We start from the raw sequence: 71,849 nt of genomic DNA on the forward strand, positions 1-71,849 counted from the left end.
GCTGTAAAAAAATGTGTTCTAAAAGATAACACAGAATCAGAGTGCCTTTTTGGATATAAACAGATACACACAGATAAACGTCACCCCAAATACTTGGCATCCAGTTGTTGCAATTGTGGTTCATTTTAGTAAATCCTAGTGAAATATGGAAAACCCCCGAAGAAGGTTACTTTAAAAATTAAAACACAAACAAAGACGAACAATTTTCTGGTCTTCCAGAGTGGTTTTGGAGATTCACCTGCATATCCCTGAAGTGATGATACCCAATAAAGCTACAAACTTTGTTCATCATAAAACAGAAAGGCTGTTTTATTCATCATATAACATCATCATCCAAGGGTTTATCAATAACAATGAGACAGCAAGGGCTGTGGGGCTTATTCAGGAAAAGGTGAAGATGGGGTTCTCTGCAGATGCATCAACTATATATGGAATTGATAATTGATTTTTTGTCTAAAGATAAAGTAGATCAAGCTCTGTTGTCATTGTTCAAAAGGTCATTGTGAAGTTAGTTTGAATAGTTGAAACAGAAATTTCCCCGATGTACAAGGGATTTGAAACTACTGCTGGACCTTTGGATGTATTATGTACTTTTTAATCTATCATTTGAAATTACTATTTCGTTTTGTAGATGGACCTGAATTTTATCATTTCAATACTGGCAGATACATTAATTAGTACCATTACTCATATCTAGCCATAAAAATTTAGCAGTACTATACTTTGGCAATGGAAGTTCCATTCCATTGTAGAGTGGTACCTAGATTTATTTGGCCATGACTTTGAGTGAAATGAACACTATTAGGTTTCTGTTACAATGTGTTGCACTCAGATTATACATGACTATGCATTATTAGGGGTGTATGAACATGAATACATAATCAATAATTAATATACTCATGTTCAGAATAATTAATCTCATATCAGGTGAAGATCTAACCCTTTACTTGTTGCATACTTCCCCAGTTTAGTGCTTCTTCAAAAGGATTGCCGATTTCTGACTGTGATTAAATGGCATTTTATTACCTGATAGTAACAGTCATTTGCCAATCTCTTAGTTAAGGCTTTTACGTAATCCTGCACCAGCTTTAGTGAAAGAAACCGCAACAGTAAAAGCTATTCATTGATTTTATGGTAGGAGCTAGGATGAACAGCATGAAGGAGAAAAGTAGTTCTGCTCCAAGGAGTTGGCTCTTTCTTCTTCCTCATTTGTTTGAAAGAATGGAACTGTATGATCAAAGTTATCACTATTGCTTCTGTGAAGATTTGTTCGCATGCCTGGAACTTTGTGAGGATTTGATTTAGTGATAGTGATGATCGAGTTTGTTTTAAGAGTGCGATAATGTCCATCTGACACAATCTTGCAAGGTAGAACAATATTACCCCATTGCATTCAAAGTTCCATGACATGTTGAAACATAATAGCTTGAATGTGTTGGATGAAATGCTTCAAAAGCGTCCTCTGCCTTCCATTATCCATTTCAATCAAATCTCGACTCAAGTTTCCAAACTGAAACATTATTCGGTTGAAATTCCATTATAACTGGAATTTGCATGAGATATGTTGGAAACAATGGTTTGGGATTGCAAAAGGGGGGTTGAAATTCCAAGAGAAGAAGAAACTGCAAAGTCACTGAAGTTGCTTTTCGTTGGCACTCAAATTGGAAGCAATGAGGGGCTCAATAAGGTTACCAAAATAGTCATGCTCCTCTCAATTCAGGTTCTATGGCTCTAAGATATTATGCTCATTGTAATGTGCTGTTCTCATAGTTTTAGAAATTGTGCTGTGTGCCTCTCTGTGTTCTGTTTCTAATGAAGATCAGTTTTTGTTGTTGTTTATATTTTAGAATAGGGAAAATAACTATTATCTGAATTATTCAAACGATGTAATTCTTCATTGCAATGCATATTAGCGCTAAGCTACATGTTTCAAATCCAACTTTACTAATTGATCCATGTCATTGTGAATCTTTTTACTTTTTCTTTTGTGACTGATGGCAATCTTTGTCTGAACGTGAGAACTTCTTACCTTCACTGTTGTAATACAAGAGTTGTTTTGGTAGGAGCAGGCTTCTTGGTTTTATCTTGAATATAAGAAGTCAAGTCCCTTTCCATGCCCTTTTTTCATCTTAATTAAGCCACTAGCATGCTCCTGCATATGATGCTCACGAACCATCTGATGACTCTCATTACTTTGTGAGTGGAAGACTGACTTCCTCGCACACTTTCGTTTCTAAAGGCAAGAGAATGTGCATCCATTTGCAAAGTCATGTCCGCCCTTACAGATTACAACATCCAAAAGGAGTCAGACTTTTTTGGTGGGGTGTGTGGAGTGCTTTGCCTTGTCTTCAGGCTTCACGGTGGTATGGAGATACTTTTGAAGACCCTGATTAAGAAGACCGTCCAATTTGTAGTTGTCACTGCATATCATTGTAGACAGTAGACACAACAAGATTTGTTGTGTTAGTGTGTTGTATATCGATCTATGTAGACCATTTTGCTGTGCAGGCTACTTGTAATCATGCACCCAATATTAGGTGAAGGAAGGGATTTTTTCTAGCTATGATGGTTGACTGGTTGTATTCAATGATTTTACTGGATATGTAGTTAGTTATCTCCAAATTGCCATATCTCCAACTCCTCTAGCTATGAGTACCAGTCACACTGTGTACTTTCTATAGTTAAACTTTGTATAGATGAACTGAAGATTTGAAAACACTTGAATATGCATTCACTGGTGTTGGGGGTATATAACTATATAAGGTGCAACGGCTGCAGGGCTGGGCTGGGCTGGGAAGGAAACCTTCAAAGGCTAATTGTTTATCGCTGAATTAGAAGTTGCCTAGCTAGTTGAGCTTCAGTGTAGTAAATAAAGTTGCGGGTTCTTAATTCATAGGGAACATCTACTTGTGTCTCATATGTTTAATATATCCTGTTAATGGAAATTTTGTAGACTGGATTCATCTGTTAATATTTATCAATCACTTTTTTAAAACTGGCAGTCATTCACTTTTTTAAAACACAGTAAGATTTAGTTGAAGTTAAATAGTATAAAAAGGGCAAATACTTGAAAGTTTCATAGACAGTTAATACATATATAATGACCAAAAAAGAAAAGATTTACAATAGATATCACTGACGATAGATCGATGAACAAACTATAATAATGCTGGCTGTTTTGAGTTGAAAATTGGCGTCACTAATTCTTTCTGGACTAATGCTGTTGGAGATTTCACATGATAACATCAGTTTTTGCTTCTTTGTTAGGAAAATAACAGATCCAACCAAAGGTTTTGATGATCAGTCATTTGAATTGAACGAAGTCGTTCATACCCTTTGTACCAGGATTTGCATACACAGCTACAGCGTATAATGGAGTCGAGTGGAAGCCTTGGGAATATCTGAGAAGATAATATGTTGAGCAAGTCATCATGATCAATGCTGTTCCTATTGTTGCTGTTGAGGCCCTCAAAGTTGCGGTAGGCATGGATAAAGTAAGTACTACGTATGAGAGAGGACCAAGACTTGCATACGCTCCTGCAGCGCAATAGATGCTTCATGGATAGCCTCGGCAGTATCTGAAAGTATATGATCTCGGATGGGAGCTCTGGAGTATCAACTTCCATGTATCTCTTCTTTTTGGTCTGAATCTGAAGGTCCATCTGTTATATTAATGAATGGCTAAACTAAAATTAAGGCAAATATATTGAGTCTGGCCAGTATAAATAACAAGACAAAAAGGTTCCTCATTCTACATGGTTTCCTAGTTATTTCTCAAGTAGTATTGAATTTATATCTTGAAATTTGACTGTGGCGGAGGTTTAAATTAGAGTTAATGACCAATAACTACAGTGTGACACTATTATTTACCAATAGTAGACTCCAAAACATGGAGCCCGTGCTATCAATAACCATTAGCCCATCATAAAGAAAGAACACTCAAATATTAAGAAATTTACGAAACATGTCACTGACTAATATAAACCATTTCTCCCAAAATCTAAGCAACCCCAAAATCTAAACCGTCTGAAAATCAAAACATCTAGGGCTCCGGCGAAGCAAGGGCGCGACCCAGCGGCGAAGCAAGGGTGCAACCCGGCAAAGCAAGGACGCAACCCATCAGCGAAGCAAGCGCTACCTAGAGGCGAAGCAAGTGCGCGACCCGGCGGCAAACCAAGCGCAAGACCCTGGCAGTGAACCAAGCAAACGACCACGGCCGCGAACCAAGTGTGCGACCCCGGCGGCGAACCAAGCGAACGACCCCGGCGGCGAACCAAGCGACCGACCCCGGCGGAGAACCAAGCGACCGACCCCGGCGGAGAACCAAGCGTGCAACCCAGACGGTGAACCAAGCGCGAAACCCAGGCAGCGAACCAAGCACGAGACCCCGACGGAGAAGCAAGGCCATGACCCAGATGGCGAAGCAAGGGCGCGATCCCAGCGGAGAACCAAGCAAGCAACTCCGGCGGCAAAGCAAGGGCTCAACACTGGCAGGTCAGTAACTATAGTCTTGAAGGTCAGTAACTATAGTCTTGAAGGTCAGTAGCTATAGTCTGATTATGCATTCAACACTATCGAAATTCGATTATGCTTAGTAGCTTTAGCTGAGAAATTTTGGTTGAGAAATTCTGAGGCTTTGGCAATTTGGTGGAGCTGTACTGATCTTAATTTGTTTGTTATTTCGCAAGACTCAACAACATTTCATTTGCTGGTCAGTAGCTATAGTCTGATTATCAGTTTTGTATTGCAGGTCAGTAGCTTTAGTTTTGTGTTTATGGTACTTTCTTATTGGATCTTAATTTGTTTGTTATTTCTACAGGACTCAACAACATTTCGTTTGCAGGTCAGTAGGTATAGTCTGATTATCAATTTTGTATTGAGGGTCAGTAGCTTTAGTTTTGTGTTTATGGTACTTTCTTATTGGATTGGTGGTATTGTATAATGTTAGTTTGACAAAAAAATTGTTGCTTTTTTTGGTTCTGTGTTCTTGCAAGTTCATGGATTAGTTGCAAAATTTGCTGCTTGTATCATCTACTTCTTTTTGTTTTTTCTTTTCCAATTTTTGACTCAAAAAGAAATGGAAGAAACTATAAGGATTAGGCTCCATGTTTAGTGATAGTTCTTATGTATTTGAATGCTATGATTATTGAAGAGAAAGGATTAGAGTTGTTTCAACATATTTGAAGAGAAAGGATTAGAGTTGTAATCACCAAAGCATTTTTGGGCACACTTTATCATCCCTTATGCTCTGTGTTGTCGGTTGACTTGCAAGATAGAGCTAATGAAAGCAATGCTGAAGTGAACAAACACGAGAAGGCCAGGCTAGTATACTACTGGGGGCCAGTATACTACTGGGGATCAGTACACTACTGAGGGTCAGTATACTGTTGGTGCTAGTATACTACTGGGTGTGATATACTACTGGGGATCAGTACACTACTGCTTGTATGTGGAAGCAGCAAAGCCAGAGATAAATGATAGTGTTCAAGTTTCATATTGTAATATGTACAAATAGTTTTTGGAATTATTAAATAAATGAGTTGTTTATAAGAAAAACAAAGATGAAATGTAGAGATATTCTTTCTTCATAATGCTACTGACATTCAGCAGTGTTAATTCACATTATCCAAACAACAAGGGTAGTTTCATAATTTATTTGCCAGTTGAAATAATTTAAAAAGGGAAGGAATCTAACCGCAATGGATAATACCTTGCACATGGGCCTTGCACACTAGCACATGGCAATTATAAAAAAAAATGTTGTTGATGGTAATTTATGGGCTTAAAGTGTAGGTAGTGGTAATTTGCTATTTAAATTACAAGACATATATAAGGGTTTCGTTTCCTCCTACAAGATTTCCTAATTATTTCTCCATTAGACTTGGATGTTTCTTGAAACAAATTCATTTTCAGATATTATTTACATCGCCATGATCGGGCTTGCAAGGGTGTGGGGGAGACTGAAGAATCAAAAGCCAGTTAGAGAAATGGCCGCGCGGAACTCTTGCCATGATGAAATTTGATCTTAAAAAAAAAAATATCGAAAGAAGAAGATGTGCTCTTGATTTCTGTACTGTTGTTCTTGAAGATAAGTCTTACCCTGGAGATTATATCGGAGTTTGGTTCCTATTACAAAAACCCTTGATGTTTGTTCTAGACTTCCAATTTGTTAAACATACATGTTATGATGTACATATCCTCTCTCACAATTTAATTTTTATAATTCCACTTTTGATATACAAAACTGGGGGCATTTTAAAGATTGATACATATCTTCAAATCATAGAAAGTTTTATTCATAAACATTAACATAGATGATCCCTATAAGCAGCCAAACTTTGTTAGTTTTAAACCTTTATTCGCATAGAATTGCATTTGAGAGAGGACACGTGAGGCACGTGTGCTTTTAAAAATATTTGTGATACTAGTCCCACATCGGAGAAGCAATTCGAAGGGAGCTGTTCATATAGGTTAATCTGGCAAGGAAGCTCGTCCCTTCGGGGACATCCGATAAAATTGGAACGATACAGAGAAGATTAGCATGGCCCCTGCGCAAGGATGACACGCATAAATCGAGAAATGGTCCAAATTTTTTTGGGTTTTTTTTCATCTTTCGATTCCAGGTAGCCTACCTTTGCTTTCTGGGTCTTCGTTTTTTCTTCGATTCTGTATGCTTTTTGTGACTTTGAATCATCAGTGACCCGGTCCTTCACTACTTATGAATTCATATCACAAACTGAAATCGATGCTCACCAGCTGTTTGATGAAATGCCTCTGAGACATTGCTACTCCTTTTTCTTATTATTTGAACTCCCAAGATTTGAAAGAACAAGATGTAGATAACCCATTCGTTGTATGCATCCTATTGAGAAACGTAAAATCAATCATGTTCATATGATGGTTTTGATGTAGTGCAAATTTTTTACTCTATTCTTGTTAGTTGGGTACCATATAATACCTTTGTCAAATTTTGATCGAGTCTCTTTGTGTTGCTTCTTTTGGAGAAATCTGACGTGGTGCATGAGAACTGAGCATGGAGTCAATCATGAGCTTATTACCACTACCAATGTCATGCTGCGCTGTGCTTCATGTTGTCACTGCCACAGATGAAAAGCCCCCTTCTAGCTCGCTCCATATGATTCGAGGTGAATTGCGAGTTTAAGCATGCAATTTCAATTCAGTTGTATGGGTGTAAATTCAAAGCATTCCCCAAGTAGCAGTTGGAGAAGGAATGCTGTAGCTCTTAGACAAGTATATGCATGAATGATAACTGTGTTGGTGATCTTAGTCGACAGGTCTCCAAAAAATGATTTCAGGACTATATTATTGGATACAGATTACAAAGAATGACAGAAAATTAACCCTTATCAAGCCAAGCTATGCTAAACTATGGTATTCAAAAAATAAAGAATGTAATGACTAATGACTATTGACTATTGAAGATAATAATGGTTTAAATTGAAAAGTTTGCTTATGAACTCTGGACATTAAACATCATGATTAGCTTGATTGTTAAGGTTCTTGGCATATACTTGAGCCCAAACTTGACTAAAATCCGAGCGACATTGTTCCCACTCTTCTTGCTTTTGCTTCAGTCGGACTAATATAACAGGAAGAGCCAATTCAGCATTTTCCCTCAACAGGTCCACCACTTCAAGCCCTTGTTTACCATACAGTCTCTCAATGCACCTCAGATTGAGAACCGTCAAGTGATCTTCAAGACAAATTGATGCACTAATACTATTGTTTTCAATCTTCTGTATTAGCTGTTCCACACTCCCTATTGTTGAATTCACAGAACTTAACAACATATCAAGTTCGAACATGTCATTTTCACACTGAAATAGGCTCTGCTCACATTGGCTTTTGTGTATTCCTCTTGAACAGGAAGCAGCTGAAGGAGTGATGCAGACTCGATCATTCAGTACTTGAGAATCAAGCAATGTTCTTCGGGTAGCAGCAGGAATCGGGTAATCCTCTGGCAAAACATGGTAACTTGGAGTGCAAGTCTCACAGTTAGAGAGGTCAATAGAACAGGAAGGTTCACTTGGAAGAAAGTGAGTGAATTCATCAATCAAGTCTGGGTGATCTCGGAAAAGTGCTGCAACCTTTGGGAAAATTCTGGACTTGTTTTCACCTTTTAAGATTTCAATAAAAGATAGATAAACATGATATTCATCTTGAAATCGTGCTTTTACCCTTTTCACAAAAGTGAGAGCTTCTTCGGATACGAAATCAGGAGTGGTTGGTGTGATGGTGATTTCATATCCCTTTGGCAAGAAGGTATTGAAACCCATTAGTAAATCTGGATGCCCTTCAAATAAAATTTTCACCATATCTATCACACTTTCAAGATCAAGTCTTTGGGTACTATAGTCTTTCAGGAGTTGAGTGAAGTCGTGGTAGATTTTCTCTTCGTCTTCAAGTACGTCCCTTACTGCCTTTAGATATGTGAAGTAGTCACCTCTGGTAAGTTTTCGGATACCTCCTTCTGTTGTCTTATTGATCATCTTGGAAGTCCCTGAAAGCTCTTCTTCTTCTCGAAACGAAATCAGTCCCGGAACCATGTCTGATCATCAAAACCCTAACAAAATCAAAATCAAACATATATATAGCTGCCGTTCTAAGACAAGCTCAGAGAGAACAAAAGAAAAAGAAAATACGATAGTTCCAAGAATTAAGGTACGTATGGAGAGAATTTTATATGTGATTCATTGTTAAAAAAAGTGGAAAAAGAATCCTAAAACTAAGAGTATGAACAAGAAGAGTAGTGTCTTACTCCCAGCAACCTTTCTTTTCTTTTCTTTTCAGCTTTTTCCACTAAGTCACAACCCTAACGGCCTACCATTATTATAGCCATCTTTTAATCTATAGCTAATTAGTCTCCTAAATAGGAAACAAATAACAGTATTTAATCTAAAATTCATATCCTAATGATCTTACTTTGTTAGGATTGGATCTTGGGAATGAATTCTAACTATACATAGGTCTCAAATAGTTTGGCTTACTCAAGTTTTTTTTTTTTTTTTTTTAATATTTTTGTCAGTGCAATAAACCGCAATTAAGTTAACACAATCACAGCATCCCGAAGGGACTAAAATTACTATAAGAAAACGGCAACTAACTAAACAATCGCTTGAAAGAAGAAAAACTGATATGTCACTGAGTCCATCAGCGTAGACAAGATTGATTGGCAGCTACCCAAGTCCGATTGACCAAATTCAGCTCTTGATATCGATATATGCTTAAAAGTATCGAACGAATGACTAAGCTTAACCAGGCTATCGAGCTTCCCCTTCAATCTCAATCGACTTGGGAGGTAGACTCCCATCCAGGACTAAATCATCACCCCAAAGGATGACCAAAGTGAACCCATCCAGCTGCACCCTATATCTGTGCGTTCCGTTCTTAGTACTCCATGAATCGATTACTTCTGTAAATTTGAATCAGCTTTGAAGTTTGAATCAACAAGGAGTGCTTTCCTTATAGCAAGATGCACATAAGAAAAGATGCAACATAGAATTGTTTATTAAAGATTATCAAGAACATTAGAACTGCTTATTTAAGGGACATGTTTTTAGGGACTGTAATTCCAGTCTTTAAATTATATATATGTGATTAATATTCACTTGTCCGGCAGAGTTCTATAATATTGCCCCTTCAAAGACAGTCTAGTTGGCATTAGTCAACAAAAAAAACTGCAGAGAATAGTCGTAGAGCAAAGCAATTAATGCAGTCCTGTTCTTTAATTTCTTAGCACTCTTTTTGTACATTTTGGTAAATCAACGAACTTTAACTGGTGTACGTATTCCAAGTGTGTGAGAAGATAATTTTTTTTTCTTTAAATAGGTAAAAGATGGTAAAGTAGGATAGGAAATATGACTAAAAATTTCAACAAAATAGACCGAACATAACTGTAATTTTGGTATCAGCATCATTCAGAATCAGAATCTGGACCGACGTCCACAATATCAGGAATTGAGTCTGTATCCGAATCATTAGTTATCCCATATGCAAATCCCTTGCTGTTCTCAGGATCTGCGACCATATTGGTAACTCCTTGATATTGCTCCATTTCCATGTCTTCAGGAAGAGGTTCGACCATACTGTCATCTCCATTTCCTCTAATCTTCACATAGTCAATGGTCGCTGCTACAATCTCCTTTTCCCTTCTGGCTTCATTTTCTTTGCTAAGTGAAGCATCTGCTGAAATAATTTGATTGCCATGAACTGCTGCAATTTTGGATGGTTCTCCAATCTGCATGGTCTTGCCTAGGTCATTCCCGGGTGCTACCATTTCTTTACTGGTTTCAATCCAGCTTGAGTACAGTTCATCGTGATATAAATTAGGAGCATCATGCACCGTTCCCTGCATGTCAGTTGAATGTGAGGTTCTGTGCTTTAGACTACCAGAGTAGATATTTCCTGGGTATTTGTGGTGAACTCTTTCATCAATGCTAGTCGTATTGGAGAAATCTGCCAGTGGGAGGGCCCTGGGATGTATAAGCACCTCTAAGACTAAGAGAGCATGAGCACAAAATTCAGCAAGTTTGGTACCACTTTCAAGCTTGCCTGCAAAACCACATTCATTTGTTACATCAATTAAAAAAATATAAGTGCAAGCATAAAAAATAAAGTTGTGATTCATTAAGAAATAGCTACTAACTTATACCGACACAAAAAACATTTTGAATATATATTAATGCCTATTTGGCTATTTCCTTTATTCAGAGTTCTATTGCTTCTTCCATGCTGTTTAGATTGTCAATAGGCATGGAAGAGCAATCTACCAAGTAGATTATAAATAATGGTGAAGAGTTAAGAGTGCACCACTATCGATCCAAGTTCTCTCCCAAGGTAATACCCTCTTTTTGCTTCCCCCTTTTTATTTATTTTTTTTTACTTCCCTCCTTTTGCCATACATGCTTATTTGTTTGTTAAAGATAAATCCACGAGATAATCAAAAGAAAGAATGAGAGTACATATTCTTAAAGGAATTACCTCTACGGAAAAGATCAACACCCTGAGCTAAGTAAGGGGGACGGACACGAGATGAAGACAAGAAAGACGCCAAAAGTGCACGCAGAGCTGCAAGCTGTATATCACCCCAAACATCAGTAGGTTCATTTGGCTGATAAATGCTTGTGTTCTCACTAGCAAGTCCCCCTTTCAAGGAATTTGTAGCTATGTTTATTAGAAGAAGATCAACATCTGATCGCCATCCTTCAGATTTAAATACACCATCCTGTTGAAAGAAATAAATATATTGTCACTCATAATGTAATCCTTATGAATCCAAAAAGAATGACCCCAAAGCCAAATTGATCCTTAAGATACATGATCTTTGAAGGACTAAGCCCTTGTTATATTTGGATTCTGGACAGCAAATAAGGCAAATATCTGGCCACTTATAACAAACCTTTTAGCCAAAGGAAATAAAGATTACAGAGTTGCATACAGTCAGATTCGAGGACCACATGATAAGAAATTGAGATTTTTTTAAAGAAGTTTCCACCCAAAACTAATGGCATCAACACTGTCACGGCATTTTGGATTTAAATCAATTCAAAGTTTCGATATGGTAATCAACAAGGCTGAACAGAAGGAGGTACGTGTGTCAGATGATTTCCAGAGAATCTGATTAATTCATTGGTACAGAAGAATGTAATATCTCAAAATCAAGCTGAAGACAACCTTTTCCTCAGGGTTTCAAGCTAAACATTTATGGCATATAGAATAATAATCAAGTTACCTAGAAATGTGCATGGATTCATTAATGTTTTGTGGGAAAAATTTTGAAAAAGGAATTGTAATCCTCAGCCTGTACAAATTAAATAAAATATTGTATTCAATATTTGGTTGTTGTCATGGTATATCAGGCCTTCCATAGAATTTCCTTCTATTAAATACCACAAGGGACTTTCAGAAAAAAAAAAAAAAACCACAAACGCCATACACACAGATGCACTGACCCAACATTCTCTATAAAGATGTGAAGAACACATACCACAGTCAGAAGAGCTTCTAATGCCTCAAGTGCGGCTATTTGCACAGAAATTGAACATCTTGTATTGTTCTTGGGGGTTCCCAACTCCAAACTACTTGGGTTATGCACCTCGAGAGATGTGATCGAAGTTCCATGCTTCCTCTTTCTATTGCTAGGTTGTGGTGTTTGGAGCAATGCTTCGGTTGAGGGCTTTGCGCTGGCACTACTATTCTCCGTAACAATGGGATTCAAGTCAACAAAAGCGCTGTTCACGACTTCCTGTGCAAGGCATACTCCCACTCCTGGCAAGGATATAGCTCCCAATTAGTAAAACTAAAAGTGACTTCAAGGATAACAACACTAATGGTAATCCTAGTTGAGTGTAAAAGAGAAAGGAAAATGCCAATTGCCGAAACAATTTGCATCTCAAATATATTAAGAGGACAGATTGCAGTGTGTGCCATATCAGATGTAAATAACACAGTTAAAAGGGCATTTCAACTTAAATGATCAGCAAGCTAATACATCTAGACTTGCACCTGTAGAAACTTACACTGGTTTATAATACAGTTGAAGGGTGGTTTATAGTCTAAGGGGATCTACATCTGTTGTAGATTGACTAAAGGGTGGTTTATAGTTTTGATGTAAATTGACTCATCTCCTCACATAACTAGATGAAACTCCAAAGCTTCTCTCTTATTATCTCACACAGCTACATGTGAACTTGCCTCTCTCTACCGTACAATATCAATTCACATACAACAATCACTCCTTGATTATCCAGTAGTCACCAATTCTCTGGATAGACTATTTTTTACTTTTCAGTTAAAAATTTTAGATTAGCAGGTATGTGTTATGACTTTTGAGATAGCTCCAATTTCAGTAATACGCAGCAATGAATAGATTTTTTATACATGTATGACGCAAGATAGCCAATATCTATAAACGAGGTAATGGCTCACACAAGGCCGTTTGCCTCAACTAACTAATAAGGCTGTACAAATTAGTTGGGCTCTAGATGGATTAGGCTTTCTGGTCTAGTTAAATATCTTACTCTATCCCACTAAAACTTGATAAAGAATAAACTTTCTGAAGTTACTGCATACCGACACCCGTGGATATCAGCAAAATCTTTGTGATTGAGTAGACCTTAACCCTCAATTCTGGCAATACACATCTTTTTAAGTACACTGAAAGCAAATGCACTATATGTGCTTCATGCGGTAAAACTTGACTGCAAAAGAGATGATAAGATGGTTAGAAAATCACCCTTCTAAGAAGTCACGAAAATATCTCTCCTAAGTTCAAAAGCACATACACATAATAAATTATTTACTAGTGGCGACACATATCAAGTAAGCATTCTTCAATATCAAAAGTTCAGGCATTAGAAATGCCATATTACTCAACTGTTTTATTAAACAACACACTCTAGAATGAAATAAACCTTGATGAGGTATGACCATGAATTAGTGTACAACCTCTAGTATTCCTAAGTTCAAAAGTGACTCAGCAGATTGAAATCATTCACTAGTGGAGATTCATATCAAGCAAGCGTCTTTCATTATCAAAGTCAAGAAATAGATATCAAAAATTAACCAAGCCTTAAACAAGACATTATTCTAGGACAAGATAAAATTTGACAAATGAAAATGTGAGATTAATGTACACTTTTGACCTATTTTCTATTAACTTATGAGACAAGAGGTTATCCTTCTTGGTATAATGGCCTGATTCGTTTCAAGAGGAATGCTCGCATCATTTTGCATGGAATGCATTGAAGTGAGTGGGTGCTTCTAGCATAAAGCATGTACACTTGAAATACATTATCACATGCCAGATCAATAAATTGTCTGGATTGCTTGTGTGTAGACAGATAATTATATAGGATTGTTGAAACACAATAAGATACAGCTCAAGACAAAAACAGTTTGTTCTTTCACTGAAGTTCAAAATTTCAGGCAAGACACTTTTCACAATGTCTGGCAAATGCCAGAAAGGGCTCATATATTCATATACATATTCCCTTGTCATAACTCAGAAGTAAAAACCTACAACAGCTGTAAAGACTCATCTTGGAAATAATAGAGTAAAGTTATAATTAGTAAAATATGGGAGAGAAAAAAAGGTGATTGTTTTTTTCATAAGCAGCAAATGTGCATTTAGAAGAAAGAGAAAATACAAAGTAGGGGATAAGTTGTCCACAGAAAAACTAACAAGCCTAACAATGATAAAGGAACGTAGAAAATAAAGAAACGCATAGTAATACAATGAGGGAAAAAAACAGACAAAATACTAGAGCACACTGGCTTTCCAATTCAGCAATAAAGCATACAAAAAACTATCACTAAACTAAAAAAAAAAAAAGGTGGTGATTAGCACTCCCAATTTGTATATCTGCATTGCTTTTATTGTGATTCTACATATAAATTACTAAAGCATAAAATAAGGGAGTGAAATGTGCAAACTACATAATGGAGTTTGATAATCGCCACCTAAGAAAAAAAAAGCACCTAAATATACCCAGCAAAATTCTTACTGCACGTAGCAACACAAGTTTTAGCTAAACATTCCAATATTATATGAGCATTATATCACTACCATGCCTTCCACCAGTGGCGGATAAGACCAACCCCACCCTCCTCCTCCTCCTCTCCCTCTCCTCAACACACAAAAGGTAAGGATAACCCACATGACGAAGGCCCAAAATGATCGCATAACTATTTGATAAGGATAGACACTCAAATCATAACTCTGTAGGTTACCTGCGGACACCCTTAAAGATTGCAGTAAGGAGGTCCAAACTATACGAGTGCAAATGTGGAAGTTCCGAACAAACGAACTCTTGCTGCATGGCAGTCATAAACAGCCGCAAGGAGCGTGACAAGGAGCCATCCACATCCAATACTCTCTCAATAAGGGCTAATAAGGAGTGAATAGGGGCGGTCACCTACTAGTGAAAACACATTAGATTAGGTCCTTGTGGAATATCAAATTGATTTTACATAATTTATGAAAGACAGAAGAAGAATTGCAACAGAAATTAAAAACAATTAGAAGTACACTCAGCTTATTCGTAAAAGGTATAAGAAGCTAGCTACAAAAATTAACAAAACCTGAACAGGGTATGAACTGGTTAGCATTGTAGAGCAGCATATCATCAGTGTAGAGACACTGGAGACCAGTGAACTATGAGACCTCTTTCTTGCATCTTCTGAGGCTTCTCCTGTTAATGTATGGTCCCCCAAGGGGGGAGGGGGGTCTTTCCCAGGAGGAACCAAAAGTCTAATACCTTCATGACGTTTAGTTTCTGCAATCCAAGCAAATACGCAATTTGGTAATTTACCTCGAGACAGCAAAAGCACAAAAAGTTATATCATAACGCAATCTACCTTCCTCAAAACCCTGGAAAACATCATTCAGATGACGATTAATTGACAATAAAATCTTCTGAATCATTAATGACCAGCTTTCCTCATCTCCTTTTGATTTTGGTATTAATGCCAGGCAATGAGCAAGTTTCTGAGATATTGAATACCACACAGAAGTTACTGGGGATATCATAATTTGGTTGCTGATTCATTATTACTATGCTAGAGAGATACATCAAGCAAACAGGAGTTTACCTTCAGCATATTGAAACTACATTTTCCAGACAAAATTTTTGAAGCAATAGCATCTTCAACCTGCATAAAACATATGAAGGAACCATTTAGTGTTGATCTCACAACCGTGGGGTTCTCAAGAGGATCTGATGTGCAACATTATTTCAAGTACTATAAAATTTTCTAGCTTTCTTCATGTAAACACTACATCTGATATGCGTCCTTGTTGAAAAATCTCTGCAGGAAGGCTGGAGTGTTGTGGGAGAATTCAGTAGGAAGGGTCGATTTGCTAAACCATAAACTTCCGCTTTTGGCAACAAAAAAAGGCTGAGGTCCTTTGGGGTTGTGGGGTGTTAGCTGTGCTCTGGGTCGTTTGATGGAAAGAAATAAAAGAATCTTTGAAGTTTATAGAAAAAGAGGTGGGATTACTTTGGGAGAGAGTTAGGTTTTGGGCTTCTATTTCTGGAGAATTTAGGAACTATAGCTTATCTTCTATCTTATTAGGTTGGACTGCAGCTGTAGTCTAGGGTCTGTCTAGCCTGTTTGCCTAGCTTTCTTCTATGTGGACTCCTTGTAATTTGCTTTTCTTGATCTTTCAATAAAAGCCGTTTCTTTTCCCAAAAATAAATAAATAAAAAAGAATAATAAATATTGCATTTTATACCCTCTAGCACAATGCAAGAGGACATATGTCAAGCCAACTGTTATTAAGATTCCTGCATTACCTATGATGGGCCACTAAAGCAGTACAATATACTTCCAGCTTCTACTGGACCAAGTCTTACAAAAAGATCATTTGTGCAGATCGACCATGAAGATGCATCAAATGACCACCATGCAAGTATTATAGTATGCACATTCAGAAACTGCACTAAATGGTATTCAGTAGTCCAGAGAGACCAAGATATATAATCATTAAGGTGTTTCCATATGAATGCATATTTGCTGATATAGACAATTGCATTTATGCTTGTGTCCCCAACTGTACAGGAAACAACATTCTTGGGGATTATAATATATACATATATAAACATTTACAGATCTGGTACTTTAATTAGAAATCATCTTTGAAGTTGTGTATTGGGTCATATCTTTAAGGTTCCTATGATGTGAAGCCTTGGAAAGCACTTCTCAACCGATTGCCAATTGGTTTTGCATTGGAGGTCCAACGTCTTCATCATTATTATAATTTGTATTTGAAAATATTGTCAATACAATTTCAGTAGCTAAATACACGTCAAATGGGGACACTTGGAATTGATTATTGGTATATTATACATTCACAATCAGGATTCAGGAATTACATAGCTTTTCTATTCCACTTCAGCAAAATTGACAATTGAGTTATTTAAGAAGGGAAGCTAGAGCTCAAAACAAGTGAAATAATTACATTGCAAACTGTTAAAAAAAAAATTACATTGCAAATCATTTCGAAGTCTAACATAACAAAGATTCACACAAATCATGTATCAAATGTTGCTTCAAAATGTACTTGGGATTGCAATTTTTTATTCTCTAAAAGCGATAACATATAATATTATTATATGTCCACATGAATTGTATTTGGTAATATATATTGGCTATACCAGTAGTGGAAGTCAGAGGTTCTGTAAAGAAGGATAAGGAACTTACACTGTCATAATGACGACTGATGGAAATTGGAAAGAAAGATATGAATATGCATAGCAATCGAACTGCTTCTTCCTGCATGTAACACACCAAGACCGCATGAAACATTTTCTTTAATAGGAATAATTTTCATAAAAAGATAAAAGGGGAAATGAGAACAGAGGAAAACCAGACAACAGAAAAAGGAAATTAAAAAAACCAAGACAACAGCAGCTCTCCAATTAGAAGAAATAGCAAAAAAAAGAGTTCTCCATAATTTACAAAAACTGAAGTCCATAGAGACCCTAAAATATGAAACCTCTGCTTCAGCTTTGCCATCCCACACCAATGGGAGAAAGACAGAGATTTGTCTCTCCAAGGGCTTCGACTTGAACCTCTCAACAATGGTTGTGCATTGCAACCATTTGTATCAACATCATATTTACTCCTCAACATTTTGTGCCACAAAGCATCTGGCTCAAGAGGATATCTCCATAACCACTTTCCTAGTAAGGCCTTAGTTCTTTAGGGTAAGTTTCCCACCCCAAGGCATCCTTTCGCCTTGCTTCTGACAACCTACTCCCATCTAACCTAGAATTTCTGTTATCATCTCCATTCTTCCTTCTTCAGTGTTAACCCTAATGAGCATTTTTTCTCAATTGGTTTTCAGCCCAGTAAAAACACAAAAAGGTTCAATTACTTTTAGAAGATTGACCAAGTTCTGATCTTTTTTGGAGGAAAAAACAAATATTGCATCGTCTGGAAAATGCCAATTGTAAATCTGTAATTTCCACTTTTTCCCTCCCAAGTCTTGAACCTTCAATCAATTCACCTCTAGCTCTATCCACCATTCCACTCAAACTATCTGCAACAAAAGTAATAAAAATGGAGACAACAGGGCCACCCACCACCCCACCCCCCCCCCCCCCCCCCCGGGCTACTAATGATGACAGAGAAGCGTGCTAGATATATAGCTATAAACTAAGTCTAAGAAGGTGCAAATGAAACTCTATTTCAAAATTTCATGCAAACAAAAAAAAAAAATTAAACTCACTAGAAAATAAATATTTGATGTCTAAGGAAAAGTGTGTGTATTAGTAACTTACCCAAACAACCTCCGAGTGATCATCATCTAACAACTTCAAAACTGATGGAATGAGTTTCCCAGCATGGGCAGTTCCATCTTTCTTAACAAGTGGAAATCCACCCAACCTAAAAAAACAAAGGAAAGTAGCGTCATAGGAGTGCCATTACTATCTCTAATATCGTTTGTCAAGATTACACAGTAACTCTATATCTAAGGACAAGATGACCGATGCAATTCCAACTGAAACTTTTAGGTTACTAATGCTTCAGATATAAGATTTCCATCCAATATTTACTCTTTAGAAAAATACAGATTTGAACATCCTTGCTGATTAGTTTTATCTGGCATTAGAAAGATCGAGGGAGTTAAAAAAACAATTTCAAAATCTGATACAGGGATGTACAATGCACACATTGTGAGTATGTAGCTGAGTGTGTTTGTGTGAGTGTTCATGAGAGAGAGAGAGAGAGAGCAGCACTTTATTTTCTTCATTAGGATCTAACTATAAACAAACTAATCATGTTCTTCTTGCATGCCTTGTAAAACAAGTACATATTATCTGTGTGGAAAGCATTCACACGTACCTTGTAAGGAGATCTGACATTGAAGCACAAGAGGCCACCTTCACGAACTGAGAAGTTGTCGGAGACTGTTTAGCCAACAACAACAACAAAAAGGCATAAGGTAATTTTATGCATATGTCAATTTCATTCACCACAAAACAAGTCAAAAACAAGAAGTACGAAAAAAAAAGGCTGAAGCTGCAGAATAGCCTTCAAACTACAATTACAGAAGTACAAAATACAAACTCCAAAATTGATTCGCAACAGAAGATGTGTGCGGCCTGAGAGATATAGTTCACAAACTGAAATGCTTAAGACTATTCTCCCTCGCATTTATTTGAGAAAGATCGTATGCAATGGTTACCTGAAGAGGTGATACAAGCTTCTGGTACCAAACAGAGTATGATGCCAAGAATCGATCAGAGCTGCATTCCTGACAAGTCACTCCTAGCAAACAAATTCCGGCCCAGCATTTATCTGGCTAAACCAGGAGACAATATAAGCAAATTAATTAACATTCAAACAAGAACAAGACTAGTAAGTATCAGAAACTTTCTGTGCCTTGTATACAATAGATTCCGAAACTTTTCGACTAGTAAAAACACCAAAGTGGAGTAATACTGTAACAAAATGGCTACAAAATTCGAGTCCTGTGCACATACCATGTCACTGGAAACGAGAAGCAGCAAGCGGTCGACCCAGGAATCAACGGCGGATCTCCAGTGAGTGGTAAGCTTCTGGTCCGTGGGATCTTGTACGGACTCGGAGAGGAGGTTGTGGGTTTTGATCATGTGGACGAGGTTGGAGAGGTCGAATGAGGTGCGGGAGGGGAGGTTATCGTCGGGGAGGTGGTCTCTGATGAGGGTGTGGAGGAAGCGAGGCTTGAGAGAGGCGTCGTGCATGTCCTTAACATGGTCGAAGGCCGACGACATTGGAGCCAGGAGGGTCTGAAAATGAAGTGGGGGTGAGGGTGAAGAGAATTTGAATGAAAGGAATTAGGGTTGGGTGGTGAAGAAAACGTGAAGAGATGATGGATGATGGGTTTAAGGAAGAAGACGGTTACTTTGTTTCTCCCCCAGTAGCCTCCTCCCTCCCAGGGTTTTAGACCGTTTTGGAATTGGATGTACTAGGGTTTTATGCCACCTAAACTATTATAATGATGATATCCAATATATGTTAGATATCTGTAGGTTGCTACAACGAGGATCCGTGGCGCAATGGTAGCGCGTCTGACTCCAGATCAGAAGGTTGCGTGTTCGATTCACGTCGGGTTCAATCCCTCCGATCCTATCATCTTTTTGGGTTCTCTTTTTCTTTGTTATTTGTATAATAATTAACACATCACTTCATTCCCATAAGGATAATCCTTTTTGATTTCTTTTTGTAATTTGTAAAATAATTAAACTCCACTTCATCACTGTGAACTGGGATAAAGACTGATTTTTTCCTCGAATGCATGACGAGTTTCACTAAAGATATCTGTAACAGCTGAAAGTGAGATTCACTGCTGCAATTACAATGTTGAGTAGTTGGACGAACTACATTCAAGTAATATCTAATCATGTATTGTGGCTTCATCTTCCTCCGGTTTCACGAAGAATTCAATATAGGCAATTCGACTAGGTTGTTGATAGCCAGCAGAGTCTATGCGCGGGTGTGAAGTAGTTGGTCTTGCCACTGAAACCAAGTGCTGTACTTTCAGCAATCCACCTCTCCCAATAGTCAACTTGCTTCCTCTGTTATCTTTAATGACGGCGCTGGGAATGTTTGAAGTTGTTGCTCGAAGGAATTTGTATTTATACCTAAAAATATCAGGGTAACACCAACACGATGAGAAAGGTGGAAATGCAATGCACAGTTAATGTATTTTTGAAAAGTGATGTAAGACATGCCTGTAAGATACTTGACGATCACATTGAAATGCTACCAAGAGATCAGTATTGACATAGTATGTAAAGTCTATCTGCAAGCAAAACAGAAAAACTGTAAGAAAATTTTAATGATCACAATAGATGCTTGCCTGTATGAAGGAAACAGATTTTAATTACCTGTAAATCTCCATGGCCTTCACCTCTAAAGGTAACAGTAGGAGGATTTGGTTGCAGGCTGATCTGGATGCTTGATCCAGGCCATTCAAGATCATCAATCGCTTCTTTCAGTGCTGCAGACTGTGGTGTAGATTACATGTAACACAACAGAAAGGTTAAAGAATTTCAGCATCAATCAAGAACATATTCAATATGCAAAGAACATTCATTCATGTTTATGTTCTAAACTTCTCACCACCACACATTGTTCAGTCATCAGTGAATACGTTACTCTTTCCTTCACAACTATCATGTATTGGTTTTTACTCAAGGCTAATGCCAAATAAGTCGCATGTGGTTAGAAGACCTCTGATTTTAGTCTCATTTGTGGCACACTTACACTTTTAAAACAGGGAAAAATCAGTAATTAGCCTTTCTGCTTACACTAGATTGATCACTGAAGGAACACCAAGTAATACAGCACACAGATATTGACATCTACTTATAAACACATACATCATCAACTTATTGATAAACAAAGGTTTAACTCATGACTCAGAGACACACAAGCATACGCAAAGTCCACATGAAACCTTCAATAATATTGAACTATCAGATGCATTGAAATACCTCAAACTTTATGATAGCTGTCCAATATAAAGGCAGTAAACCAATATGTATAATAAGGTGCTCAACAGAAGTTGAGTTGTAGATATTGGAAGTTGATTTGATGATACTGTAAGTTGCTTTTACAAAATGCAAACAAGGTCTTGTCACCTCAACAATAGTTAAACCCATTCTTTGTTATACCTTCAAGCACAAATCTTCCTTTTGTAACATTTAATCCAGCAGATATGGGTTAGAAGGTGGTTCAACAAGTGGAAAAAGGAGATGTTGGTTTCTAAAAGTGAAAGATTTTTACTAGAAGCTTCTTTGGGGATGCCTCAGTTGCATCATTGATACATTTGAAGCCTAAAACAAACCCATGAAAGGTCATCTTCTATTCTAACCCCTCGTAACTATTTTAACCGACAGCATAAGAATTTCACTTGTGTACCAAATGAGCATACCTTAACAGTAAAAGAGATCGGAGTGCTCCCTGCTGGTTCAAAATTGTAGTCCCACGAAACTGTATCTGGGATTCTTGTCCTGATCTCGGCATAAATGCAAGATTCCAATGAATCAACAGACCTAACAAACAAGTAAGAGACACATTGTAATGACAATATGCAATTCATTCCATGTAATGATAGCATACATATAAGTGTAATAACATAAAGCTCTATTCCTTTGCAGTTGTACTGTTGCTATATTCCCTCAAATTGCTCCCCACCCCCGTTTTTCAATCGCTAAAAAGTTTTAATATCACAATCAAGCAGTGATTCACCACATCATTCCCATTTCAGACAAAATTAAACAAACACATAAAATGACTTTAGACTCGATTATAAGAGATACAATTACAAGAATGGGGCATATGAACGTACTTGACAAGAAGCTGCATATCAGGACCGGGATATTGAATCTCAATTACACTTGATTTCCCAGGAACTGAAAATGTGTTCAAGCAATCCACAAAGAGGCCCAAACTCACTCCAAACCTGGGCCGCCCATGCCCTTTGAATTCGTAACGAACAAAAAGCTACACGAATCACCACGATTCCATTCATTTCCGGCGAGATCCAATACGATTTTAACAGCAAGTAAAAAAGTGAAACTCGTAGCAGTGCTAGTAACTAGTTAAACTACCTCGCGCTGCAGATACACTTTGGCCTGGAGACAACCGGTTTCCTCGACAATCAAAACGACGCCGTGCTCCGATAGCTCCACGACGGCGTCCTAATTTGGAAGTAGGGAAGGAGAGAAGGTGGTGAAAAACTCTAGATGAGGAAATTGAGTTGGGGAGAGGGGGGGATGGGAGTGGGACTGACCTGATGGCGCTTCCATCGGACGGTGGTGAAGGCGTCGACCATGCCCTGGACGTTGTCGAGCTGGCACACCAGATCGGGGGCTTCCTCGGCCTCTGATTCCGACGGCGACGCGTTCATCTTCGTCTCCTCACTCAACTACTTCTTTGGTTAAGGCCACAAAGCGGGAATCTCCACTCCCTCCTTTCCCTCCTTTTCATTATATAGGCTCAGACCCGTGCTGTTGAAATTGTTTCATCAATTTTTATATTTTTTGTGTTTTTGTAGATTACCCTAATAGCCTTTGAGATTATTTCATCATAAGTTTTTATTTTTCTTGTAAAGGATGTTTTATTTTATGACAAATCAAAATTTGGTGAAACTTTTGACACTAAATTTTGGCTTCTTTTTATAGTAGTAGAGGTATACTTTTTTTCTTTTTTATTTGTAAAGCTAAAGGAACGAAACATGAGATAAATTAATTAAAAAAACACATAATACCTGTGGTCAAGAGAGAAGTGTTTCCTTCTTCATAAAATTACCAAAGCGTTTTTAAGCTTTTTAAAAGCATAAAAGTTCTTCTATGCACCAACGGTGCAAGGGAACCAGCAGATTTAGTAAATCTCAGCATTTGATATTTATAAGCAATCTTTTTTTTTAATAACAAAAAAAATACTTAATGTTATCGGACCGTCCATTAATGTTGGTGCAATTGCAAGTCAGTACACTAAATACTCTCTTAAAATCAATCTACAACGGATCACGAGCATCTTTAATCTAAGGTCTCATTCTCAAATCATGCACAATGTGGCATTGTAATGATGCAACACATGTTCAACTATTCCTTACATAATTTTTTTTTTAAGGGAAAATCGTCCAAACAACACTCAAACTTTGTTCGATTATTTGTACTCATATTTTTTCAAATATCAAAATGGTACCGCGCCATTAAAGCCCGACCCAATTTTCGCACCTAGCAACAGTAAAAACGTTAACCCCGTTAACTTTTGAGGGGTAAAATTGGTACTTCGTACAATAAATCAATTTTAACTTATTTTTCTTTTCATCAAAACTCAAAAATATTGAAAATACAATGACTCTGTCTCTCTTCTCTCCTTTGTTATCTCTTCTCTCTGCCCTCTCTCTCTCGTCTTCATTCAGCGTTTATCAACAACCCCTACCACATCCCAACCCTTGACATTGCCGGCCACCATCAGCCTAGCTCTCTTCTGCTTCGGATGAGCCTTCTTAATTGAGTCTTTCTTACCGCCGGCATCCTCATTGACCTCGTCATCTTCAACCATCATACACCTCCCAAATATGTCAAGGATTTTGGCGTCAATTTCAGCTTGTGGAACTTTGGGGTTTATCGTCCTCACTCCATCCGAAAGAAGAAGGATCTTGAGCAGCAGAACATAATCTCGCTTGAGGAACTCTTACCCATCTTCTTGCATCAATTTTATTAATTGGGTATCAACAAATTGGACTCTTTCTCTCTCAAATTTATGGGATTGTAACTTGGACTTTGGTGATAAAAGGACATTCCTGAAGCTGATATGTCTCTCAAGACAGACGTTTCAGTGAACCACCAACACTACCTTCGCTCAATATAATAGAGTTATCGACACTTCTTCATAATTTATCAAGACTCATCCTCATATTGAAAGACAAATTTCCCTTAACCACCAAGCTAGAGACATAACTCATGATATGTGATACTTACTATAAATATATACGATTATTACTTGGCAAAAGTAATAAATAAAAAAACGTACAAACGCCTTAACTCATTTCTTTTGAACCTCTTCAACCGCATTCATCTCTTTATTCATTTTTTTTTCCTCAAAGCTTCATTTTTCTTTCCCTCATTTTCCCCCCTTTTCTTTCATCTCCCTCAATTTTTTATCTTCTTTCTTCTCATTTATTATTATTTTTTAATTTCATCCTCCTTTAGATCTTCTTCATATCTAAACAAATGATAAAGTCAACAATTTTTTTTCCTTCAAATTTTATAGTTTCTTTATCGTCGTTCTCCTGATCACCGCAATTATGGCATCCTGATTTCAGAGCTATGTAGCAAAAATTGACTTCAAACACTAGATAATTGGGCAAGAGCTTCCTTAAATCAACGGATGATATAATAATACATGTAAAAACAAAAACGGCATTTGATATTAGATCCCATCTTTGCTTTTGGCTTTTTTAATTGTTTATGACATGATAAAATTTCAATGAGAGTCTCGAATTACAATCAACAACGGCAATGACAAATGTACCTTGAATTAGAACTTTGGATAAATTGAGATATCTATCTCCAAGTACCGACAAAGCATCTTCTCCCAACATCACCATAGCATTGACGATCTCGATGACTCATAGTTGGGGACATTTTTTAGCAATCAATTTGAGGTCCTTTTCTCTACAGAGCCGACAGATTTTGAATTTCATAATATTAGGATACCTGTGTAGCAGTTTCGCCTAGCACACAAATCAAATAAGAGTTTTGTGGGTTCTGAATTGTGAGAAAACAAGATCTATTATTAATATTTTTTTTTCTGGTGGGGGCAAATTATATAAAAACTCTCTCACAATTGATAAATATCATAATCTCAACGGAAGCAGTTGCCCCCACTCATCTCCCTCCGGGTGTCACTGTTTAGCAACGCCTCCATACACAGTGACGCATGAGCCAGCGCAATCGGGTACTGCGACTTGTTCCCCGAGTTGTCAAACTCGTTCACCGACGGATTCGCCCCGAGTTCTCTGGAACTCGAACCTGACTCAAACAACTCCTCCGAGACTCCCGATCCTGCCATAATCACTAAAACTACATGAAAATGGAACACCTTTGGAAAGAAAGAAATGCAGTAAAAAAAAAAAGTATAAGAACCATGAAGCATCGCTTCTTTGAAACCTTATATCTCTCTCTTCTTGACAATAATGAAGAAAGGGTTGAGGAAGAGTTTAGGAGAGACGACAATTCTTACATTACTCTAAATATCAGTACTAAGTACTCAGCCTATCACAACTGTTGAACCGTTGATTATTGAATTTTAATCAACGGCCCTCCAAAAGGTGATACCTTTATATTGTGAGAGAAAGTGTGAACAAACTCATGGCGACGATGTTATACCTATCCCTGGTGCGTGCCACTCAGCCCACTCTTCTTATTCTGTCCCACATCATATAATGTTTTTTTTTTCTAATTTATCAGCAACTATGTGCTGTTCTTGAGCACCATGATAATTTCATTAATTGAAAACCAATAAGCATTTTTGTGAACTCTACTTGTGTTTTTCAGGGATAACTAAGATGAAGAATCTTGATGATAATATTGATTCATTGAGAGTGAATCTAACTACAGAACATAAGAAAGAGATTTTAGATATGATGGTCCGCTAGCTCAGTGGCGGTTCAGAAATTTGAGAAAGAGATCTTGATGATAATATTTTTCAACAATCAATTTGAGGTCCTTATCGCTATAGAGCCGAATGATTTTTAATTTCGTAACATTAATATACAAACGTAGCAATTTTGCCAGCACACAGATGGAATATCATCAAATAGAAAGAACAAAGTTGAGCTTTAAGCTTCTTCTTTTTTTTTTTCAAAATTCGTAGTTTCGTTATCATCGTTCATCCCCACCGCCATTATCGCCTGCTCATTTCAGAGTTATGTAGCAAAAATTGACTTCAACTACTAGATAATTGGGCAAAAGCTTCCTTGAATCAACGGATGATATATATAATAATACAAGTAAAAAGAAAAACAGTGTTTGATATTAGATCCCATCTTTTTTGGCTTTTTTAATTGTTTATGACATAATAAAATTTCAATGAGACTGGCTTGGTTGATTTTTTTTTAGGGGTCGTGACCACTTACCCAATTTTAACCAAAAAATTGCCCACTTGCTCCACTAAGAGTTTTTTGACCCCATTTACCCAATCTAACTTCTACTGACATAATTACCCTCCTTTTAATCTCTCTCTCTCTCTCCCCCCCCTCACCGATCTCTCTCCCTCTCTCTCTCTCTCTCTTTCTCTCTCTCACTGAACTCCGTCACGCTCGACGAATCCGGCGACCCAGACCGCAACGACTTCTCTCTCTCTCTCTCACTGATGCTCAACCCAGGCCTCCGGCGACCTAGGCTTCTGACGAATCAGATCGTCGAACTTCCAGTGCCACTGGAGCATCTCCACTGGTTGTACATGTCCAGGTCCATCGGGTTGTCAGAGACCCAAACCGTCAGGACAAACTGCTCCTCCTCGCCGGGCACGTCGGGTGCTATCGTCGTTCTCCTCCTCGCCTTGGACGACGTCAATCCGCGTCAGAGCTTTCTCCAATGACCAGTCGAAAGAGGTCGTCAAGCTTCTGGAGAAGCAGTCGACGTCCACCGTCGATGAGCTCCACCATCAACCTCGTCCCAAATCCAATCGATTCTGGAGCTTCAAGGTCCGGCCATTTGCACCTGCAATTTCACAGTTCCGGCCGGCCGATCAGACAGCAAATAGTGCGCCGGTGCCTCCGTCCCTGGTCCTTCAGATCCGGTGCCCAGAGCAATTTCTGGGTGCCAGAAGCATTTTTTTTTTTTTTTGTACACTGTGAACCCCGAGAATGAGGAAGGAATTGCAATGTAACTGTGGGGTTTGTTTGATGGTCTACTGGGGGCAGTAGACATATTATTGGCCCCCAGTAGACTTCGATATGAGGGACAGGGATCACTATAGTGTGGTGTTTTGATAAGTTATATGTTGTTTTCTGTGTATTAAAGTCAAATTATCTGTGAATCCTACAAAAAGGTGCATTTTTGGTGGTCTATTGGGAGGCAGTAGAAACATTAGACTTTGTATTGGGGGGCAATAATATGATTACTGGGGGGCAGTAATATGATTATAAATTGATCAATTGTTCCTGTAGTGTATTCATTTTGGTTTTGAGAGTTCATACAATTCACTGGACGTCAATAATATGATTTTGGGGAGGCAATAATATGATTACTGGGGGGCAGTAATATGATTACTGGGGGGCAATAATAGCCGGGTTCTGGAATCCGGTCACCGGTCGTCGGAATCCGGTCACCGTTCGCCGGAGTCCGGTCACCGGTCGCCGGAATCCGGTCACCGTTCGCCGGTGTCCGGTCACCAGTTGCCTGAGTCTGGTCGCCGGAGACTGCGCCGGCCACTAGTCACCGTAGCACAACAAGGTGGAAGGTGAGTTCTCTCTCTAAGTGAGAAAGAAGGAGAGGGCAAAAAAGTCTCAAAAAAAAAGAAAAAAGAATTAATTGGGTAAAGGGGAAATAATCCCTTAGAGTGTTTTGGGTAAATGGGGTTAAAAAACAGTTGGTGGAGCAAGTGGGCAATTTTTAGCCTAAAATCAGGTAAATGATCATTTTCCCTTTTTTTTATTATATTTTGCTGGTGTTAGAGTGGCTTACTTGATATGCTTATCTCTTAATTATTTACATTAGATAATTTCACCTTTTGACAAAGACATGTCCTTGAATATGGATCTTCGCTCGATGGATTTAGGGCTGAAGGGAACAACTGTGATGGCCTGTTATTACAAGGAAGGCATCATGGTTGGCATGGAGGCAGGTCTTAAAGACATGTATATTTGTTTTTACTTAGCTCTGTTCTTTTCTGAATTGATTGAGGTGAAATATGATTTTTTTTTATTTTATATGTTAATGTTAAATAACCTGAACAAACTCATGGGATGGATACGATAAAAGATGAGCTGGTCCGGTGAAAATATCCTCGAATATCTTGGCATGACGTCCACGGTGCTATTTGGGACCAATCTACCGTGATGTAGCTAAGCATTTCGTTCAACGGTGAAATTATGCAAGGGTTGATATCTTGGTATCATAGTATAAGTTTTCATTGATATCAAACTAGATTATGTTTTGAACAAACTGTTGGTTTCTTTAGAGAATTAAAGCTCCAAACGAATAGTCAATTCCATTACTTATGTCATTGCACCACATGGTGGTTTCTCATTATATTGGGAAAAAAAAAAACCGGATGTGGAGATTGAAAATAGGAATGCTAGCAATAGTAAAAAAATTTAAAGGCTGGATTTCTTCTTGTCGAGATCATCCTATCAAGATATCCTCCTATTTATTAGTCACCAAAACTAATAAGAAAGACAATCAAATCAAAGTTTTTATTTTTTGTTGTTGGTAACTTACTACTAACACTTAGAAATCAAGAATCTGAAATGAATTTCACCTCAAATCCCTAACTTCCCAATTGCACTCTCGGAATTCAGACTCCCTCATCCTCAGTTTTTTCTTTCTTTCTTTATTTCTCTCTCTCCTACCATAATGGTATTTAGTGAAAATCAGGCATTTATGAGTTTAGACAGAGCAAAAGCAATTTAACGTTACTGGTATTTATACAACAAACAAAATTGGTTATTTGTTGTAGTTCTTATTATTTTCGGTGATGAACTTGAAGTTCAGATAATTGGTTTTATCATTTTTTTTTTGTTATTAAATATAAAATTGGGTATGAAAAATTTAATTGGTTAAAGAATGTGAGTAAAAAAAAAGAAAAAGAGTTAAGCCTATCAAAACAGCCAGTTGCCCGAAAATAAAGCCCACTAAAATCGCTCATAACTGAACCAGGCCGAAACACGATTCATATTCCATAATTATCTACATTATTGGCTTATTTTGTCTACTTTTTTCGATAAGGAAAGAAACGGAAAGAAAGTTACAACAAAGAATTGTTGGTTGCATCACAAGTATGAAAATATGTGCACATTTGTGTGATGTTACCTACTCTCAAGATTAAGAGGTTAAGTTTTAATAAAGTAAGAGTATTGTACCCAAGGGATTGAGTAACTCTATCCTATGCTAGATTACCGCGAAAATAAACCTAGAAAACACATGCAAAGTCTACATTTTTATAAGTTCAGTAATTTTAGCCACTTGGAAGCCCAACTAACAAATGGTGATATTAACAATGGAAAGTAATAAAAAGGCTTTTTGAATTGGTTTTAATTAAATTAAAGCTAAAGTGCAAATAAAGCAAACTAAACTAACAAAGTGTAAGAGATTTGATCAAATGAGATGAAAAAGGGTTTGTAAGGCGTCACACCTAACTTCCTTTGTGCGAAGTCTAAGTAACCAAATCTAACATGCTCATGCCAAGATGGACTCCCCCTCAATTCTCTTGATTATCGACTAACCAAGAAACAGTTATACTAGATAATGTATTTAAGCTACCCCTTGATTATCGAAAATAACTCTCCCATAAACCTCTTAGTTTCTACCCATTTCTTGATTTTCGGATACAAGTAGACCAATGTAGATGCAAGCTAAGTCCCTTGATTATCGGAAACCTAACCCACACCCACATGATAAGCCCAATTATAAGGAACGCAACCAACCTTATTTGATTATCACAAGATTACCATTTCTACATTTGCAACATGCTTTAGTTTACTAAGTTTGTCAAGCCTAGCATACTTATATTATTATGGGCTAAATACTAGTTATTATCCTATGGTTTGGATCCAAAATCAATTCAGTCCTTCAACTTCCAATTTCATCAAAAACACATTTACAGTATCAAACATTGTCTAATAGGTCATTCCGTCAATCCTTTGTCAAATGGAGACGTCAAACAGTTGACGTGGCATGCCAACTTAGCAGCAGTGGGGCTCACTTAGAGGAGAAAATTCTAAAATTGCCCTTAGCTCTTTTTTAACCTAAATTTCAGTCAAACTCCTAAAATTTTTAAATTTTCCCACCAAAACTTGTACACATAAACAAAACCTAACTCTATATTTGAAATCTCCTCCATCTTGGATTCTTACCATCAAACATAATGAGTTTTTTATTTAATCTTTTTTTTTTTTTTAAGACCTTTTCTAGTATGAACAACTTTGCAAAATTCACAATTTCGAGAGGAACACCATTCATTCCGAAAGTAGTAATTTCTTATACATTTGGAAGTATAACAAAAATGAAACTTTCTTAAAATTCCAAACGACTTAGCAACCAAGTGTTTACAACATTTCAAATAGCTCTAATCATTTTAACAAAAAATTAGAGCAAACAACCAAGCATCACAAAATGAGTTTGCACAAAAGATGTTAGCGCTTGCTAATGAAACATTGTAGTTCCACCTATTTTCTTCCTTGCTTCGAATTATGCCCGATCAAGGACTGAATTGATTTTGGACCCAAACCACAGGGTAGTAACCAGTATTTAGCCCTTTAAAATATTGAAAGGCAATAAGTACTAATTTGGAATTTAACATCTTCCAGATCATCTTTGAGGATCAGGCAGAATTCGAAGCAAGGAAGAAAATAGGTGGAACTACAATGTTTTATTAGCCAGAGGAGAGGGTCTATATATAGGCCAAAAGTGATGAATTGAGGCTAGAGATCAAAAAAAATGAAGAGTGGGTGTAAGCCTAAAATGTGGATATAGTCTTTAATTCTACATGACTTAAAGTCTATAGATATTTTAGTGGAAGAGATAAATGAAGGATAGGAAAGTCATTGTGTAAGGGAACAAGATAATAAATGAGAGACAAAGATATAAGATGTAAGAGAGTGACCACTTGTCATCTTTCAAGTTTTGAATTTCAAAACGGTGTATCTTTCCATCTAAAGTCCCTAAGCCTAGTCAACAACCCTTCTTTTCCCTCCACACATGCTCTTGGCCGACCAACTTAGCCGGAATCCCGTGTTGACACCTTTTTTGTCCTTTTGTGCAGTTTCGTCGAATTTCCTCCTTCAATTAAATCTCCACCAAGCCTTCAGAACTGGCCTTTGCTTTCTTCATATCAAATGTTCATCCATGACTGTAGATCATCCTGATAAAATTTCAGAGCTTAATTCACGGTGATTTGGCTGCAAAGCTGCAGTAATCCATACAAGTCCGGTTTTACATTTTTTGTCTTCTAGTGCAGAAACTTGCACGGACCTTTTAAAGGCCTTCCATTCCAAGCTAGCTCTTGTACTCATCATATATAAGAAATGATCATCAGAATGTCTAGAATGTCTCTGTAAAATTTCAGCTCATTTGGAGTTGATTTGTTTTGGCTGCCACTTGTCCTTCCATGTCTAGCTCGGTTTCTCTTAGCTAGAGTAGGAAAATGGTGCTAAGATTGACATTTTAGTGCATTTCCAAGCTTCTCCCTTATTTCCTAGCATGATAGGATCGGAAAACATAATAAATATATATAAATAAACACAAAGGTTAAGCAAAAGTGCAAGATTAGGAGAATAATTACTAGGTAATTATGGACCTAACAAGAACCCCTAAAACAACCTATTCCATGAAAATCAAAATTAAAGGCATGTAAGACAGAAAAGAGGGAGGCCATGATTCCAGCTAGCTATGTCGGTGTTGTGACCCAAATCAGCAAGAGCATCCACAACGAAGTTCGCCTCATGCCAAATGTGCTTGAATATGATGTCCGAGAATTGTGACGCCAACATTTTGATATCAAAAACTAGCATATGAATCTTTCAAGGAATTGTGATCTTATTATTAATACAGTCGATCAAGATTTTTGAATTGCCTTCAACTTTGATGTTTTACATGCCATGAATAACAGCTGCTTGTTGACCTGCTCTGAGTGCCATAGCGTCAGTTACAAGGACATTAGAATGACCAAGCCTCTTAGAAGAGTGTAGGATATTTGAACTCTGAGAGTAACACCAATCCCACCTCATCTGCTGCATCTTGGACTTTATAAAAAGGATTCATATAACTTCTTGATTAACATTACATTCCCCTATTTATTGCTTCTTTTCGAATGATTGAACAATGGTGTTGATGTTGAAAAAAAAATGCCATTCATCTTGATTAACCTCCCGCCATGCTGTGAGCTTGAGCATCTAGGCAATTAATTTGGCAATTGGAGGGAAATCTTGGGAGTTGACCAAAATACCCCGACTTAATAGGCTTGAAGAAACACTGGGCCTCAGCCAACGCCTCACAAAATTGGAGAACTGAACGGTAGCACAGAACTGGAGCTACCTTAATGTTCCCGAGTCTAAACTCTGCTTCCACCAGGTGAATTTTCTGCTCTGTAAATCAGTTTCTTTTATGGGTATTTTGTTTTCAGAGATACCTTTGTTGATTTTTTAGTAACTTGTTGTTTATCTTTTCAAATTGTATAGAGTTCAAAACTAGTTTCTATCGACTGCCAATGGCGAACAACGACCTTCCTGACGATATCATTGTGAAAATTCTGACCAGGCTGCCTGTCAAGTCTTTGGTCCGATTCCGTTGTGTTTCGAAAACGGTGGCGTTCTATACTGTCCGAGTCCCAGTTTGCCAAATCCCATTTTCGACTAGCCTCCGAGCAGAAAACCCTCAGTCACAGACTCCTCGTCTCCGGGTCATCTAGTCTTGAATCTTTAGATTTGGAAAAGCCATTCGGAGTCGGAAACGAGTCTTCAGTCAGACAACTCGCCTGCCCACTCCAGCAATTTGGGAAACGTGTCTTGCTACTGGGATCGTGCAATGGCTTGGTGTTTATAGGTCTTGAAAATTGCAAACACTTTTCTATCTGGAACCCTTTGTTAGGACTTTTGCACAACTTGCCTGCCCCAGGGTTTTCGACGAAAGAGAATAGCAATGTATCTCTTTATTATCATGGTTTTGCTTATGTTTCAGTCACTGACGACTACAAAGTTATTGTGGCAGCTGATTTTGGGGATGAAGTTGAGGTTGAGGTCGAGATCTTTTCAATGAGAGCTAATATTTGGAAAAGGATTGAAGCCCCTATCGAGTCTGTAATCCAGGGAGAGGGGGTTCTTTTAAATGAGGCACTTCATTGGCTTGATGATTTGAATGTACCAGAACCAGTTATCTTTGCATTTGATTTGGTAAAGGAGGAGTTCCGGAAAATACAGCTGCCTAATTTTGATGGAGATGGCAAGGATTTTCGCCGTTTGGAGGTTGTTTATGGAGGACGCCTTTTAGTATCTCGTTGTACATCGTGTGCTCGTAACACTTATCATTATATCGATTTTTGGGTCATGGAAGAGTATGGTGTTTGCCAATCCTGGACTATGCTGTTTGACTACGGGGTTTCCCAGAATCCTGGGTATTGGTCCCTCATACCAATCCTGGTTATGGAGACTATAACACTTACTGTGCAGATGACCTGCAGGGCTGACATTCTGGTCAAGCATGATCATAAAGAAGGGAAGCTTTCCTTTCACTTTCTTGATAGATATAAGTGGCACATGATTAAATATGAGGAGAGTTTACTTTGGCTCAGTGATTATTATGCAGTGGAAGAGAAGGTCAAAAGACTCAAAACCGAACACAAGTCCTGACAAGCTAAGATGGAGAGGAATGATGCTCAATGCATACAAGTGCTGGTTTGTTACTATTCATATTGATTCTCCCCTCAGTCATTTGAAAGTTCTTTTGTTTTACTTTTTGTTTCTTCTTGATCATCTACTGAACTATTATTGATTACTCAATATCCCTAAAAGTTAATTATAACATGTTTTTGAATCAGTCCCATCTTCTTTATGACAGGATGCGTTCTTTTTTACCATTTTATTTTGCAATGTTGGCTTTACACCCTTGACATCAGATAATCAGTGTTTAAGGAATTAATTTGATGTCTTGGTTAATGTGAGGTTACTAGAGGCTAGGAGTCGGCCATTATATTGATGTATGTGTAAACTGACAACAGTATGAGTCCATTTTGATATGTTGAAATTTATTTGTTGTGTTCAGATGACATAGTTGGTTAGAACTTAGAAGATATTAAAAGATGTGGAAATCTCTCCTTTAATCAGCATGAGGATTAATTGTTGTTGTTCTTATTAATACATCAATGTTTGTACAATTCAAACATTAGGGTGCTTTTGCCTTTGCTTTGTGATTCTTAAGTGGTTAAATATATTGTTTGTGGTCTACTTTTTATTTTGTTGACATCTACTTTGTTTCTTGTTTCCCAAGAGGATTAGAATATTTTAGTAAGTCATGAAACTCACATGATTAGTCACATACCAATACCGGTGATCTTTCATTGTGATAATCATTGTATTAGTTGCAGTTCACATGAGCGATTAACTAATCTCTATTCAGGTCTCCTAAGTTTATTTTCGATAAGCCATTTGCTTTGTTAGTTTTAGTTTGTACCGGCCATGAATTCACCTTAACTCTGAATCTTACCAAGGCCAATGAAGGGAACATAACTGAAGTGTTTGATCATGCATTTAATCAAATTGAAGGCAATGACTTGATACAACTGATTTTCCTGTGGTAGGAATTTGTTCATAACCAATGGCTGTGCAAGAAGTTTTATGCTTAAGCAATAGCGGTAAAAATAGATAATAAAACTGATGTCGATTATCTTATGTGAAATTGAAGGCAGTACTGCACTTTTGTTTGCTACTGTAGTCTCGGTTAAAATGTCTTCTGTATCATTTCACTTCAGCTGCCCATAGAACAGCATCAATGCAAAGTCATTGTTTTCCTGGTTTGGCAGGTTACTCGAAGGGTTTCTGAAAGTTTGTTATGCTTTGCTTGGATTTTGTAGGGGCCTTAGAATGTATGGTTGCAAGGATGTAGACCAGGTCAAGTGGGTGAGCCCTTGGGCATCCCAGAGGATATAGTTGAGCTTCTTTTTGTGATGATGAAATATTTTTGGTAGGCTATATAGTTCATCTAAATGATGATTGTTGTCTTGTTAATGATGTGTTGGACATTTTCAGTTCTGTAACTTGGCTAATATTTATAGTTGGTTTTTGAATTTTTTTAAATATTTTTATTATCCATCTTGTTTGATTGTCTTCAGTCAATTGGATGATTTAGTGGAGTACAAAGTGGGATTATTCCGTTAATTATGTGTTATTGAAACTGCAATGATATTGAAGTTAGCTTTTTAGTAACTCTATTTGGCAACTTCATGGATTTTCAAATTTTTGTTGGTTTACTTCTTCTCTGGCTTTGCTCTAGTAAGCTCTAGCAATGTTTCTGTCGTATCTGCTATATAGAAGTAGATATGGTTGGTTCCCAAAACTTTTGTGTCGTGCTCGCACGCTTCAGAATGGATTAGTATGGAGGTATCCTTGTTTAGGCTTTCTGAAAGTTGTATCTTAGCAATGATTGCTGTTTATGATTTCCTTTATCATTGTTTTGTTTATGATTTCCTTCATGTGATTTCTGCTTGAATGAGTTGAATGTCATACTTCTCAACTAAATCACCCTTCCATTCATATTGCTCATTTGGATTTTTAATGTAGAACTATGATAATCCCTTACCTATTGCAGCTTTGGTGTGTTTCGTATATGACCTCCGAACTACGAGAAAAGTGAATATATCCAGAAATTTGAACTAGGAATGTGATTCATTATAAGAAAATGATGAAATTTACATGTCATAACTCATAACACGGTTTTTCATTAAGAGATCTGACCTCAAAACTGAAACCAATCAATGAAACGAGCTAGTGTATTCCACAGTTCCAGCAGTAGAAGATGATTGCTCGGCTATTGGGGTTTGAGTTTGTTAAAAAGCAGTACTTAACTCGTATATCTTCTTTAACTGCCTTACTTCAAGCACAATTTAAAATCAGACAAGTATACTTTCAATACATCCTATACTAGGAAACAAAAACATGTAACCATGAGGTCTTTAAGATTCTCCTTGCTGCTTTCTCTTTCTGCTCTTCTTTGTTTGTTCTTTCTGTGATGAATCAATGCGGTGCAATTTGATAGCTCTTTCAGATTCTCCAGCACTCCTTTGCTTTCGGTTTCTGTTCTTCATCGTGAAACGACATCTTTCTGGTATTTTCACTGTACCCGTATCTGTTTTCCATTATCTGATTTCACAATTTTTTTTTTTTGGAAGAAATTTACTGTATTTGAAAAACCCACAGGCAACAGTCTCTAGAACCCCAGAAATCTGGAGTGTCCTTCCAAACTATCAATTAAACCGCTTCTACATGACCCAAGAACCAGTTTCAAAATTGTCATGGTTGAATTGACTGACCTAGTTTGTTCAATTTGAATCCAGAAGACCGGTTTGTGTGAGCGTTAAAGTTCACTCTTTACCACCCATTTGGCACTTAAACCCTTTTGCTTTCACCTCCTGAGTTTCGCTGTAAAACCCACCTCAAGTTTCTTCAGTTCCTTACATTCACTCAAAGCACTCTGTTTTCATTGTTCTGTTTTCAGTACTCTGCTTTTAAGTACTTCCCTTTCCTTGCTTTACCAAAATGCCAAATTTCTGTGCATTGTCACAACGAGGAACTAGCTTGTGCCGTCTCTGGCGCTCAATCTGAAGTTGATTATGAGGGAGTTTTTCTATGGTGGGAAACATGGCTTCTTCCTTGTGGAGAAGAGAGGTCTATCAATGGCTGCAGACAAGGAAGATCACGCAACCCAGGAAAAGATTCTGCTTTCAGGAAAAGATTTTGGAAGTCGATGTGGAACCTCTCTTTACCAAACAAGATAAAAATCTTCTCATGGAGGGCTATTCAAAATATTCCTGATCTAGCAAGTAAAAAGAGTGGCTTTGGGGTGGTGATCGATCAGGAATGTCTTGGGTGCTTTTGGAACGTCAATTGCTAGTCTTCTTTCCCCTCTTGCAGCCCAAGTGCAAGCACTAAAAGCGGGCAGTGGTTTTGCTCTTGATATGAATTTGTTCCCTTTGGAAATTGAAGTTGATAGTATAGAGGTTGCTATATATATTGGTTAACTCACCTACCACTAGCTGGCAGAAGAAGGAGCCTCAATGGACGCAGTTGGTACCATATCTCAGTTCGTTCCCAGCCTAGGGAATGCAATATTGTTGCTCATCGATCAAATAGCAAAACACAACGTAAGAATGAATTCTACCCTCTTGTATTGAAGTTGGGCCAGCATGGCTTACGAAATCGTTAGACAATGATTCCTCTGTTTGTAACGTACCCTTCCGTTTAATCACTGAAAGGTTATTGAAGTTGATTAAATGTTACTAAATTTTTTGTCCCCCGGTTTCGAGTCCTTTTTTATCTTCCCCTGGACATAGTGTTGTTGCATTTGCCCATTTGGATTTGATCAAACTAGAAAAATGGAGATATCTAGCTTTCGATCTTCATATAATACCGACTCAAATATGCTCTGTACTTTCGAGTCTATAACACTTGAGCATGAGTAGAATAATAATATCCTGAGAAAGGACACGTGAGGCACATGTGCTTTTAAAATATTTGTTTTACAAGTCCCACATCGAGAACAGCGACGAGATGAGTCTGTTCATATAGGCAGAGCTTGCAAGGTAGCTCGTCCCTTCGGGGACATCCGATAAAATTGGAACGATACAGAGAAGATTAGCATGGCCCCTGCGCAAGGATGACACGCATAAATCGAGAAATGGTCCAAATTTTTTTGGGATTTTTTTTTTTCATCTTTGGTTCCAGGTAGACTACCTCTGCTTTCTGGGTCTTCGTTTTTCTTCATTTCCATTTGCTTTTTGTGACTTTGAACTATCAGTGACTCGGTCCTTGGCTATATATGAATGCACATGAAAAATTGAGATGTTGCCCACCACCTGTTTGATGAAATGCGTCTGACAACCTCTTCTCTTTCTTATGCTTACTTAAACTCAACATTCCTTTACATTTTGTGTAATTCTTGGGTTTGAAGAATGGAACTTTTCTGTTTTAATGCATTATACTTGAATAACATGACTATTTGATCTTGCTGCTTCATATATTCCTGGGTTTTAAAAGTTAAGCTCAACTTGTTGCATTCATACTCTTCCTATTCATATTGTAAAACCTCTTTATTTGGTTTTGAATATCACACGGGAAGCCATGTAATGCACACAAGTTCGGTCTTGAATGCTGCGCAGGCAATCAGGCTAAAAAGTAAAACCCTTGCTGCATATGTATGTGAAGGAGGAAGTATTCACCATTGTTAATTTTGGATGATTTGGATGTTAAAAAGTAAATCCCTTTATGCCATAATTTGATACTGTAGGCTGTAAGAGGCTGTATACATTATTTGTTGTGAAAGTATGCTGCAAGTTAGTAACTAATGATAATAGTGTGGCGAAAAACAAGACAAGTAAGTTTATCAGAATTGGACTGTATGATTTGTTTCCAGAGTGATATCCTGGTAGAGCGAAGTTTACATGGGCCGCATACAGAATTTTACTTTCTTTCGGTTCAAAATTGGAACCGAGATTTTTGCGGAAATTGTTGTACAAGATTCATACAATACTGCCATTTGTCTGCTAATTCATTACTTTTGTATCTTTCAGTTCAGCTCCATTGCAGCTTTAAAGTCACAGAAGCTCCCCCTCAGCAAAAGAGGTATGCCGATTCAGTTGAAGATGAATCATGCCCTCGCCTCTTCTTCATCTTGACTCAGCAGCATGTCTGAAATTCGGTTGCTTTTTGAATATCAAGTTGGATCATATTTTCATCTCATCTTTCAGTCACACACTCAAGCTGGAAGTGAGATCAAGGAAGGTGTCTTCACTGCAAGGGATTGTGATACCGCCCATGGGATGATCGTATCCAAATTCTTCTTCAGCTTGACTCAGCAAATCCATGAATGAAGGTTGGTTCACGTATGATATTGGAATCACAAATCGCTTCTTCTGGCTCTCTCCGACATAGACTGCAAAATAGCCTTTTGGGATATCTAAGGTCTTTGAAGCAGTCTTCTTTGCATTAGATGAATATTGGGAAAGACTTCTCTTGGGGCTAACAATTCCAGGCAGCCGGAAACCCATGGCTTCTATATTCTCAAGTGGATAAACAATAAAAAGACTTGAAATAATCTGGGAAAGAGAGAAAGCTTTGATGTTTGATGAATGAGAGGAGTTGAGTTCCTGGTGATTGATTTGTGTATGTATATATAGATGAAGAAAGGGTGTGTGGAAGATCATCTGCTACTTGAAATGAGTGGTTAACATTGGCAGCAATAAGGGACACTAGCTTGTTTCAAATCAAGAAATCACATGGGTTTGTCTTGCCATTCGCGTAACTCATCCCCCAGCAGATGCATATGCTGCTGTCCTTTTTTTCAAACATCTCGCCCTACTTCCTTGAGATGACAGACAATACAGGGTCACAGGGACCAGAAGTGCGGTGTCTGTCTAATAAAACCTATCAGATAAGGACTCATAATATCCTTGATTCAGACTTGCACTTCTAATCCAACTCTGGACCACCGGTGAATAATGTTTCTTTACAGACAAGAATTGGTGTATCACCAAGCCAGTCTACCATGTGGTCTTGCTGCTTCATGTATGATATCCATGATCTCCAATGCCAACAAACTGAGCAAGTATTTCATTTGTCTAGTCAATCAAGGAAAGTCAATTGATGATCAGGCATGACAAGCTAACAACACAGGTATTGATTATATATTTGAATATCAGTTCCAGCTATTTGTTGAAATCCCAGTGATAAAGAAATTAATGTACTCATGATTAGGTTGATCCAGTTGGAAACTTGCACAAAGCTTTTAAGTTAATAAATTAAGCTTAAAAAGATTGCAAACTCTAATACATGATTATGTATGCCTCATATCTCTGTCTTTCCACAGAACATAGATATTTCCACATGCATCAAAATCTTAGTTGTATGCCTCAAAGGAACCTTCTTACAATCGTACCTCTTTATTTGCATGCATTAGATACGCCCATATAAGCCTACTCACATGTGTGTTGTTCTGTAGGAGAAATATCAGTCTTGACCAAAAGCTAACTAGTATAGGGGTATCATAAACTTCCACGGATGCTGAGAATCTTTACTGAAATTTATAAAAGCTTGCTTTTCTCCGTGGATTTCCCAGCAGTATATTCAATTCTAAAATTCCAAAGTCGATTCCAATGTTTGTTAGAGCATGCAGTCGATCCTGGATAATAACTTAATTCTCAGGGAAAGATAATAACTCTTTTCATGCACTCCAGTTTTCGATTTTCTATCATTTTTTACTGCAAGAAATTTTCTTCTGCATTTTACACTGTTTGTTAACTTCCTTTTCCCCTCTTCCTTTTCCACAGATTACTCCCTTATCTCACTTCTATAGGAAAAAAAAAAAAATTGACCTGCCATTGTTCGCACATGAGAAACAAGATGCCCTTTTGTATTGTTAGTATTTTCTGAATTTTTTATACGTTGTGCTGTTATTTAAAATGGTTTTTGAAACCTTTTTACTCACACAAGCGAGAAATATATGCAACAGTTTTGGCTCTGTCTTATTGTGTTAAGGTTGAGTCCAAAGATCACCATTTAACATGTTGCAGATTGACAGATATAAGTGGCACATGATTAAATATGAGGAGAGTTTACTTTGGCTCAGTGATTATTATGCAGTGGAAGAGAACATCAAAAGACTCAAAACCGAACACAAGTCCTGACAAGCTAAAATGGAGAGGAAAGATTGCTCAATGCATACAAGTGCTGGTTTGTTACTATTCATATCGATTCTCCTCTCAGTCATTTGAAAGTTCTTTTGTTTTACTTTTTTGTTTTTTCTTGATCATCTACTGAACTGTTACTGATTACTCAATATTCCTAAAAGATAAAACATGTTTTTGAACTTGGTTAATATTTTTAATGATGTTGAACTGTTACTGATTGTTGTCTTGTTAATGATGTGTTGGACATTTTCAGTTCTGTAACTTGGTTAATATTTATAGTTGGTTTATGAATTTTTTTAATATTTTTATTATCCATCTTGTTTGATTGTCTTCAGTCAATTGGATGATTTAGTGGAGTACAAATTGGGATTATTCCGTTAATTATGTGTTATTGAAACTGCAATGATATTGAAGTTAGCTTTTTACTAATGTTTACTTCTTCTCTGGCTTTGCTCTAGTAAGCTCTAGCAATGTTTCTATCATATCTGCTATATAGAAGTAGATCTGCTTGGTTCCCAAAACTTTTGTGTCGTGCTCGCATGCTTCAGAATGGTAATGTATATGGAGGTATCCTTGTTTAGGCATTCTGAAAGTTGTATCTTAGCAATGATTGCTGTTTATGATTTCCTTTATGGTTGTTTTGTTGGGTTTAAGAAATTGATAGGGTTTCACTCATGTGATTTTTGCTTGAATGAGTTGAATGTCATACTTCTCAACTCCATCACCCTTCCATTCATATTGCTCATTTGGATTTTTAATGTAGAACTATGATAATCCCTTACCTATTGCAGCTTTGGTGTGTTTCGTATATGACCTCCGGACTACGAGAAAAGTGAATATATCCAGAAATTTGAACTAGGGATGTGATTCATTATAAGAAAATGATGAAATTTACATGTCATAACTCATAACACGGTTTTCCATTAAGAGATCTGACCTAAAAACTGAAACCAATCAATGAAACGAGCTAGTGTATTCCACAGTTCCAGCAGTATAAGATGATTGCTCGGCCATTGGGGTTTTGAGTTTGTTAAAAAGCAGTACTTAACTACGTATATCTTCTTTAACTGCCTTACTTCAAGCACAATTTTAATTCAATTCAAACAAGTATACTTTCAATACATCCTATAATAGGAGACAAAAACATGTAACAATTTCAGAGGTCTTTAAGATTCTCCTTGCTGCTTTCTCTTTCTGCTCTTCTTTGTTTGTTCTTCTTTCTGTGATAAATCAATGCGGTGCAATTTGATAGCTCTTTCAGATTCTCCAGCACTCCTTTGCTTTCGGTTTCTGTTCTTCATCGTGAAACGACATCTTTCTGGTATTTCCACTGTACCTGTTTCTGTTTTCCATTATCTGATTTCACAATCTTTTTTTTTTGGAAGAAATTTACTGTCTTTGAAAAACCCAGAGGCAACAGTCTCTAGAACCCCAGGAATCTGGAGTGTCCTTCCAAACTATCAATTAAACCGCTTCTACATGACCCAAGAACCAGTTTCAAAATTGTCATGGTTGAATTGACTGACCTAGTTTTTTCAATTTGAATCCAGAAGACCGGTTTGTGTGAGCGTTAAAGTTCACTCTTTACCACCCATTTGGCACTTAAACCCGTTTGCTTTCACCTCCTGAGTTTCGCTGTAAAACCCACCTCAAGTTTCTTCGGTTCCTTACATTCACTCAAAGCACTCTGTTTTCATTGCTCTGTTTTCAGTACTCTGCTTTTAAGTACTTCCCTTTCCTTGCTTTACCAAAATGCCAAATTTCTGTGCATTGTCACAACGAGGAACTAGCTTGTGCCGTCTCTGGCGCTCAATCTGAAGTTCATTATGAGGGAATTTTTCTATGGTGAGAAACAGGGCTTCTTCTTTGTGGAGAAGAGAGGTCCTATCAATGGCTGCAGACAAGGAAGATCACGCAACCCAGGAAAAGATTCTGCTTTCGGGAAAAGATTTTGGAAGTCGATGTGGAACCTCTCTTTACCAAACAAGATAAAAAATCTTCTCATGGAGGGCTATTCAAAATATTCCTGATCTAGCAATTAAAAAGAGTGGCTTTGGGGTGGTGATTGATCAGGAATGTATTGGGTGCTTTTGGAACGTCAATTGCTAGTCTTCTTTCCCTTCTTGCAGCCCAACTGCAGGCACTAAAAGCAGGCAGTGGTTTTTCTCTTGATATGAATTTGTTCCCTTTGGAAATTGAAGTTGATAGTATAGGGGTTGCTTGATTGGTTAACTCACCTACCACGAGCTAGGCAGAAGAAGGAGCCTCAATGGACGCAGTTGGTACCATATCTCAATTCGTTCCCAGCCTAGGGAATGCAATATAGTTGATCATCGATCAAATAGCAAAACACAACGTAAAACTGAATTCTACTCTTGTATAGAACTTGGGCCAGCATGGCTTACGAAATTGTTAGACAATGATTCCTCTGTTTGTAATCCTTCCGTTTAATCACTGAAAGTTTATTGAAGTTGATTAGATGTTAGTAAATTTCTTGTCCCCCGGTTTTGAGTCCTTTTCTATCCTCCCCTGGACATAGTGTTCTTGCATTCGCCTATGGAGATATCTACTTTCGATCTTCATATAATACCGACTCAAATATGCTCTGTAGTTTCAAGTCTATAACACTTGAGCATGAGTAGAATAATAATATCCTATCTGTAGAACATGCTGCTGTACATGGTTTGTTCTTGATGTGTTCTCTTTCACAATCTGATCTCATTTCAAATTCGTGAAGAATGGGCCTATCTTGTTACAATGATAGCTGTGCATTTTCATAGGGAGCTAAAAATATAGTATATCACATGTTAGCATGTTACAATAATGTTAAAGTTGCATGCTACTGAAAGTAAAAGAGCAGGAAAATAAATCTTCATATTTTGCTGGCTTTTTCACAGGTCTAAGATTTGCAGTCTTACACTAGTTCTTGATAATCTCTTTGCAGTCATACCCCGTGATGACTAACTACCTCAAGTCGGGCTGGAGATGCCAAAAGCTTCACTAGAAGGCCCGTACATCGAGTTAGTCACCTCTCCGAACAGCCCTGATGGTTTTGTCAAACACTATGGTGAATCGAATTGGAGGCATATTGGTGCATGATTTGGCTTACTACTGGCCACGCTTCACCTGCAGATCATGATCTGACATTGTTCGCCATTATGCCAATTGGTGTGGCTGGTGATTCTTTCTTAATGTAGCGAGTGTCATGTAAGCTTGTTAAGCGAACTGGCCTGAATAATTATGCAGAATAGTTATATATATATATATCTGCTCAGGACTCTTGGTCTTCACAAACTCTCTGCCATCATATTCCAGTTGCCCATGCCACACTAAGAAATGATCCCTTCCACGAATAACCTGAAAATTGGTTGCGTACCCAATTAAAGACACTCATATATACCACATATACAAGTAAAGATATGCAGAATTAGCACATACAAAATATGTGAAAATTTTCGCATAAATCTTATGATATATGTAAAAAATTTAAGATCGACTGGCCTAAGTTCAATCATGTCTCTTCTAATTGCAGATACGCATATGGTACGCACAATAATATAATTGAACTTCAAAGCAATGCTGTTGTGACAATGAATGTTTATTAGGTAAAAGAACTAATAAATATACCAAACTTCTTTCCATGGAATAGAATTAATCAGTTGACAAAATTAACTGCAAAAATGAAAGGAGCAATAACAAGCAAAGAAGTTTTACCCTGGGCTCAAAATGGAGAGCTGGGATGTCTCTTTGAACGCCCCTCGACAACTCTTCTCATGTCTTCTCCATTGAGATCAGCAATGGCCGCCCACCGGTCTTTCCCATGCCATCCAATTCTATCAAGTACTAAATCTCTATGAGTGATGTTACAATAATACTGCTCTCCACCATCCCATATGCGCTCAAGACCAGAACTGTGTTTGCATTTCTGCATTTGATCGAGTTCCGATGAATAGAGCAAAAAGATGGTAACCATGAGCAAATGGTTTATTCAAACAAAGGATACTTAATGTAATGAAGGTTGAGTTACTAGACGGCAAAGCCAATAGCAAGACTAGAGTTTGTTTCACTAAATTCATGTGACCTTCATAGGAATTGCGTGTATCCGTTTTCAAAATAAATAGATAGTCAACAGTGACATTGAAGCTGGTTGAACTAAAGACAAGCTTTTCACTAATTTTATGTGACCTTCACAGAAAATGCGTGCATTCATTTTAATAATTAATAGCTAACCAAGAGTGACATTGAAATGGGTTGAATTGCAGATATAGTTTTCACAATTTTCACAGGAGTGTTAGAGGATACAGATGTTTAATTTACAAAAATTAATAGCTAATGACACTATAGTCTACTGGGCTAGCAACAATATTTCAACAAAATTTCACACAAACGTTAGAAGAATTGATATATAAGTCACAAAAGTTAACTCCACATTAGTGTTAGAGGAACTCATTTAAGTTGAGAATAACATAGCAGAATAACATAGCTAGATACATTAGTATTTGTTGAACTATAGATAAGCTTCAGTACTAAATTCAGGGAAGCGTCAAAGAAACTCATGTACATCTTATAAAAGTTAAGAGATAGGGGACACTACATATATAGTTTGTTAAACCACTAGCAAAAATTAAATTAAATTCACACGAGTGTTAGAAGAAACTAACTCTTAGACTGCAAATGAAAAATATAAATGCATACTATGACTTTGAAGTTGCACATTATAAGCGACTTTGATTTCATTTACAGTACACAAATGTATAATTGACCATGGAGATGTCAATTCAAGTCACTCTAATATCAGGCCACAGAAAAAATAAATAACTAGAAATAGAGCTACACTAATATACTTTGCCTATTTGTTTAACCACATTCCCTATTACAGAAGCTATCGAAGTATATGTTACACAGTTTGTTTCATATCCCACCGGCCATATGAATAAGCTTCACTTAGACTTTTCGCTGGTACTGGAAATTGAGTTCATAGTCATGCTTCAAGGTTGCCAAGGTGTTTCTGAGAAGGACATGAAGTAAATCAGAGCCACGAACAAAATTCTGATCATATGTTTTATCCCTAATAAGCCTAAAGTGTTTACCTCCAAATAAGGATTGTAGACGTTGAAGATCATCTGCTGAGAAGACATCTATCAAAGCACATACTCCAGGTCTTAGAGCTTCATCTATTTCCCTATAATTTCAATCAAACTATACTTCATATAGATAGCATGAAGGCCGTTATGAATATTATACTCTCAAGATTGTCCACTGGAAAAGGTACCTAGGAGATTGCAAGAGGTGCATTTGCTTGTGCTTATTTCATTTGTCGTGAATCTACGAGAATTGAATATAAGAGGATAATGAAGAGGAAAGCAAGTTACGAATGTAGGATCTACATCACCTTTCTCCTTTTTCTTCTTAACCAAATACCAACTTAATTTTGATTCTATTAATTCAAAACATGTATAATCAATTCATCTGTTCTACTTTTCATGTATAAGCAGTCAAAGTTGTTGGTTTTAAACCTTACTCGCATAGAATTGCACTTGAGAGAGGACACGTGAGGCACGCGTGCTTTTGAAATATTGTAATACAAGAACCACATCGGCGGAAAGAGTTTATGTGATCCTGTTCATATACGCTAACCTCGCATTAAAGCGTGTCCCTTCGGGGACATCCGATAAAATTGGAACAATACAGAGAAGATTAGCATGGCCCCTGCGCAAGGATGACACGCATAAATCGAGAAATGGTCCAAATTTTTTTGGGATTTTTTTTTCTTTTTCATGTTTTGATTCCAGGTAGCCTACCTTTGCTTTCTGGGTCTTCGTTTTTCTTGGATTCTATTCGCTTTTTGTGACTTTGAATTATCAGTGATTGGTTGGTTTTTGTGACCTTGAACTATTAGTGATTCGGTCCTTTGCTATATATGAATGCAAACGACAAACTGAAACTGTTGCTCCCCACCTGTTTGATGAAATGCGTCTGACAACCTCTTCTCTTATGCTTACTTGAACCAATATTCTTGGGTTTGACTGACAATGGAATTCACATAGACTTTTTTGTTTTTGTTTTAGTGCATTTTACTGAGCTACTTGAACAACTTGACTATTTGTTCTTGCTGGTTTATTCATGACCATATCTGGGTTTCAAGGTTAGCTCAACTTGTTGAGAAGCACACAAGTTCGGTCCTGAATGTTGCATAGGCATTCAGGCTAAAATATTAAACCCCATTGTTAATTTTGGATGATTTGGTTGTCAAAATTTACTGTAGGCTGCAAGAGGCTATAAGCCATTGGACATTGTTCGTTGTGAAAGTCTGCTGCAAGTTACTAACTAATGGTAATGGTGTCGCAAAAATAAGACTACATCATTTGTTCCCAGAGTGGTATCTTGGAAGAGCTAAGTTTACATGGGTTGCATACAGAATTTAACTTTCTTTCAATTCAATATTGGAACCGAGATTTTTGCAGAAATTGTTGTACAAGATTCATACAATACCGCCATTTCTCTGCTTCATTACTTTTCTATCTTTCAGTTCAGCTCCTTTGCAGCTTCAATGCCATAGAAGCTTCCTCTCAGCAGAAGAGGTGAGTTGATTCAGTTGATGATCAATCATGGCCATGTCTCTTCTGCATCATGACTCAGCAGCATGTCCGAAATTCAGATTCTTTTTTAATATGAAGTTGGATCCCATTTTCATTCCATCGTTCAGTCACACACTTAAGATGGAAGTGAGATCAAGGAAAGTGTCTTCACTGCAAGGGATTGTGATACCGCCCATGGGATGATCGTATCCAAATTCTTCTTCAGCTTGACTCAGCAAATCCATGAATGAAGGTTGGTTCAAGTATGATATTGGAATCACAAATCGCTTCTTCTGGCTCTCTCCAATATAGACCGCAAAGTAGCCTTTTGGGATATCTAAGGTCTTTGATGCTGTCTTGTTCACATTTGATGAAGATCGGGTAAGACTTCTCTTGGGGCTAACAATTCTAGGCAGCCGGAAACCCATGGCTTCTATATTCCCGAGTGGATAAACAATAAAAAGACTTGAAAGGATCTGGGAAAGAGAGAAAGCTTTGATGTTTACTGAATGAGAGGAGTTGAGTTACTGATCATGATTCATTTGTGTATATATAGATGAAGAAAGGGTGTGTGGAAGATCATTTGCTACATGAAATGAGTGGTTAACATTGGCACCAATGAGGGACACTAGCTTGTTTCAAATCAAGAAATCACATGGGTTTGCCTTGCCATTTACTTAACTCATACCCCAGCAGATGCATATGCTGCTGTCTTTTTTCTTTTTTTTTCAAACATCTTTCCCTACTTCCTTGTGAAGACGCACAAGATTGACAAGAAGGGTCGCAGGGACTAGAAGTGAGGTATCTGTCTAATAAAACCTATTAGATAAGGACTCATAATAGCCATGATACAGAGTTGCACTGGACCACTGGTGAATAATGTTTCTTTACAGACAAGAAATGGTGGATGATCAAGCCAACCTAGCATGTGGTTTTGCTGCGTCATGTATGATATCTCTGATCTCCACTTCCAACAATCTGAGGAATAATTTCATTTTGTCTAGTCAAACAAAAAAAGTCGGTTGATGGTCAACCATGATGAGAGAACATCCCTAGTATTGATTTAAAAATGAGTTTCAAGCTATTTATTTGACTCTTTTTACCCTGCCATTAAAAAATTTGGACCATTACATGTACAAATCCACACACACACACACACACATTTATACTGTTTCCTTGTTTGAACTGGAAATTCTTTAATCTTTTGATTACTTGGGTTTCAAGAGTGGTATTCAGATAATCCTTTTTCTACTCCTATTTGAACTGATATTTAGTGTATAATGGTTTATATCTTCCCTTATTTATAGATGTGTTGCTGCACTTTTTATTCATTTTGTTACCAACCAACTTCATAACCAACTTTCCCTAACTAGTCATTCTGAGCTGCTTGTATCCTTTACAATGAATTCATCTATGTAAACCAAGCCTTGTCATATTTGTGTTTCTTTGGGAGAATGTGAAGTCATTTTATGTGACCAAACGCTTACTAGTATAGGTTTCGTAAACTTCAAAGATGTTGATAATCTCATCAAAAAGGAAAGATTGGGCTTTCCAGCCATGTATTCAACTCCAAAATTCCAGAACAGACTTCAAATTAGTTGTCTATTTAATACTGAACCCTCTAGATATTATCGCAGTTTCTTTTTTCCAACTCAGCTGTGAAATTTGACTAAAGTAGAACAATTAGTCATTTCTGTGTGGCTAGTATCATATCTAAAACTTTACCAATACTCATATGTATTACAGTAATATACTAATATATCAATGTGGATACTTGTTGCATTTATTTTCTTTAGTTTACATCATCAATGCAAATTGTAGTGCCATTACCTTACTAGCATGTTAATTCTGAGAGATTGTCATGCAGCTGATCTGTACTTGAAAATGCTATCACAGATGAATTGCCCAACTTGATCAATGGAAACCGCTCCATACTCGCTTCTTTTTGTATTTCTAGGTTTGGTTTTCTCTTTTCTTTATTGGGAAAATAGAAAGCTATTGTATTCTTTACTTTTCTTTTCTTATTTTTTCATCTTCTGCGATATTATCCTGTACCATATTGACAGTTTCTGGCTCTATCTGCAGACATTTGATTGGTAATGGTAATTTTGATGTGCCTAATCGAAGACACCATCTTATATAAGGCATGCCATTATCAAAAATCATATAAGCCATTATATCATCAAGTATTATTTCCTTTTCAACATATGCTATGATTGGGTAATTATCGCTACAAGAAGATAAATGATATAATGAAAAATAAGACAAGAAAGTTTATCCTCAATTGAAATATATTCTTTTACATTCCCATATATTGTAGAGAACAAGAAAGTTTTACATGGGATCAAAAAGACAGCACTTGACTGTCATTGAGTTCAAAATTTGGAGTCTCATGGACTTTAGACTGATTGCTTAGAGAGTATATACAATGTTCATATTTGCCTGCTTCATAAGATGTGATTTGATTCTTCTTCAAAATTTGGAAATCTTTCTTCAGCTCAGAAGTAGCTTCAAGAATACAGCAGGCCGGTTTCCCCTCAACACAAGAGTGATTTGATTCAGTGGATGATCAAATATCAACTGAAGCCTCTTCTTCATCTTGACGCAGCAGTGAGTTTCAAAATGAGGATGTTTTGGATCCAAGATCCGCTTCATTAGTGTTTACTCACACACTTAAGCGGGAAGTGAGATCAATGAAGGTGTCTTCACTGCAAGGAATTGTGATACCGCCCATTGGATGATGGTATCCAAATTCTGCTTCAGCTTGACTCAGCAAATCCTGAAACAAAGGTTGGTTCAAATATGATATTGGAACCACAAATCGTTTCTTCTGGCTCTCTCCAACATAGACTGCAAAGTAGCCTTTTGGGATATCTGATGTCTTTGTGCTAGCAATTCGAGGTAATCGAAAACCCATGGTTTATGTATATTGAAGTGATCAAAGAAGGAAGAAAAGAATTCAAAGGACTTGAGAAACAGAGAAATCTTAATTTGATTTTTGCAAGGAGAGGAGTTGATGAGTTTGCTCATAAACCTGATTATGTGTGTATATATAGAGAAATGGTATACGGAAAATCATCTGCTATATGAAATTAGTGGTGAAGGGAAATTGACATGGGCTCCAGTAGGAACGTTAGCTTGTGAGAAACCACATGGGCTTGTCTTCCTACTGAAATCACATATAAAACAGACAAGAAGAGGGCTACCACCGGTTTCAATCCATCTGCCAAACTACTTTGAATGATAAGCCAGGGCTATGATAAGAGGTTGCGATCATCTGCCACATGCATGAAGCATGCAAGTGGTGAAGAAGGTACATGAAATGAGTGGTCGAATGAGGGTCACTAGCTTTTGAGAAATCATGAAATTTCATGGTTTGTCTTGCCATTCTCGTAAGTTAGTATCCTTCCATCGATTTCACATATATATGCTACTGATGAAACTCTGTCCAATATTGTAGAAACATGCCGTCCCAACACTCTATACAGAAAATACAACAAAGCGACTAGCAGAAGTAAAATTTCTATCCAGGAAATAAGTGGCAGGCTCTAGACACACAGTTCTGTCCAACATTGATAATTAATGCTGGTCACAAGTCACAACAAGAATTTGTGGTGATAAGATATGTAGTCATGCTATATATCTTGAATGGGAGTATGGAGCCAGCTTAGCATTATGTTGTTGTTTTATCTACAATTTATGAACTCTGGTTTCAACAACCTGGGAAAGTATTGGTTTTGTTTGGTCAGTCTAGAAAGTTCATTTTGATGGTCAAGCATGAGGAGAAAATCGGACAGGTACTGGTTAAATACTTCAGAATCAGTAGGGAAAATGAGGAGCATTGATTCTTTAATGATTAGAATGAACTCCATCTATTAGATTCTTTGGAAAGAATCACCCAATAACTAATGAAAACTATAGTTCTATTTGTTTTCACTAATTGCTTGCTTATTGTCTGGTCATCTGGAGTTGCAGTGACCTCTGTTTTGTTGTATATGTCCTTTAACACAACCTGGGAACTAATGTTTTTTTAATTTTTTTTATTTAGTGCTGATTTGTTTGTTTCTTCATCATCTAGGATTATTGATTACTCAATATTCCTAAAAATTAGAACATGTTTTTGAATCAATCCCATTTTCTTTATGGCAGGATGTGTTATTTTATACATTTTATTATGCAGAGAGGCTTTACACCCTTGACCTCAGATAATCAGTTTTTAAGGGATTAATATGATGTCTTGGTCAATGTAAGGTTACTAGAGACTAGGAGTTGGCTACTATATTGATGTATGTAAATTGAGAAAGGTATAAGTCCATTTTGATATGTTGAAATTTATGTCTCTTCAGACGTAGAACATAGTATGTTAGAATTGAGAAGATATTAAAAGATGTAGAAATATCTCCTTGAATCAGCATAAGGATTAATTGCTGTTGTCCTTTTTAATTCAGGGTGCTTTTTTATTACTTTTAATTTTGTTGATTTCTGTTTTTCTCTCTCGTTTCCTATCCGGGTTAGAATGTTTTAATAGTCAGGACACTCACATGATTAGCCACATACCAATATTACCAGTGATCTTTTGTTGTTATTATCCATTGCAATCATTTCAGTTCACAAGAGTGACCACTCTGATTGAATTCTAGTTGAATATTCTATTAACTAATCTATTCAGATCTCCTAGAAGTTTATGATAGTTTTAGTTTGTACCGGCTAAAAGTTCACTTGAACCCTGAATCCTATCAAGGCCAATGCAGGGAACATAACTGGAACTGTTTGATTTTAGGGTTTACAAATCGAAAGGCGTGGTACTAATGATTTTCCTGTAGTAGAAATATGTTCATAACCAATGGCTGTGCAAAGAAGTTTTACGTTTAAGAAATACGGGTAAAAATAGATAATAAAACTGATGTCTATTATCTGATGCAAATTGAATGCATTACTACACTTTGTGTTTAACACCCTGGTCTCAGTTAAATTATCTATTGTATCATTTCACTTCAGCTGCCCATAGCAAGGCAAAGTCATTCTTTTCATGGTTTGGCAGGTTACTCCATAGGTTTCTGTGTGTATGTTATGCTTTGCTTGGATTTTTAATAGGGGCCTTAGAATGTATGGTTTGCAAGAGCAAGGATGTAGAATAGGTCAAGTGGGGAAGGCCCTAGGTATCACCGAGGACGTAGTTGCAAAACGAGCTTTTTTGTGATGATGAAATGTCTTTTGGGGGCTATATAGTTCATCTTAATGGTGATTGTTGTCTTGTTAATGATGTGTTACACAATTTTAATTCTATAAGTTTTTTAATATTTATTATTTATAGTTGGTTTATGAAATAATATGTTAAGTATCCATCTTGTTTGATTGTCTTTAGTCAATTGGATGATTTAGTGGAGTACAAAGTGGGATTATTCCTTGAATTATGTGTTATTGAAACTACAATGATATTGAGTTTACTCTTTTGCTTTCGGTTTCTGGTCTTCTTTCTGGTATTTTCACTGTACCTGTTTCTGTTTTCCATTATCTGATTTCACAATTTTTCTTTTCTTTTTTGGAAAAACTTTACTGTCTCTGAAAAAGCCACATGCAACAGTCTCTAGAACCCCCAGGAATCTGGAGTGTCCTTCCAAACTATCAATTAAACCGCTTCTACATGACCCAAGAATCAGTTTCAAAAATGTCATGATTGAATTGAGTCAATTGACTGACCTAGTTTGTTCAACTTGAACCCAGAAAACCCGTTTGTATAAGCGTTAAGGTTCACTGTTTACCACCCATTGGCACTCGCACCTTTTGTTTTCATCTCCTGGGTTTCGCTATTAAACCCACCTCAAGTTTCTCAAGTTTCTCCAGTTCCTCACATTCACTCAAAGCACTCTGTTTTCATTCTCTGTTTTCAGTACTCTGCTTTCAAGTACTTCCCTTTCCTCTGTTTTACCAAAGTGGCCAAATTTCTGAGCATTTTCACAATGAGGAATTTGCTAGCGCTCAATCTGAGCTTGAGTATGAGGGTATTTTTCGATGGTGAGAAGCAGGGCTTTTTCTTTGTGAAGCAGGCCAGGAAGATCACACAACCTAAAGGACCCTGGTTTCTACAAGGAGACAAACAAATGACAGAAATTGCAAGTGGTGCCCTCCAACAACTGGTTTCTACAAACTAAATACAGATGTAGCAAGTAAAAGGAGTGGTTTGGGATGGTAATTAGGAATGAATTGGGAGAATTGATGGGTGCTTACGGAACGTCGATCAATTGCTCTTCTTCTTTCCCCTCTTTGCAGCCCAATTGCAGGCATTAAAAGCCGGCATTGGTTTTGCTCTTGATATGAATTTATTCCCTCTGGAAATTGAAGTTGATAGTACCTAGATTGGTTAACTCACCTACCACTAGCTAGGCAGAAGAAGGAGCCTTAATGCACGCGGTTGGTACCACAGTTCGTTCCCAGCCTAGCTAGGGAATACCATATAGTTGCTCATCAAATGGCAGAACACATTGTAAAAGAGAATTCTACTCTCTTGTATTGAAGTTTAGCCACCATGGTTTATGGAATTGTTAGACAATGATTCCTCTGTTTGTAACCCTTTCCATTTAATCAATGAAAGATTACTGAAGTTGTTTGTAACCCTGCACAGAGTGATGTTGCATGTGTTCATGCATTTGCCTATTTGTATGATATCAAACTAGTAAAATGGAGATATCTAGCTTTCCATTTTTCATATAATACCGACTCAGATTAACTCTATAACACTTGAGCACGAATTAAAGAATATATCCTGTCTATAGAACATTAGAACATGTTGGTGTACATGGTTTGTGCTTGATGAGTTCTCTCTTTCACAATCTTCTCTCATTTCAAATTCATGAAGATTGGGCCTGTCTTGATGCAATGATAGTTGTGCATTTTCATAGCGAGTTAAAAATATAGTACATCACATGTTAGCATGTTACAACTATATTAAAGTTGCATTCTACTGGAAGTATAAGAGCAGGAAAATCAATCTTCATATTTTGCTGGCTATCTCCCTTGTCTAAGATTTGGAGCCTTACGCTTGTTCTTGATAATCTCTCTGCAGTCGTATCCCGTGATGACCAACTACCTCAAGATGGGCTACAAGTGCCAAAAATTTCATTGAAGAAGGCGCGTACATCGAGTTCGTCACCTCTCTGAATAACCCTGATGGTTTTGTCAGGCGCACTACGGTGAATCGAAGTGAAGGCATACTACTGGCCACAATATACCCCCATTTCCTCACCTGCAGATCATGATCTGACATATATACCTAACCACAGAATAGATGAATTAAAAATGCAATGTCATTTCTGCTCCTTGTATTTCTTTTTATTTTTCTGCAGGTGTTTAATTTTAATAAAAGTGGGTAAAATATTAACTTCAAACCGTAAAATGACGATTTACTAGCTAGCTAGTAGAAACTCATATGCATAGTATTCTATATATAATCGTATATTATACATGTGTGATTCGCATGTAAAGATATGTAGAACTAGCACATACAAAATATGTGAGAATGCCCGCATGAATCATATGATATTTGTAAAAAATTTAAAATCAACTGGCCTAAGTTCAAATCATGTCTCTTCTACTTGCAGATCGTCATATGGTACACACACACACACACCCCTCTGCAAGAATAATTAAAATTGAAAGGCAATGTTGTTGTGATAATGAATGCTTGCTAGGAAAAATAACTAACAAATATACCAAACTACTTTTCATGGAATAGAATCAATCACTTGAAAAAATTGACTACAAATATGAAAGCAACTATAAGAAGCAAAGAAGTTTTACCTTGGGCTAAAAAAGGAGAGCTATGACAGCTCCTTAGAGTGCCCCCGTCAACTCTTCCCATGTCTCCTCCCATTGGGATCGGTAATAGCCACCCTTCGATTTTTCCCATGCCAACCATTTCTATCGAGTACGTACTAGGTTAATTTCTGCGATAGTGATGTTACAATACTGCTTTTGGGGTATGTGCTTTTTGCATTTGAGTTCCAATGAAGAGAGAAGAAAATTGGTAACCATGAGCAAAGGGCTTGTGGAAAAAAGGGATATATAATGTACTGAAGGTTCAGTGGTATTTATATAAACTAGGACGGCAAAACCGATAGCAAGACTAGAGTTTGTTGAACTAGGGACAAACTTTTCACTAATTTCAAGCGACCTTCCCAGAAAATGCATGCATCAGTTTTCATAATTAATAGCTAGCAAACAGCAATATTTAAGTTTTGTTGAACGACGTCAGATAAGGTTTTCACAATTTTCAAAGGAGCGTTAGAGGAAACGCATGCTTGATTTACGGAAAAAACTAAAATCATTCAACTAAGGAGAATATTTCACAAAAATTCATGCAAATGTTAGCAAAACTGATGTATACGTCATGAAAAGTTGATAGATAGCGACACTCTAGTTTGTTTAACTGAAGACCAACTTCATTAAATTCATGTGAGTTTCAGAAAAAACCAAAAAAATTGGTAACTATGAGCAAAGAGCTTATATATGGAAACAACGGATACTTAATGTACTGAAAGTTGAGTAATATTTATATATACCAAGACGGCAAAACCGATAGAAAGAAACTCTACAAGGGACCAACTTTTCACTAATTTCAAGCAACCTTCCCAGAAAATGCATGCGTCCGTTTTCATAATAAATAGCTAGCAAGCTATATTGAAGTTTATTGAACTACAGATAAGATTTTCACAATTTTCAAAGAAGCGTTAGAGGAAATGCATACTTAATTTATGGAAAAATACTAAAGTCTATTCAACTAGGGAGTATATTTCACAAAATTTCACGCAAGCGTTAGAAGAGCTGATGTATATATCAGAAAAAGTTAATAGATGGCGACACTCTAGTTTGTTTAACTGTAGATTGATTTCAGTAAATTCATGTGAGTGTCAAAAGAACCTCATTTATAAGTTATGAAAATAAATAGTTAGAGACATTACAAGTTGTTAGACTACTTATAAGTTTCATTAAATTTACAGAAGACTCATATTTAATTGTAAAAAGTAATAGTTAGAGGACATTATAGTATGTTTACACTAGTGATATTTACGTAAATTCACATGATTGTAAAAAGAACTCATCTAAGTTGAGAAATAAATGTTACAAGTTGTTGAACCACAAATAAACTTCACCAAAGTCAAGAGAGCATCAAAGAGAGGACAAAATAGTTTGTTTACGCTAACGAGTCCGTAAATTCGCATGAGTGTTAAAGCTACTCATTTAAGTTGGGAAATAAATAGCTAGAAATGTTACAAGGGTTGAACTACTAATAATTAAGCTTCACTAAATTCAAGGGAGTTCAAAGAAACTCATGCATATGTTAAAAAAGTTAAGAGCTAGGGACACTACATATTAGTTTGTTGGACTAAATACTGTTTAGTCCTTGACCTTTTGACCATAAAACACTTCAATCCCTGACCTTCTAATTTCACACGTTTAGTCTCTGTACTTCAAAATTTTAGACCAATAGGTCCTTGCTGTCTAAAAGTAGCGGCGAAATGTCTATTATGTCCTCAGTTCTTTTTTTATTTATAATTAATTAATTATTTTATTTTTTTTTGGAAAAGAAAATTTTTTTTCTTCCATTTTTTTTTTTTTTCCTGTTTTCTTCCCTTTCTTTCTGTTTGAAAAAATAATAATAATAAAGAAAAAAGAATAAATAAAAAAAAGAGAAAGGAATAAATTTATTTAAAAAAAAAAGAACTGAGGGCATAATAGACATTTCACCGCGACTTTTAGATGGCAAAGACCTATTGGTCTGAAATTTTGAAGTACAAGGACTAAACGTGTGAAATTAGAAGGTCAGGGACTGAAGTGTTTTATGGTCAAAAGGTCAAAGGACTAAACAGTATTTAGTCCTAGTTTGTTTAACCACAAGAAAAATTTCATTAAACTCACACGAGTTTTATAAGAAACTAATTTATAAGTTACAAAATTTAATCATCACGACACTATAGTATGTTTTAATAACATACAAACTTTCACTAAATTCACACAAATTAGTGTTAAGCAAAACTTATTTATAAGTTATTAAAGTTATTATTTTTTTTAAGCTAGCAATGCCAACAAAAGAAAAGTACAAGGAGGAACTCAAAGTAATGAGCCCAAAATAATAGAGAACTCTTGCGGATAAATCATGAACAACAAAGTGTTTGATAAAAGACGGGATGTTAATTAAGCCACCAAATCGCCCCCTCATAGTTTGCAAGTTTGTCGGCAACTGCATTACCTTCTCGATAGAGATGAGAAACACGGAAATTGAGTTGATGAGCCTGATGAAGACGACTTAACCATTGATTACAGAGCCTCTAAGGAATTAAATTTGGAGAGTCAAAATAATTCACCACGAGCATGGAGTCAGTTTCTAACCATATGTGAGTCCAATTCCTCACCCATGCCACACAGATTGCTTCAATTATAGCCAAAATCTCAGCATCAACTGCACTGGGCACATTAACTTTAAAAGAAAAGGCACCAATAAATTGACCATTAGCATATTTGAAAATACCTCCAGAACCACCCGAACTCGGGTTTCTAAGCAACCCCACAATTTGTTAAACTACATAAAACTTTCACTAAATTCATTGGAGATATATAAGTAGAATGAATCATATTTCTCAAATTTGGTGTGTACAGTACAACACTACGAACTCTTTACATACCATGGTGTGTTGGGATTTCTACCTCAAGAAGATGACGATGAGAGTTGAATATCCTACCATAACCATTGCCAACAAGACCAGGACTGGCCGACTGGATATGTGGATGAAGTTCTCTTCTACAACAATGATGATCCATGTAGGCACCAACTCTAAAGTCTAGATCACTTTCTCTTAAAAAAAAGGGTTAATGCTCATACACCCCAAATCCGAGAAAATACTTCTCATACACCCCAGTGTCTTATTTTTGTTCCCTCTTACACAAACTTTTCTCACTTTGTGTCCTACCTACCCATCTTTTTAAAATCCCTACCATTAGTACCCTTTCTGTATCTAGCAATTTGCTTTGCTTGTCAGAGTCTACATATGCATTGGTCTCTTTCATATAATTTTGCTGTCTATTATTGTTTATTTAAAGGTTTTAAGAGACGTGGTGGGCCCATCCGAGTTTTATTTGAATATATATATGAAGTTGACAGTCATCTTCTAAATTCAAAGGTAAACAGTGTGTACTACTGTTCATAATTTCGATTGTAGACAGACTTGAGTTAATTGCAATCTGCAAAATCACTAGTAAAGAATTGCATAGAGAGAAAGAAAAATTGAGAAAACTAAAAGCTTATCGAGATAGTCTCGACAGAGAATCTCCCAATTATTGAGATATTATTTATAGACTTCAGAATAGAATCTATAAAATAGAAGAAGAAATTGATAATCTCTTATATGTTCTGAAAGAGGAACAAAAACCTCTTCATTATTTGAGCATTGGTTAGATCCACACATCACTGATATCAGAGCTTGTAAAATAGCTCAAGGAGAACCCCTCCTTAATGGGGACAATGTCAGAATTGTTATTAGAGAAAATAAATTCTCTACTGAAATCTTCTGATGAGAAATATCAGAAGCTGTTACTAGAAGTATCTAGATGTCAAAATCATCTAGAAAAGCTACCTGCTATAATCCACCAATTGGAAAGATTGGAAAACAAACTGGATTATATCAAGGAACTTCCAAAAACGGAAGAAGAAAAGCTAACAAGTGTTAGCAGAAAAATCAATGAACAGCAAAAAACGCTGGAAAAAATACTGAAGGACAAGAAAGTGCCTACAGTAAAAAAGAAAGCTAATGGATTCAAACCATTAGAAAAACCAGATTCAAATCTTGTTCCAAACATGATTTTTCTGGAACCATCTACTAGTCAGACTAGTATTCGGTATGAAAAGCCGAAAGATACTCGAGATGTTAAGATGATGAGCATCTTCGGGAAAAAGAAAGGAGTACAACTCCTGAATTCTGAAGAATTTGAATATAATGAAATCGAGCAAGAGGTAAAAAACGCCTCAATTCCAAATCTAGATTTCAAACAGATCTACAAAAGGGGATCATTTGATCTGATGGACAGCCATCATTTCAAACTACTTGAATTCACAACCCCCTCAACAGCAAGAGGAGAGACAGATTTCTTGATGATCACTCCAGTTGAAGTTGCCAGAGCACAAGCAAAGAAGTATCAATTTATGCATATTGGAGCAGTCCAAGTCGGCATAAAGCTTTTGGCAAGAGAAGGCATCAACTGTTCAGTCCTATGTGTTCTGCAAGACAACAGACTGACAGACTTCCAAGCTAGTTTGTTGGGAACCCTAGAAGCATCACTGTGCAATCAAGTGGCGTATTTCAACTGCTTCCCCAACTTCTCAACCAGCCTGAAGGATGCAGCCCACTGTCTTCTACTGAGAGTCAAGACAGATGGCATATCAATGAAGAATGATATGCAAGAATTGGCGATAGTATACAGAATATACTACAAACTGATGAGCACCACAGTAGAGCCGAAGACACGGATTTCCAACATCCCTGGTCTCACTACTGGATTCCTCACCAGCCAGAAGAACCATTCACAGCAGATTCACAAGGTTGCTTGGAATGAAGTAACTTTTCCTATTGAATGGAAATTATCAGGTCCGAAGCTACCAGCAGAAAGTGCAAAAGCAAAAATCTACGAGAGTAGAAGAACTGGAGAAATCAGCCTCAACTTCGACAACCACAGAAAAAGTGATGTCGGTCCTGAGAATTTCAGGATAAACAACAACCTTCTGAGAAGAAGCTACAGCACTAGAGAAGCTAGTGTCAGTGGTACAAAACCCACTTTTGAAGAGCCAATATCAGAAGAAGATCTAGAAGCTGATCTGAACAGACCAGTCAACATGCTCAGAGCTGAGAGGCTCTATGATCTTTATAAAGAAGCTGAGAATTGTGAAAATCCTGAACGATTAGAAAAACTAATCAAAGAGATGAAAGAATTCAAAATCAGAAAGACGAGAAAAGTCTTTCCTTATCAAGATATTGAAATGGAAGATGGAGAAAGCTCCAGAACTTTCATTAGCAAAGAAAAAAGGGAAACAAAACTCCCAGTTCAGAAAGCCCCCACGGGTAAAAAAGGGGAAAGAAATTCCCAGAGATTTGTCCCAGAAGACAATCTGCCCAGAGTTCCTATCACCAACTATGGAATCTGGCTAAATCTAGACAAGAGTCTAGACAAGAGAAAAACCATTGACCAATGGGTAGATAGCCTGATGATGGCTTCTGCACTGACCCTTGGTAAATTTGAAGCACCAGATTTGCAGGTATACTATGAAACTACTCTTACCGGAGTGGCAAAAAAGTACTACCTATCCTTTAAAGAAACTGCCAGAGGGAAAGACTGGTTTGAAGAGATAAAAAATTCAAAATCTCCGTATGATTTTACAGTACCCCTATACGATCAGTTCTGTGGAGATCTCTCAAATCTGAGTGAGAAAGCCAAAGAAACGGCAAAGTCGAATATCTATGCGCTCAAGATCTGCGACATGAGATACTTCGAAGAATACCTGAATGAATTTCAGGAATATTACTGTACAATTGGTGAACTAGAGAATACTGATCTAGTAAATCTGTTGCACAGAAAGCTCCCTGAACCATGGAGAACAGCTATGAGAGAAAGCATAGCTGAGAAGCCAATTGAAAGATTTTCAGTTGGAGGAATTGCCGACAGAATCCGGCAATTACTGAAGGAGCAATGCAAAGCCAATCTTAGAGCTAAGATGGCCAAGAAGCAACTCAAAGGAGTTGAAAATTTCTGTTATGGAATACTGGATATGCCCACGAATTGGGGATGTCATGAATCCAAATTCCACAGAAAGAAGAAAAAAGAAAAATATTACTCTAAAAAATTCAAAAAGAGTAATCAGAAGAGAGATTGGAAATTCAAGAGAAGTTCCAATTACAAGAAGCAGCAGGATGAAGATCCTAAGAAGAAATTCTTCAAGAAAAAGAAGAATTCCCATCAGCATAAACAACCCAGCAAGAAAGCTTGCAGATGTTGGTTATGTAAAGCTGAAGGGCACTATGCCAATGAATGCCCGGAAAAGGGTAAAAGATCTACTAAAGCTCTCTTTGAAGAATACGAGCAAATAGTAGAAGTAGCAAACATGAAAGGCTACGAAATAGCCTATTCTGATAATGAAGAAGACGACAGGTCAGTCTACTCTACCTGGTCTGAAGAAGAAGATTCATCAGAAGAGTCTGAGATAGATTCTGAAGTAGAGTACTTCGAATCCAGACAAATGAATGTTTTGAGAATCAAAAACTGGGAAGAAAGCAAGACAGAAACTTTCATGTCTTCTTATCAGGTGAACCCTGGTACATTCATTTGTGACTTCTGCTTTTGTCACGAAAAGAATGGTCTCTCAATGTTTTGTGAAGAGTCTAAGAAGACTTATCACAAAGAATGCTTCATAGCTGAAGCAAGAAGAAAAATTAAGAATGGCAAAGTCAGCCAATTGGTTGAACAAGAATATGAAGAGTATTTCGCTGAGCAAAAGGCGAAAGAGGCAGCGAAAGAAGCTGAAACAGCAGCAAAAGAAGCTGAAACTCTGTTCCAGGAAACCATGGAACCATCTTCCTCTGAAATAAAGGAAGAAATCAGTGGTGAAGAAAAAATCGATGAAGAGATTGAACTGGTTGAAACACCAGAAATTGTTCCAGAAGAATGTAAACCATTCATTCCTAAGGAACAAGCTCAGGAAAATGAGCTTCATCAATCGAAGGTCGTCTCTACCAGTAGATATAGCAACTACATAGAGATTGGACTAAAATTCCCAGATCACAGAAAGTATCATCTACATGCCTTTGTAGATAATGGATCGGGATTTACTGTTGCAAAGAGATTTGCAATTCCAGATGAGCTCTGGAAAGAAGATAAGAAAAAGTCAGCTACTGGTGTTACATTTGATGGGAGCCATCTCACCATGAAAAACGTAGCAAAAAATGTTCATATCACCATTGGTGGAGGAACATTTATCATCCAGAATGTTTGGCAATCTGAAGGCCAAGGATCTGATCTCCTGTTGGGAAATGATTTTATTCTCCAACAAAGGTTCATTCAGGATGAAGAAGCGATAGGCTTCAGGAAAGGAGAACGGGTGTTCTGGGCAGACCGACTCACACAAGCAAAAAGTGTGGTAGGTCCCGGTTTTACTACTCAGTATCAGAGATCGCAACGGAATAGTGGTGATCTTACCCCCTACAAGCCTAAATTTGAGCCTATACTCCAACTCAAGCAACAAGAAGAATTACTTGTTGAAGAATCTTCAGAAGAAGAAGAAGAAACTAGTGAAGATGAAGAAGCTAGTTTCATCCATAAGCACAATCTCAAGCACTTTCAGAACAAGCTTGAGTCTCAGCAAATTCCCACTCTTGAAAAAATCAAGAAACTACTCGAGCAGAATGTGGATACAAATCCTCAGAAGTTTTGGGAAAAAGACCCAGTGGTCTGTGAATTAAGATTGCATGACATGAACGCCATCTGTCATGTCAAAGCCATTCCTCAGTACAAAGAGGAAGATCAGAAAGAATTCAGAAGTGATATTGAAGATCTCCTGAAGAAGAGATTAATTCAACCCTCCACTAGCCCTCATCATGCTCCAGCATTCTACGTGAGAAATCATGCAGAGAATCTACGGGGAAAAGCTAGAATGGTTATTGACTACAGAGATGTCAATAAGAAGACTGTCAAAGACGGTTATCAAATTGCTCAAGTAAGAGTATTGATTAACCAGCTTAGAGGAGCCAAAGTCTTTTCGAAATTCGATGCAAAGTCGGGTTTCTCGCAGGTCAAGATGCATCCTGAGAGTATTCCTCTCACTGCATTTGGAACACCACAAGGTCATTACGAATGGTTGGTAATGCCTTTTGGTCTAAAGCAAGCTCCCTCAATCTTCCAGAGAAAGATGGACAACATCTTCAAGCATGTAGCGGAGTTCTGTGTCGTCTACATAGATGACATCTTGGTCTTCTCCAAAAACAGAGAAGAACACATGAAACACCTCCACAAGGTAGTAAAGCTGATAGTTCAGCATGGAATTATCCTAGGTGAGAAGAAAATCTTCTTTATCCTCGATGAAGTTGATTTCCTAGGGATAAACATCAAGAATGGAGTCATAAAACTCCAACCACATATTCTTGAAAAGATCTGGAAGTTTCTAGACAGAATTCCTGATGCTAAGAGTCTAGAGAGATTCCTTGGTGTCATAAATTATGGGAGAGATTTCATCCCTAAAATCTCAGGGTTAACAGCAATGTTATCTCCCAAAACAAGTTCCAAAAGAAAATGGAGCTTTACAGAAGATGATGAAAAGATCGTGAAGCAGATAAAAAATCTCTGCAAAAACCTCCCTCCTCTACAGCAACCAGAGGAAAATGATGAAATTATCCTCCAGACAGATGCAAGTGATAATTACTGGTCCGGTGTGGTTCTGGCAAGAGCCCCTGGAAATAACATTGAAAAGATCTGCAAATTTTGTAGTGGCAAGTTCAGCCCTGCAGAACTGAATTATCCCACAGGGGAAAAAGAAATTTTAGCTGTCAAGAAAACGATTTTAAATTCTCCAGCATATCTTGGAAAACCCTTTACTGTCCGCACCGAATGTGCTAGAGTAAAGAATTTTAAAAATTTTAAACATGACAAAGCTGCTGATAGAGGAAGATTAACAAACTGACAATTATTTCTTAACCAATATGATTATACTGTTGAATTAATTGCAGGTAACAAGAACTATCTTCCAGACGCATTTACCAGAGAACTGGCAATGTTCAGCCAAAGAGAAGACGACGAAGGTCGTAATCCCAGAAGCAGATGGACTTGGAAAGAATAGGAACCTGAAGAGGATCCAAGAGAAACCAAGGACAAAATCCCTAAAAGGTTTCTGCTAAGCTCAAAAGGCTTGGCCTCAACTGATCAATCCCAGGGTAAAGGATTGGCTAGCCCGTCTCAAACGGCAGACGGTAAAGGCTCATCAAGACCGTTGATGGCTGCTGCTTTGCCAAAAAGCAGACCAACTCCAAGTGGAGTTATAAATGTTTTTAATTATGAATTAAGAACTTTTGATACTCCTGTGTTCAGAACTGGCAGGAGACTAGCTTATCACCAGAAGGCAATCCTGGATAATCTCTTATTTGCCTTTCAAGAAAGAAGCAGTGGTCTGATGTTTCCAGCTCTCTTTGCATTAGCTGAAGAACTCTACGAGCATGGAAGGCCATAAGGTGAAGAGCTTCATACGCAGCAGAGTGCTGTCAGAAAAGAGAAAATTCACTTCCTGGAAAGCCCTGACAGTGCTAGGGTCCCTATCATGACACTCAATGAATCAAACTGGCATGAATTCCATAGTCTGATAGGAAGGCATAATCCAGAAGACCTAGTTCCTCCAACTCTCTTTATTGTGTCAGGACCATATGTTGGAAGATACCTGGTAAATGTTCAGAGTGAACATCCCCAAGAACATAAGCTTTGGCTTGTTGAAAATGGTTTTGTCCATAATCTGTGGACCAAGACTAATGATGATCTGAAAGGTTTGCCGCCTATTATTGTCAACACAGTCAAAAATATCAGAAGAAATGACTGTATGCTTCGTCTGAAGTTCAGATCCACTCCTCCAGAATGGATCCAAAAGGCAAACGGTGAAGTTGAATATATTTCTCCATATCACTATGTGAGAATTATCCCAAGGAAATATCTTCAACCAGCCTGTGTTGGGTACAATGGTCAACCAAATTCAAGCATTCCCTGGATGAAGGCCATGGCCCTGGAATACATGAAGAAGATCATCGCTGAAGATATCAGCAATACCTTCCTGGCAGTAGGAGAGAAGACAATCATCACTGCTTACGATCATCCTGACGTAGTCAGCAGTGACCTATTCCTATCTCTAACCAGAAAAGAGATAGACTCAACAATGGCATGCATGCGCTGGGTGGAAAAGCTTGAAAATGACAACCACCACAAAATGTATGTTGATACAGACGTTGAGGACAATGCTACAACAACTTGCATGGCCCAGGCAGACAACAACTCCTTTGTCTTTGGCCACCAGTCTGAAACAGATTAAAATATGTAGCATCACGGGTGAAACCACGGGTGAAAGAAGAAAGCACCAAGACAAAAGGCAACTGTTTTCTTTTTCAAAAGATACTTTTGCTTTTTCAAAAGAGAAAGTGAAAAACATTTCACCCTAACCACTTTTGCTTTTCCCTGTCCGACCTCCACCAGCAGGAGCACTCAGAAAAGCAGGAGTCACGGAGTTGTTCTGTACATTTTTGTATTTTGAATTCTAGTTTGAGTTCCGCTCCCTATATAAGGAGCTTTAGCTTCTCTTAGAAGGCATTCGGAAAAACACCGAATAACTCTCTTATCAGTTAAAATTTAGAAAATTGAGTAGAAGAGTCTTCTCTCAAGTAGTATAGCAGTCTACTTCCCTTCCTTTCTAGGTGTGAAGTAGTGTGCTTTCATCAAGTAAGTAACTGTTCTCATTCTTATGAATAGCTAAACAGCTTTTGCTGTTTACCTGAGAATGAGGCTCTGAATGTTTTAACTATATGTATATTTGAATAAATTCAGATGGTTGTTCACCCACTTCTTTAACCAAGATGTTTTATCAGTTCATTTATTTTCAGTTTATCAATTCATATTTAGCATGATAAATGTCATTCATAGTTTACTATTCAAAATGCATGCATCCCATGGAAATCCAAAGTTCTAAAACTTTACTGTTCACCTGAAAGAATCAGTTTTAAAACAGAAAAAATTAGGACAAGCAGTAGTGATTCCGCCCTGTGAGTAGCCGCTTAGATAGGATGTCGTTAGGCGAAATGTGGCATGTTGAAGGCTAGTCTTGTTTTTGTTTTGATGTTTTAATAACTGCTCCTTTTTGTTGAATAGAACTGTAGAAGAATCCAAAGGTCAACATAGGATACAAAAGGCATTTGTTTGTTTAAACCATCCCTGTTAGTCTTTTTCTATCAACAACAGTGTAATACCAAAGTGTTGGGCAGTTGGGAAAAATACCAAGGCTTTTTGGGTATACGGGAAAAGACCCAAAAAAAAATAAAAATTGTTCGAGACCCTGATTTTCTACAAAAAAAAGCTGTGGACTGTACACTGTTTTTTTTGGCTAAAATCGCATATTCTCACCAAATCTTTCCACCCCTAACTCATGATTTCTAGGTGATTCTAGAACTAGCTGAACTAAGAAATCTAGACATGATTTTTTTTTTTTTTAACGGTTGGAAAGCTGAAAAAAATCATTATAAAAAAAACCAGTTCAACATTTTTGCGGTCCATCACTTGAAGCCACTCTTAAAACTCATGTTTTACCAAAGATGAGGTTATGGCATAAGAGAATTTCAATAAAAAATAGTGTTGACAAGGTTTGACATGTTTTGACATGTCACGACATCCAATGAATGTTAGAATATGTTAAGACCACTTTTATTCATTTTGTGTAAAAAAAAAAATGCAACCCGGCCATTAAATAGCGACACGGGACTACATATTTTGTCATGATTGAGTTCCTGTTCTCGTAGAACACATGCATGTCTAACCAAATTCATTCAACTATATTCTAGATTCAGACTGCAAATGAAAAATATAAATGCATACAATGACTTTGAAGTTGCACTTTATAAGCAATTTTGATTATTTATAGTTGACCACGGTGATGTAAATTCAAGTCACTCTAAATATCAGACCAAAGAAGAAATAAATAACTGGAAAATAGAGCTACATTAACCCATTTCACCTATATGTTTGACCAAATATATTCCCTATTATAAAAAATAAAAAAAATAAAAAATAAAAAACTGAGGATGGTCTCGATTTTCGGGATGTAGAAATAGTCGCAGAAAATTATATGCTGCAACTCGCAGCGCATTGGAATTTCTAATGGTGTTTGACATCAAATTGAATGGGGGCGTTCCTGCTACACAGCTGAAAGGTTAGTTATGCATTACCCTAGTGATGGTGGGAGAATACTTACTGACTATAGGATCTACTCTCGGACTTGGTAGCTGGTGAAGGATTTTGAATCACATGAGCTGTTTCTTATTTTGCGTAACACCACTCTAGCACCGATGACTGAAGGATTTCAAGTGTTGAAGTTGGAGTACTGTAATAGTAGTGGTGGTGCTTGCTGGGTGGAGATTGTTGACCTTGGTAGTCAGATATTGTTTTTGTGCATGCTTAACAACAAATGCATCTCTTCCGAGGGAGGTCTTAGTGGTTCCGATGATATGACACTTGAAAGAAATTGCATCTATTTTGCTTTTGATTGGCATAGAATTGAAACATCACCTATAGTTGACTTTGGGGTGTTTTCCCTGACAAAGAGGAGCGTCAAACCCTTGAGTTGTCCTATAAATCATTTGAGTCGAGAGTTGAATCAAAATGTGTGGTTTACACCAAATCTTTGGTAGCCAGGTTAGTTTAGTAAGATTTTGTTTTGCAGTATAATCTATCTGTACATTTGGGTACACTTTGACCTTGGTTTACACAATTACACTCAACTTATGTCGTCTGTTCCTTCTGCAAATTGGTTTCAATCCACTACTTTTCTTTATGCGTACTGCTGAACAAGGTCATTGTTTTCATGTCTTGGTCTATATGTCTTCCATTATGCCCAAAGATCGATCTTCAGTTTCATCACTCTGGGAAGTCCAGATCGAAACAACAAAATCAAGGCTTACGATTGAAAGCTCCCACCAGTGGGATGGTTAAGACTTAAGAGTGAATGTTGATGGAGAGCTTTTGATAAAACCTACAAGGGTGGCGTCAGATTTATAGTGAGAGATATTTCTGAAGGTATAATTTGTATGGGGCAAATGTACTAAAAACAGAGAACACACCGAAGCATTGGCTGGTAGGGAGTCAGTGGAGTTAGTTCTTGCTTAACCCTCAGTCCAGTAATTAAGTTTCAAGAAGGATTCCTTGCTCCTAGAAAACATAGTGCACCACACCGACTGGGAATGCTTCGTAAGGTATTTTGGAGATTGCAAGAGGTGAAATGCTTGTGCTTAGAATTGAATATATGAGGAAGAAAGCAAGTTACGAATGTAGGATCAACATCACCAACTTAATTTTGATTCTATTAATTCAAAACATGTATAATCAATTCATCTGTTGCTACTTTTCATGTATAAGCAGCCAAAGTTTGTTAGTTTTTTCACTTTTACTTGCACAGTGTTGCGCTTGAGACAGGACACGGGAGGCACGTGCGCTTTTAAAACATTTGTGATAAGAATCCCACATCGAGAAACAGTGGCAACCTAAAGCCCTTCATATACGAATGCTTAGCAGTAGAGCCTGTCCCTTCGGGGACATCCGATAAATTGGAACCATACGGAGAAGATTAGCATGGCCCCTGCTAAAGGATGACACGCATAAATCGAGAAATGGTCCAAATTTTTTTGGGAATTTTTTGCATGTTTTTGATTCCAGGTAGTCGTCTGGGTCTTTGTTTTTCTTCGTTTCTGGTTGCTGTTTATGACTTTGAACTATCAGTGACTCGGTCCTTGGCTGTATATGAATGCACATGGAAAATTGAGATGTTGCCCACCACCTATTTGATGAAATGCGTTTGAAAACCTCTTCTCTTTCTGATGCTTACTTGAACTCAATATTCCTTATTCTTGGGTTTGAAGAATGGTAGTAATCAGATAAACTTTTTTTTTGTTTTAATGCATTTAACTGAGCTACTTGAACAACATCACTATTTGTTCTTGCTGGTTTATTCATGCCCCCATATATTCCTGGGTTTAAAAGGTTAGCTCAACTTGTTGCATTCATACTGTAAAACCGGTAAGTAGTGCTCTTTATTTGGTTTTGAATATCACATGCATGAGAAGCACACAAGCTCGGTCTTCGGTCTTGACTCTTGATTCAAATAATATTGCAGAGGCAATGAGGCTAAAATATTAAATCCCTTTCTGCACATGTATTGATGAGGAAGTATTCCCCATTGTTGATTTTGGATGATTGGATGCCAGATAATAATGTAAGACAAGTTAGTGACTAATGGTAATGGTGTGGCAAAAAATAAGACAAGTAAGTTGATGAGAATTGTAGTATATTCTTTGTTCCCAGAATGTTATCCTGGAAGAGCTAAGTTTACATGCGTTGAATACATAATTTCACTGTTTTTTAGTTCAAAATTGGAACCCTGTGATTTTTGCACCAATCGTTGTTGAAGATGCATACAATATTCTCATATGTCTGCTTCATAACTTGTCTATCTTTCAGTTCAGCTCCATTGCAGCTTCAGACTCGCAGAAGCTTCCCCTCGGCAGAAGCAGTGAGTCGATTCAGTTGATGATCAATCATGGCCTCGCCTCTTCTTCATCTTGACTCAACAGCATGTTCTGAAATTCTGAAGCCTTTTGAATATCCATTTTCATTTCATTCAGTCACACACTTAAGTTGGAAGTGAGATCAAGGAAGGTGTCCTCACTGCATGGAATTGTGATGCCACCCATGGGATGATGGTATCCAAATTCTTCTTCAGCTTGACTCAGCAAATCCATGAATGAAGGTTGGTTCAAGTATGATATTGGAATCACAAATCGCTTCTTCTGGCTCTCTCCAACATAGACCGCAAAATAGCCTTTTGGGATATCTAAGGTCCTTGAAGCTGTTTTGTTTGCATTAGATGAAGATCGGGTAAGACTTCTTTTGGGGCTAACAATTCCAGGCAGCTTGAAACCCATGGCTTCTATATCCCAAGTGGATAAACAATAAAAAGACTTGAAAGGATCTGGGAAAATCAGAAAGTTTGAATGTTCAATGAATGAGAGGAGTTGAGTTACTGATCATGAATTGGTATGTCTATATATAGATGATGAAAGGGTATGTGGAAGATCATCTGCTACATGAAATGAGTGGTTAACATTGGCACCAATGAGGGACACTAGGTTGTTTCAAATCAAGAAATCACATGGGTTTGTCTTGTCCTTCACATAACTCATCCCCCAGCAGATACATATGCTGCTTTCGTCTGGTACTTCCTTGAGTTGACAGACAACAGGGACCACCCAAAGTGAGATATCTTCCCGCTTCAGACTTGAAGTTCTTCTCTAAGCTAGTGTGTAGGGTTTCTTTGCAGACAAGTATTGGTGGATAACCAAGCCAACCTAGCATGTGGTTTTGCTGCTTCATGTATGATATCTATGATCTCCAGTTCCAACAAGCTGAGGAATTATTTCATTTTTTCTACTCAACTTCTTTTACCCTGCCACTAAGAAATTTGGACAATTACAGGTACATATCCAGATATGCGCGTGGTCGCGGACACGCACACACACACGTATATAATATACTGTTTCCTTATTCGAACTGGAAATTCTCTAATCTTTTGATTACTTGGGTATCAAGAATGGTATTCAGATAATCCTTTTTCAACTCCTACTTGAACTGATATGTAGTGTACAATGGTTTATATTTTCCCTTATTTCTAGATGTTTACTGCACTTTTTTATTCATTTTGAAACTCACTGCACTTTAGTTTACATCATTATTGTATATTATGGCACAATTACCTTACTGGTATTTAATTCTCAGAGATTGTAATGCTGCTGATCTGTGCTTGAAAATTCCTCCACATGCACTTCTATATTTTTTTTTTCTAGTTTTGGTTTTTTGACTTTTTTCTCTTTCTTTACCTGCAAAATGGAAAGCTATTGTATTCCTCACTTTTCTTTTCCTATTTTTCATCTGCTAAGATATCATCCTTTACCATATTGACAGTTTCTGGCTCTATCTGCAGATATTTTAGTGGTAATGTTAATATTGATGTGTCTAATCAAAGACACCATCTGATATTAGGCATGCCATTGTGAAAAATCAGATGAGCCATTATATCATCAAGTATTATTTCCTTTTCAACATATGCTGTGATTAGGTGATTATATTGCTACAAGAAAATAAATGAGATCATGAAAAATAAGACAAGAAAGTTTATCCGCAATTGAAATATATTCTTTTACATTCCCATATATTGTACATAGGATTAAAAAGACAGCACTTGACTGTCATTGAGTTCAAAATTTGGAGTCTCATGGACTTTAGACTAATTGCTTAGAGAGTATATCCAAT

The 71,849-nt window shown here is 37.3% G+C and overlaps 5 protein-coding genes and 5 non-coding genes across 11 annotated transcripts in view; 6 read left to right on the forward strand and 4 right to left on the reverse strand.

The window, feature by feature from the left end:
• The window catches only part of LOC112175855 (receptor-like protein kinase FERONIA), a 4,610-nt gene extending 3,347 nt beyond the window's left edge, over nt 1-1,263 (forward strand). The window contains exon 2 of the mRNA XM_024313604.2: nt 1,139-1,263. The gene's annotated coding sequence lies outside the window, so the exon portion shown is untranslated. The remainder of the gene's footprint in view (nt 1-1,138) is intronic.
• Nucleotides 1,264-6,491: 5,228 nt separating this feature from the next.
• Nucleotides 6,492-6,594, forward strand: LOC112181071. The gene has a single exon (XR_002928679.1). It is a non-coding gene; the product is annotated as a U6 spliceosomal RNA (small nuclear RNA).
• Nucleotides 6,595-9,865: 3,271 nt separating this feature from the next.
• On the reverse strand, nt 9,866-19,978 carry LOC112180762 (proline-, glutamic acid- and leucine-rich protein 1). Of its 2 annotated transcripts, none has more exons than XM_024319329.2 (13): nt 19,512-19,978; nt 19,214-19,330; nt 18,871-18,935; nt 18,306-18,411; nt 17,224-17,295; nt 15,613-15,672; nt 15,379-15,508; nt 15,103-15,296; nt 14,752-14,936; nt 13,093-13,220; nt 12,008-12,288; nt 11,002-11,245; nt 9,866-10,572 (listed from the first exon to the last, which is right to left on the reverse strand). In XM_024319329.2, the coding sequence occupies exons 1-13, from the start codon at nt 19,779-19,781 to the stop codon at nt 9,935-9,937; spliced, it is 2,490 nt and encodes an 829-aa protein (XP_024175097.1). In that variant the 5' UTR covers nt 19,782-19,978; the 3' UTR covers nt 9,866-9,934. The 2 variants fall into 2 exon arrangements, with proteins under 2 accessions (XP_024175097.1, XP_024175098.1); XM_024319330.2 differs by having other exon boundaries at nt 19,214-19,326; nt 19,512-19,651.
• A 74-nt stretch (nt 19,979-20,052) lies between these two features.
• On the forward strand, nt 20,053-20,124 carry TRNAW-CCA. The gene has a single exon. It is a non-coding gene; the product is annotated as a tRNA-Trp (tRNA).
• A 145-nt stretch (nt 20,125-20,269) lies between these two features.
• On the reverse strand, nt 20,270-23,025 carry LOC112179222. The gene is made up of 7 exons (XM_024317575.2): nt 22,808-23,025; nt 22,626-22,715; nt 22,364-22,518; nt 21,947-22,067; nt 20,898-21,017; nt 20,742-20,812; nt 20,270-20,651 (listed from the first exon to the last, which is right to left on the reverse strand). The coding sequence occupies exons 1-7, from the start codon at nt 22,922-22,924 to the stop codon at nt 20,405-20,407; spliced, it is 921 nt and encodes a 306-aa protein (XP_024173343.1). The 5' UTR covers nt 22,925-23,025; the 3' UTR covers nt 20,270-20,404.
• A 15,022-nt stretch (nt 23,026-38,047) lies between these two features.
• On the forward strand, nt 38,048-38,150 carry LOC112181072. Its single transcript, XR_002928680.1, has one exon. It is a non-coding gene; the product is annotated as a U6 spliceosomal RNA (small nuclear RNA).
• An 821-nt stretch (nt 38,151-38,971) lies between these two features.
• LOC121050578 (auxin-induced protein 15A-like) lies at nt 38,972-39,547 on the reverse strand. Its single transcript, XM_040511195.1, has one exon. It carries the CDS (start codon nt 39,502-39,504, stop codon nt 39,205-39,207), a length of 300 nt encoding a protein of 99 aa, XP_040367129.1. The 5' UTR covers nt 39,505-39,547; the 3' UTR covers nt 38,972-39,204.
• A 7,247-nt stretch (nt 39,548-46,794) lies between these two features.
• On the forward strand, nt 46,795-46,897 carry LOC112181074. The gene has a single exon (XR_002928682.1). It is a non-coding gene; the product is annotated as a U6 spliceosomal RNA (small nuclear RNA).
• Nucleotides 46,898-49,970: 3,073 nt separating this feature from the next.
• Nucleotides 49,971-50,755, reverse strand: LOC112180833 (indole-3-acetic acid-induced protein ARG7). The gene has a single exon (XM_024319393.2). It carries the CDS (start codon nt 50,635-50,637, stop codon nt 50,386-50,388), a length of 252 nt encoding a protein of 83 aa, XP_024175161.1. The 5' UTR covers nt 50,638-50,755; the 3' UTR covers nt 49,971-50,385.
• An 18,312-nt stretch (nt 50,756-69,067) lies between these two features.
• On the forward strand, nt 69,068-69,169 carry LOC112181077. Its single transcript, XR_002928685.1, has one exon. It is a non-coding gene; the product is annotated as a U6 spliceosomal RNA (small nuclear RNA).
• The last annotated feature ends 2,680 nt before the right edge of the window (nt 69,170-71,849 follow it).

The sequence above is a fragment of the Rosa chinensis genome, chromosome 7 (assembly GCF_002994745.2).
Source record: "Rosa chinensis cultivar Old Blush chromosome 7, RchiOBHm-V2, whole genome shotgun sequence".
NCBI classification, from domain to species: Eukaryota; Viridiplantae; Streptophyta; class Magnoliopsida; order Rosales; family Rosaceae; genus Rosa; species Rosa chinensis.

Bases quoted from the DNA above. Each gene is read 5' to 3' on its own strand.
- LOC112180762 (XM_024319329.2), bottom strand. From the start codon at position 19,781: ATGTCGTCGGCCTTCGACCATGTTAAGGACATGCACGACGCCTCTCTC. The intron at 15,673-17,223 runs GTAAGTTCCTTA...TGTTTTATGCAG, and splicing joins TCAGTCGTCATTATGACAGT to GTTGAAGATGCTATTGCTTC. The intron at 11,246-12,007 runs GTATGTGTTCTT...TTCTTTCAACAG, and splicing joins TAGAAGCTCTTCTGACTGTG to GATGGTGTATTTAAATCTGA.
- LOC112179222 (XM_024317575.2), bottom strand. From the start codon at position 22,924: ATGAACGCGTCGCCGTCGGAATCAGAGGCCGAGGAAGCCCCCGATCTG. The intron at 22,068-22,363 runs GTACGTTCATAT...CTTGTTTGTTAG, and splicing joins GATATGCAGCTTCTTGTCAA to GTCTGTTGATTCATTGGAAT. The intron at 20,652-20,741 runs GCATGTCTTACA...TGATATTTTTAG, and splicing joins GATCGTCAAGTATCTTACAG to GTATAAATACAAATTCCTTC.
- LOC121050578 (XM_040511195.1), bottom strand. From the start codon at position 39,504: ATGGGTTTCCGGCTGCCTGGAATTGTTAGCCCCAAGAGAAGTCTTTCC.
- LOC112180833 (XM_024319393.2), bottom strand. From the start codon at position 50,637: ATGGGTTTTCGATTACCTCGAATTGCTAGCACAAAGACATCAGATATC.